General features: G+C 27.2%; 5 protein-coding genes and 1 non-coding gene across 8 annotated transcripts in view; 1 reads left to right on the top strand and 5 right to left on the bottom strand.

Moving 5' to 3' along the window:
• The window catches only part of LOC113863063 (histone-lysine N-methyltransferase, H3 lysine-9 specific SUVH4-like), a 16094-nt gene extending 14081 nt beyond the window's left edge, over positions 1-2013 (bottom strand). The window contains exons 1-4 of the mRNA XM_027496463.1: positions 1952-2013; positions 1441-1495; positions 1147-1256; positions 829-1002 (exon numbers count right to left, since the gene is read on the bottom strand). Of these exons, the coding sequence (XP_027352264.1) occupies positions 829-1002; positions 1147-1256; positions 1441-1495 (339 nt within the window). The 5' untranslated portion in view covers positions 1952-2013. The remainder of the gene's footprint in view (positions 1-828; positions 1003-1146; positions 1257-1440; positions 1496-1951) is intronic.
• LOC113862257 (histone-lysine N-methyltransferase, H3 lysine-9 specific SUVH4-like) lies at positions 1717-3883 on the bottom strand. The gene is made up of 4 exons (XM_027495351.1): positions 3388-3883; positions 3177-3251; positions 1952-2017; positions 1717-1776 (listed from the first exon to the last, which is right to left on the bottom strand). The coding sequence occupies exons 1-4, from the start codon at positions 3880-3882 to the stop codon at positions 1717-1719; spliced, it is 696 nt and encodes a 231-aa protein (XP_027351152.1). The 5' UTR covers position 3883.
• A 15521-nt stretch (positions 3884-19404) lies between these two features.
• LOC113862256 lies at positions 19405-19956 on the bottom strand. The gene has a single exon (XM_027495350.1). The coding sequence runs from the start codon at positions 19954-19956 to the stop codon at positions 19405-19407; it is 552 nt and encodes a 183-aa protein (XP_027351151.1).
• Positions 19957-31130: 11174 nt separating this feature from the next.
• LOC113863075 (N-alpha-acetyltransferase MAK3) lies at positions 31131-57666 on the bottom strand. 3 transcript variants are annotated; one of them, XM_027496485.1, is made up of 6 exons: positions 57653-57666; positions 36013-36015; positions 34046-34262; positions 33840-33960; positions 33453-33508; positions 31131-31407 (listed from the first exon to the last, which is right to left on the bottom strand). In XM_027496485.1, exons 3-6 carry the CDS (start codon positions 34238-34240, stop codon positions 31180-31182), a joined length of 600 nt encoding a protein of 199 aa, XP_027352286.1. In that variant the 5' UTR covers positions 34241-34262; positions 36013-36015; positions 57653-57666; the 3' UTR covers positions 31131-31179. The 3 variants fall into 3 exon arrangements, with proteins under 3 accessions (XP_027352286.1, XP_027352285.1, XP_027352284.1); XM_027496484.1 differs by lacking the exon at positions 36013-36015 and having other exon boundaries at positions 34046-34257; XM_027496483.1 differs by lacking the exons at positions 31131-31407; positions 36013-36015; positions 57653-57666 and adding an exon at positions 32251-32980 and having other exon boundaries at positions 33840-34279.
• On the top strand, positions 53249-55087 carry LOC113863074 (ethylene-responsive transcription factor ERF113-like). Its single transcript, XM_027496482.1, has 2 exons — positions 53249-53717; positions 54332-55087. The coding sequence occupies exons 1-2, from the start codon at positions 53684-53686 to the stop codon at positions 55000-55002; spliced, it is 705 nt and encodes a 234-aa protein (XP_027352283.1). The 5' UTR covers positions 53249-53683; the 3' UTR covers positions 55003-55087.
• Positions 57667-59463: 1797 nt separating the features above from the next.
• Positions 59464-59536, bottom strand: TRNAK-UUU. Its single transcript has one exon. It is a non-coding gene; the product is annotated as a tRNA-Lys (tRNA).
• Between the last annotated feature and the right edge of the window lie 12553 nt (positions 59537-72089).

Here is a 72089-nt window from a genome sequence, read left to right as displayed (position 1 = left end):
AGTAATGAAGATGATAAGCTGAAGGAGATTATCTAACAGTTCCAAAAGGGAGAAAATGTCCAGTTGGGTTTTCCTACAAACATGTCAAGATTTTGACAATGCCTATGACAGTGCTAGCTTCCAAAAACATTGTCAAGCATGGAGACAGGGGTCAAGCAATGGCTTGTGCAATAAGCTGAGAAACCAGCAGAAGAAGCAACATGGGAAGTTGCACTAGTTATATGAAGTCAATCCCCTCATCTCAATCTTGAGGACAAGACTCAAGTTGATGGAGGGGGTAATGATGGAGATTGAGAAGAAAATGGGCCTGAGGAGAAAGTGATCCATGAAGCTTCAGCCAAGCCCAGGGATTGGATAGTGTATGTGAGGAAAAGAAAGAAATTAAGAAATATTTGATATGTGCTGGGTTGACATAGTTATGGAGAGAGAATAATTTTTATTACTTAGGCATGTTGACCAATGAGTGGAGGGGCAATTTTTTGTTCTTGTGGAAGTTGTGGGAAAGAGTTGCCGTTTGGCTCTGTAAGGAGCATTGCTCTGAGGCACTAGAAGAACCCTTCTTCTACATAGTTTCCTTTTTCTGTTGCAAATTATACAAACTTCCCTTATTCTCTCTCAACAATGTTGTTTCTACCCTATATCCTGTTCTGTGATTTTCAGGTCTGTAACATCATGCATGATTAAACTCATTTTAACTTTTATAACCAGTAAGGCAGTAAATAGTATAAATTCTACATGCATACAATAGCACTGCAGATATTTCATGAACAATAAGAAATCATCAAAATTCAAAGGCATTAAGAGATCATTCAAATGCACATTGCACACCTTGAGAGCCAAATTACCACGTTCCAACTTTTGATCCCGAATTTGACGCTTATCACCAGTCAAATTATGCCCACCTTGACCAGTGTATACAATATCCTCGGCATTATCAAGATCATCTTCATACATGCCCGACAAAACAATGGCAACAGCAAGTGGGAATTTATAGTTGCTGTGCTGTGACAGCCAAGAGGGGGAAAAAAAGGAAATAAATAACATAGGTTCATATGGCATATTAAACTCAAACCTGTTCTACAAAAGTCACATGTATAGTTTATGATTTTCAATATTTCAAATTAGAACAAAAAGAAATTTCATTACCACTTTAGAATAGGACAAGCCCATATAATCTATGCCATTTAACCAATGGCTATGAAAACCAACTACCACCATTTCAGCACGAGAATAGAACTGATGTCCAACCTCAATACCTGTCATTATGAAAAAAAAAATTTAACAAGTAAATAAGGAACTATTGTCATAAAAAAATAGGATCATTCAGAGAACAAGCTAACTATAAGAGGTAACATCTGTCAGTGCTAGGAGACAACAAGCAGGTTAAATCCATTATGTTCTAAAGGCCAATAGCAGCAGCAATGCAAGATGACCACCAACCTGGAATGTTGCCAATTCTTTTCTCTGGGTACAGTGTCTCATTATTTTCCATCATCTGCCAAAAATCTCCAATTTGAAGATAGTGTTAAAAGAAAAGACAACAAGCTCAGTGTCCTAGAAAGTACAATTAAATTGATTTCAACTAATCATAATCAAATCAAAATAGAAGATAATATAAAAGATTAATAAAGTTAAGACTATACACATCTCTAAAAAACAAAGTTGTCACCACAGACTTGTACAATGTTATTTTATAAAACAGTCCATTAAATTGTTTCAAAGAGATGGATCATGATCAATTAAAAAATGAATTGGTAAGATATCAGGCATCAATCGCTACAAATAAAGAAGAAAAATGATAAAAAAGAATAATGTAAATGCATGGCAATGACAGAGTAATGATAAATATCATAAAAGCAAAATCCTATATTATTAGATCATCTTATCAAAGAGTATCATGAAATTTATAATCAAGATTCTGCCAAAAAAAGAACGTTGAAGTTTCACTTGCCTTGGATACAGCCTTTAGATCAGGTCGCTTGGCAGTGGTCTTTGAACCTTTAAGTCGAGCATCTCTCTGCACATATTAATAAATATGGTTTTATTGATAACTTATTGTAAAACCAATGATGAAGCAAAAAATTTAGCATACAATTAGTAGGATTTGAAGCTCCTCATAGACATTGAAACACACTACCACTAAAAGCAACAGCTTCACTCCAACTGAAGTGTGCTTTACCATTTTAACAAGAAAAGAAAAAATAATTTATAATTTTGGATTTTGGAAGTATTCACCATTAACTCTGAATTTAAAAATTGCCTTGACAACACTCAAAGCTCATACATTCAGCATATTTGCCTAGAATAGCAAAACTATTCAGGCAATATGTGATAATGAACAACCAAATATTAGTGACTGATGAAAGAATTTCCCATCTTCAAATTGAAAAGAAAAAAAAACCTGACATATGAACTGGACACTTCGAAGACCCATGTGCTATGCTATATTATTTTAGTTCAATAATAAAATGAAATGCAGCCTGAAACTTGTGAGAAGATTCTGCTAGTGCTAATGCCCTATCAAAAGTCCAGAGTCATACCAACAAAAGGTCTTATCACTGGCAAACCTAGAAGGCCCAGCAGCAAAATATCGGTTCAGCCAGGAGTAGTGTGTATGATATTTTTTTTTAACACAAATTCCCAAGCATGCAAATGGAAAAGCAATAGTCAATTACTTCTTGGCAGTCATTCATTAGACTCATTTTCAATAGAAAACCAAACACACAGGCAACCACCAAATCCAAATTAAAAAAAAAAAAACAATATCCAATGCAGAACACCAATAATATCACTCTATTCTTCATTCATCCCCAAATGAGATCATTAAAATATCTTTATTTTAGAGTGCATTTAGATAACTGCTTATTTAAACACTTGTTCAATAAGTTCCTTTTAAAATAATAACTTATGCCATAAATTTAACTATAAAATTTATTGGAATAATCTGAAAACAACTTATGTTGATGAGCTGTACTAAGAAACTAATTGAAATAAATTGAGAGTGGCTTATGAAAATTGTTATTTTTCATAAGCTATTCCAAATAAACTCTTAAAAAGACAAGGAACTCCTGGAAGCATTGCTGCCTCATAATGCCTACTGTTCAAAACAGAGAAAAGAGAGATAATCGCATTAATATTACAATCCTCTAGTACCAACAACTAATGGTCACACCAACCTTTGATTTTGACCCTTTTGCCTGTCTAGCGGCTTTCCGCTCAGCCTCAGCTTTACTACATCGCTTCGCTTCTTCCTGCACGTGCCAGAAAGGCAACATCCACCATATTGAACAACAGAGACGCAGCAGAATCAACGGTTGAAAAGCACGATACAGCAGTGAATGCAATATAATTATTGCTATCGTGAACATGATAAGTTAACAAACTAACCTGAACACAAAGAAGATAATGCTTATTAAACAAGCGTATCGTCTCTTTAACCTTAACAAAGTCGCTCTTCTCCACCGAAAGCCCAACCACATTTCCTGATTCCACCTTTCTTTCTTCATTTTTTTCCTCCAGCTTTTGGTGCGCCACCGGCTTCTTCTTTTGTGGCTCCAAAACAACCTCTCCTCTAGCCACACCCTCCTCATCGAGACTTTTTCTACTGCGTTTGTTCGACTTTACCGTCACCTCGTGGCTTTTCACTTTCTCTTTATCTACCTCCGTTTTTTTACGTGCAAGAAGCTCCTCTGTTTTATGCTTCGCTTGAATTCGAGCACTGGCTCTCCGCTGCATAGGCATATCCTTCGACTCTCTCGATTTGTTCTTAGCCGCAGCTCCTTCACCGCCATTTTCCAAGGCGATTTTGGATTCGGAGCTCTTCGCCACTTTGGGAGAAACCATTAGCTGCTGAGGAACAACTTCCAAAGATTGCACAACCATCTAAATCTGAAAAAAAAAACCGAGAAAAAAAAGATAAAATGAGAATGAGAATAAAACACAGAATGTCGAAAACTGAAAACATCAACAAAGAATAAAGCAAACAACCACTTGTAACTAAAATTTTCCGAGAAAACAAAAATCTGGAGGAGTTGCTTCGATTAGAAGTTTCTAGGGTTTGGAGATAGTAAAGATGACGATGAGCGAGAATGAGAGCAGAGGAAGGAGTGAGGTATAGAAGAGAAGTTGAAGATTGATTTTCGTTTTGGTGTGTTGATAACTATAGCTTCCCTCTTGAGTAGCGGAATGAAGAGACGCATTGCCAAATAATATTCACATTGTGTCATTTCGTAGCTCCCATTTTAAATTCATTGTTACATTTTCTATATTTTAATTTTTTTTTATGTTTTCGAGTTCCCGCTTCGCATTTTTACTCCCTAGCGAGTATGTACGAAAGTGCTTTGCGAGGTGGTGGACACGGAGACAGAAATTAGGGGTGAAAAAAATGATTCGTATGCTGCGCGAGGTTTGTTTAGCAGCTAATATGAACGGTCGATATGGAGACTACTTCGTGGGCTAATCTTGCAGAATGCATGAGAAATAATTTTAAAGGTGCGGGTGTTGAGAATATTTTGTATTTTTTTTAATTTGATGATTACTATTTTTTAATATTTTAAAACTTAAAACTTATTTATATTTTTTTAATAAATCATTCGCTCTCATTTTTTACTGTTTATTATATATTAATATAAAATTAATAATTATTATTATTTTATACGTGAAAAATATAAAATATTTTTTTAATTTATAAAATACAGTAAAAATTATTGATTTTAAATTTATTTATAATTTAATTTTATAAATATTTCTAATTGTTAAATAAAAATTATTCAATATATTTTATATTTTTTAAATACAAATACGTATCTTTCTATTTAATACCTATTTTATAAAAAAAACTCATAACCAGTAAATTTTAATTCTGATAATGCTGAATTCAATACATTAATAATATATCATGTTTCATTAAATACACAATCAAAAATCATTATTTTATGAAATAAAAAAATTTATTTAAAGATTTGATGACAAACTCCAGTTTGTTGAATCATATTATGTATAAAAAATGCTAATAACACAATTTTTTAAACTAATTTCTACAGTATATTAAAATTTGAAAGAATTCTTTAACAATTTTTTATTGATCAAAAACAGTATAATAATATATGTTTATTCATAGTCCATATTAGGTTGTGCTTATAGTACATATTTAGGGTATTTGCCTCAGGAACTCCTTTAATAGCACATTGGTGCAATTTCTCTTTCCACCACCAAGTTATTTTCAAAGTGGATATTTTGATTCCATTTTATTCAACGACTATTCACTCACCAAAAAGAGTCAAATCATGAGTCCCGGAGCTTGGACATTTGTCAAGATTCTGTAATAGCAGCACAGCACCTTCTTTTCCTGCAATTCTTCTTCGACCGATGAGAGAGCTCTTTTCCATCTGAATTCTTTGGCATTTATCCATTCCTCAGCTTTTAGTGAAGTTCCTTGCCTTCCTTTAGCATCATCCTTCTATTCATAAGACAATTCCCTTGTCCCCTTCTCTCCAGACAATATCCCCAACCTCAACTTCCTTATCTGGCATGCACTCAACCACCATGGTCACGTGTTTCTCGATGAAAACGAATATGCCCATACCAAGTTCGAGCAATCAAACCCTGGCATGGAAGCCTACGATGTTCAGTTCACCACCAGAGTGAGCAAGTATTCCAAGCTTATTTGACACGCTAAAGCAGAGTCCAAAATTGATTGCACACCTGTGAAGAACCTCTTGTTCTTCGAATGCAAGCTTGAAAACGATTTGTTCAATCTCCAAATGCACCGTAGTTCCCTTAAACAACTAAAATTCGCTGAAGTGAATTGAAGCGTGGTTATGCATATTTTTGTAGGATTTGTTTAAGCGAATCGAAACTGAACCGTTCCTGCGAGAGGATCCAGATTCAAACATGAGTGCTTACAAAACTCACTTTAGTTCTTGAAAGACTTCATGAACCCAAACAAGATAGGCATCATCTCCAATGCCATCACAAACTAGTCAGCACTCTCTTCAAGGACCCACCACTCCTACCTCTCTCATTCAAGGTCAAGTTCCAGTTTTTCAAGTTATTTTCTTGTTGCAACACCCTTCCTTTCCATTCTTCTCTCCTTTTCAGTCCTTGTCACTCTCTCGACATATACAGCTCTGTGTAAAAAAGTTTAAATTAGCGATAATGCCTTAAGAAGAGGAAGTGTCACTCGTTGCTGTAAAAAATTCTATTTCAACTTTTAAGATATGTTCACAATTTATTGGTCGTTAATGTGTTTTCATTTTATTAAATGTGTACTTTAGACCTTTAAATATAAATCTAAGAATTTTCATCTTGAAATTTATTTTTAAAATCTTATTGAATGTTATTGGTATTTAGATTTGTTGGGTAACACTTTCCTTATGATTTCAAAGTAGTCTTGGAAGGCAGTTAATTAATTATTCACAGTTGACGGGATAATAATTATAATAACATTTTTATAATTATTATTTTAATTATACATTATGTTAGTATTAGTTAAAATTATATACTTGGAGAAATAATATTAATTTTATTTAATAATGTAAATTTATTTGTGATAAAAAAAAAAGGGAGTAATTGTATTAGTTTGTCTAATGACATTTTTTTAATATAAAATATATGCATTGAGGCTTTAAATGTTGAAAATAATATTGATTTATATTTAAAAATAATGGTCTAGGTTCACTTATTTAGATCCTGGGTGGAAAGGGTGGACTATTCATTAAGTGGAGTAGCTTGTGCACAATGGAGGTATATTGCTACTACATGCAATAAAATGAGATATAATGGTATGACATGATTTGAAAGCGGAGAGAATTACCTATTAGATGTTGCCTTCAGGAGATAGCGCACTCTACTAAACAGCAGGAGACTGTTAGTAAAGTATAGTTATCTCAACCTTGATTCAGTTATGCATGACCCTTAAAAATATTTAAAAGCACATCATTTATGATATTTTAATAAATTTTTATTTCAATTTCATTTTTATATGTAATTTATTATGCTAATCATGAATTTAAGAATTTATTGTTTTATTGCGTTTCCTAACTTTTAATTTAGGTTAAGTTCTCATAATTTTGATTAGAAAACTACAGTAATTTACATTGTGTTAAAATGTTAGAAACATGTACTATGATTACAATCTATCTGCTTATAAATTGTTTTTTCTTATCATTAATTACAATAGTTAAGGCATTTACCCTTTTTTTATTTTTTATTTTCACTTAATAGTGAAGTTGAAAGCCATTGGAAACTCCAACACGTTCTAATAAAGTCTTTGTTACGTCTTTCTTGTTATGATGGCCTTTTTATTATTATTATTATTATTACACTCTAGATTGTTTGCAACTATCAAGGAGTTAGACCTTATTTTGATGATATAACATGTATGTTTTGATATTAATATTATGCAAATTTTAAGTCTCATTGGTTGTTGAACTATAGATTAATTCTAATAGGCTAACATAATTTTTGGATGTTAAAATTTAAAAATATTATTAAAATTTTGATAAATTTATCATACTACTTATTTAATAAAATTTGTTATTTTGTATTATTATTCAAGTAGGTTATGTTTTTTTGGTAACTTTAGCCTTTGTGGAGGTTATAGACCAATTCCAAGTTGTAAGAAGAGCTTCCTCTTTACATATGTAGTGTTAATGGTTCATGTGTCTCAATTACTGATGAAACCTATAAATTAGGCAATAAAATATATTTATTCTTAAAAATAATTGTCACTCGTATTTACTTATAAAATAAAATAAATTTAAATAGGTTTTTTGTTTTTATATTTCACAAACTGTTTTTTTAATTCCTCTATTTTATTGTTATTTATATTCTTTAAAATTTAACAATTTTAGTTTGTAGTGATAGTTATGTGTAACTTTCATACAAATTGTTATTAAAATTTACTTTTAAAAAACTTTGAAAGAAACCTTTAAAAGTACTGTGATCTTTAAAATCATATATATATATATATATATATATATATATATATATATAAAAGCAATGCACAGAATAATTTATAATATTAAATTTTAAAAATTTTATTATTAGAAAATTATAAAATAAATTTAAACTATTTAATAATTTAATTTACATATATTTATCATATAAATATATTAATTATTTTTTACTATTCAAATAAAATATATTTTGATGATATTATTTTAGAATAATATAAATAAAACTAAGGTTATTATGATTATTAAAATAAGTATTGTTATTTTATCATAAAATTAAAAAAAATTATTATTAGAAAAAAATATTATTTATTAATAATATATGATATATAATGTAATAATATATATTTTGTCGATAATTTTTATTTAACACATATATTTATATATTAAAAATTTGTCAAATAAAAATATAACATATATACATGGATCGTTATATGATATTTGTCATTATTAATATAAATGTAATTATTTTTTACTCTTTAATAAAAAAAATTAATTTAAAAAAATTGTATTAATATCACTAATATTTAAAAGATGAGATTATTATTATTAATTTTATTGTATTATAAGATTATTATAATTATTAAAGTAAGTATTATTATTTTGTCATAAAACAAAAAAAGAATATTTATTAATAATGTATAATATATAATACAATAATGAATATTTTGTTGATAATTTTGACTTAAAATATATATTTATATAACATATATTTGTCACATAAACATATAACAGATCAAATATATATTAGTGATTATATGCTATTTATTATTATTAATATAAATGTAATTATTTTTTCACTCTTTGACAAAAAAATTAATTTAATAATATAAATATATCAACTAATTTTTACTATTTAAATAAAGTACATTTTGATCATATTATTTTAAATAATATAAATAAAATAAATTTGATATTAGACACATCCGTAATGAGTGAATTCTCGTTAACTTTTATTTTTACAGTCAGTAAACGGTAATTAGTCAATATAAAAATTATTTTAATTAATAAGGTAAACTTTGTTGTTTCTTTATTTTTTATATGAAAAATAATTAAATAAGGTAATTATACTCACTATTTCTAATGATTTCAATAAATATAAGTTGGATAACACATAGATAACTTTAATATATAACTCCTTAATGAATATATTCCTGTTAATTCTTGTGTAAAAATTATATTTTGTCTAATAATCATTTTTACATTATAACAACAAAATATATAAGAAATATAGTAAACAAAATCTAAATAACATTAAGTAATATTTAAATATCTTCTTATATCTTGTCAAAAACTTCTTTGAATACTTGGAGTAATTTGGCTTAGAACTCAAATCAGATATACAACGTTTGAATTTCGCGGATTGAACGGGAGGTTTAGCCTTTCATCGAAGTACTTAACACACGCAATAATGAGAGAATTTGAGAGAAAGTAAAAATAATGATTCTTATACTCAAAGTGTCTAACTGCCCCACTCTAATTCAAAACCTTATTAGTCTATTTATATGTTCTGATTAAGGTAAATTAAGTGGCCAAATTCGGGCGTCAATAATATTTAAAAGCTCAAATATAATTATTAAATAACAAAGGTTCAAATATAATCTCGCAAGAATATTTAGCAAATCTACCTCAACTTCAAAAAAAATCATAACCTTATTAATCTATTTATAAGTTCTGATTACGGTAAATTAAGTGGCCAAATTCGGGACTCAATAATATTTAAAAGCTTAAATACAATTATTAAATAATAAGGGTTCAAATATAATCCTGCAAGAATATTTAGCAAATCTGTCTCAACTTCAAAAAAATCATAAAAAATAAAAAACAACTCAAAATCCAGCAATCTATATATGTATTTTGAAGCGCTGGATGTGTAGAATCCAATGCAAATGGAATTAGCTAAAATGATATTTGTAGCCAAAAGAGTAGTCAAATGTTAGAATAATTGAAAATACAAAATTAAATAATTTATTTGTAACAAGTCCAATTTATTCAAATAAGTAGAAAATAGTAAAAAATTATAAAAATAAGGCCTATTCAAAGTGTTTATAAATCGAAATAAAATTATAAATATAAACCTAAAATATGTTATATCACCTATGAGTACCTAGAGTACTCTTATTTTATGAATATTTCAAAATTGAAATGATTAGTGTGGCATGAGTTGAGAAATTGAATGATCGTGTTGATAAAGCAAGAATTTGGTAATGCTGAATAAAGGAAAAATAGATTTTATTTGATTGAAAGATGAATTATGTGTGTGAATGTTTCCTATTTGAGTAGAATGATTTTTATGAATAAATTCTAATTTGATATTTAATGTATGAGAAAATATTTTCTGTGTTACTAAAATTATGTTATTAAAATGAGAGTGTAATGGGTGAAAGAAGCTCATCCTTACAAATATTTTCAGGTAAAAGAAGATTTTAACGAAAATAAATCTTATCTAGGATCATACTCGCAAAGGATTGTTGGAAAATAACTGCCCTATCATGATAAATTTATTTGGATAAATGTAGTAGTATTAATTGAAGTTCTATTTAGAATTTATATTTATTGATAAACTCTATTTTAAGTGTTGATTAAGGTGTAGATGGAATATTTAGTACTCAATCGATTTAAATTTTAATTTATACTCGTTCTTAGTTAAACATTTAATTTATTGTAAAATAATATTGTTTATATTATAAAATTTAAATTATATATATATAAAGAAAATATCTTTTTTGTTTTTATTCCAACTATAAATTCAAGTTATGAAAAATGTATTTTTACTTCATTATGAATGAGACTTTTACCTCAATCAAGTTTTAAAAATTTGTTAATCTTCATCAATTTATATTAATGTATCTACAAAATTTTTCTAAAACTATTCAAAACCTTTACAAATTTTATTAAATTTATTTCAAGATATTATATAATATTAAGAAAAATTATTAAAATTATAATAAGAATATTACAATTTAACTTGCAATTTATTTTTATTCATACAACTTTTTCTTCCTTTTTAATGATAAAAACAACCTTTTGATTTTTGCCTAGGCTTCCATGCTTTTTTTCTCTATTAGCCATTTTTTATAATGATATATAGCTAACTAAAAAAATTTCAAATATTGATTTTTCTTAATTATGTGTCAATTGTTTTTTGTTAAAACACATTACATTATTGAATAGCAAGGAAGCACTATGGATTGGATCCGAACCTCCTAAACTTTGATTATTGGATAATAAAGACCTATCATGGATTAGACCTGAACTTGGAGAATTTTCTCTTAGAAAATGCTCAACAGTACTAGATGGCAAGGAAACATCATAGATTGAAACAAGGGGACGTGCAACTATTTTGCCACTGCTATTGAACAATGCAAAAAGAGCAACTCCTCAGAGGATTGCTGTAAAAGGAGTCTTATGCAAATTTGTCATTTCTTAGAAATAATTAGAATATAATACTTATCATTCTATTTATAACAAACAAATAATTAATTTATTAAAATTAATAAAATTTATTATATATTATAAATTCATATTGTATTAAAAAAAATTCTATTACATTAAATGGTCAAATTTTGATAACATATATTAAATAAATAAATAAATCCATATACATGAATAGTTGGTGAATATATTATTAATATAAATTCCACAATAAATAACAGCATATAAAATATTGAATTTTTATATATAAACTAAGAATATTAATAAATATTTTTTTATAAATAAAATGAGAGCAATTATTAACTATGTGAGTACAATGTAAGAGCAGCTAAGATATATAATATATTATTCGTGCAATAAAAATTTTTCAATTGCAAAATTATATCTCGATTTTGACTTATATTTGTCTATTTCTTGTACTTTTCCCTTTTTTTCAATTATAATATTTTATTTAATTATCATACATATAAATATAAATATTAATATAGTATATTATGATTATATAATTAAATATAAAATTTAATTAACATTTTTAATATAATATAAAAATTATTATATATTTCTTTAAGCATAAGACAAATTGATTCTTATTTAAATTTTTATGCAGAAGAAGATAGTCCTTTCAATATTTTAAACAATTTTTTCATATATAGTTTATCTATTTTTATATTATAAGGTTAACTTTACGAATTTTTTAAGAATTAAATATGAAATAATTTATGGATATATTTTGGATGTATTATCAATTTATTTTTTTTACAATTAAAATAAAAATATTAATAAATATTCTTTTATAAATAAAATCTGACAGGTTGCTAGCCATGTGAATACAAAGTAAGATAAGCTAAAATATATATAGGAAAGCAAGATTTTACCTCTAATTTTTAATTGTAAAATTGTATCTCAATTTTGGCTATTATTTTTTCAATTTTTTCTCACTTTTATCTTTCTTTAATTATAATATATTTTTCAATTACTATACATATAAATACAAGTATTAATATAATATTAAACTATTATAATATTAAATATAAAATAAAAAATGTTTATTTATGATATAATAATTAATTTCTTTTGCTACAATATAAAAAAAATTATTATATATTTCTTTGCATAATATAAATTGATTTTTATTTAAATTCTTATGCAAGAAAGAAGAAAATCCTTTAAATTTTTTAATTTTTTCATTTATAGTTAATCTTATTTTATATTGTAAACTGAACTTTATGGTTGTTTTAATAATTAAATATTAAATCATTTATGATGTAATTTTGATGTATCATAAAAAAAATTACACTAACAATCAATTAAACTATGTAAAAAATATAATTTTTAAAATGATTATTATTAAAATTAGTCATTTTTGTCAATATGATAATATGTGATTATATAATAATATAAAATCTGAGCAATTGTTAGCTATGTGAATACAGCGTAAGAAAAAGCTAATCTGTACACCCATAATATATACATTTAAGAATTCATTTCGGGGAAGTTTCAGGACAGTTTCTGGACGTCATATAAAGCTTTGACTGCACTATTCTTTCTCTCTTTTATTAATATCAATTTTTATTTAATTTTTATTAATATTATAAATAGAATGTTTGAAGTCTTACTCACATTTATTGTTGTACTTCAATAAATGAAACAAATTTTTTATTTTTCAATGCTGATACATTTTAACTTCAAATTTTAATTGTTTCTTGCATTTATTATTATTGCACTTCAGTCAGTAAGATACTTTTTTATTTTTTAATGATAATAAATTTGAATTTGAATTTAAATTTTGAATTGTTTCTTATATTTATTACTGCATTTGAATCAATTAATAATTTTTTTAATGTTGATAAAATTAAATTTTAAATTTGAATTGTTTCTTACATTTATTATTGTATTGCAGTTAATTAGTTTTTTTTTTCAATGTTGATAAATTTAAATGATAAGTTTGAATTGTTTCTCTTACATTTATTATTATTGCATTTTAATCAATTATTTTTTTTTAATGATAAATTGGATTTCAAATTTATAGCATACATGGATTAAGCTCAATGTTTTATTTTGAATTGAATAATTTTTTTTGAGTAATGTTATTATAACTTTTAATTTATAGTTGTTTATTTTAAAAAAGTATACTATGCAAAATAAGTAAATAGTCTCTAAAATTATACTCTCTTTTAAAATTAGTCTTTATATTTTTTTTAAAAAATAATCCTTACTATTATTTTTTTATCTGAGGACAAAATATTATTTTTTTAGAAAAAATTTGGTCAAAAGAAGTTGTACTCTGTGAGATAAAAAAAATTATTTTATTATGTTCTTTCGAAGTCTATTTATATTTTTCATCAATTGAGATAATACAGAGATTCTCTATTATGTATGAGATTAGAAGGCTTACTCTAATCATACCTAATTTTATCTTGAACAAAAAGAATATAAACTCTTTTCTCATAAGAATAAAAACATAGAAATTAGGAAACTTTGAAAAGTTTCACATTGATTAATTTGAAATAATGAAATACTTTAGTATTAAATATATTGATGGAAAATTATCATATTTAACCAACGAAGGTTGGTCTGAGTGGTAAGCGGTTCGATATCGCTTAAGCAAGGTCTCGAGTTTGAATTCTTGTGTATACAAAAAAATCTTCAGTAGTAGATTCTCATTATAAGTATGACGTGAATTACTATTTGTATAGTCATTATTTGATGACTCTTATTTAATGGTAAGGAATTACAGGACTAAATTCATTAAGAAAAAAAAATTATAAAGACTAATTCTAAGATATGATATATTTTTAAAGACTATTTACTTATTTAAATTTTTTTTTATTTAGGATGTCAAAAGAGCTGACTTGCCTTAACTCGTCCCAACCCGCATTTAAAAGTGTGTTGTGTTGGGTCATGCAACCTGCCTCGTTTAGGGATGGGTTGTGGGTTGACCCACCAACATGTTTAAAAAACAAAAATTATAGAAATAGAGCTATAGGGAGAGGAAGGTCAAAGCGCAAATGCGGGTGCAGGGTCAACAAACCTATAGAGGCGCAATGTCGATGCAAAGTGCAAGCACAAGGGGCAATCGGCAACAGCGACACCCAACTTCAAGAGGAAGAAAGAACGGGAGAGAGTGAGGGAGGCGCGTGTTGCAATAGGTTGCAACGGGATAACAAAACTTTAAAAATTATCAATTAAAATAAATGTTTTTTCTAAAAAAAATTGTCACTAAAAAAAATTTATTTATTAAAATATTAATTACTATTTTAAAAATAAGAAATATTTATTTTAATTTTTTTTCACTTAACAGGTTGGATTCTCTGTTATATATCTCTAAATATAATAGAAAATTTAAAGTCATCTAGTTTTATCTAAAAATAAAAAAAAAATTTGTTAATTTAAATTTTAATAATAAATAAAATTATTTTAAGATAAAATTATTTTTAAAAAATTATAATATTTAGAATAAAAGATAATATTATTATAAATATTATTCTACAACAAATAATGTAAAAAAAAAAATAGATTACACATTCATATTATAAATTGATACAAATAAAAACAAAAAGAATATTTAAATTTATACTTTAAGTTGAAAATTTGTATTGCAACAAATTTAAAACAATTTAAGTTATTAATAAATCTTTAACCACTTATTCAATAATCTAAAAGCAAGTAAATCATATATTGGTATTATAAAATATTGTATGAAAAATAATTTCAAGTAACTAAATACTTAATTATTTATATTAAAAAATTACATCTTAATTATGTATGTCATAAAATTTATTTATAAAATAGAAAGTATATTTTAGTTAATTAATAAAATAAATGTTTGAGAAATTAAAATTTTAAATAAATTATTTTTTTATAAGATTTAAAGTAACTTTAATATACGTATGTTTTGACAAATTTATAATACTTGAAGGGTAGAGATGTTATATATTAACATTATAAATTATTATAATAGTATAATTTAAATTTAATTAAAAATTTAATAACTTAATCATTTGATAATTAGATGTGAGAATATTTAAAAGATATTTGAATTAAATAATAAAATAATTATTCAATTAACTGAAAATAATCAAATTATTATGTTAACAAGGTGAAGATAATTGCAATGTAGTTAGTAAAATAATAAATTAATTATTTGATAATCAAAGAAAAATATATAAAAAAGTATATTTTAAGTGATAAATACATGATTGATTCAATAATAATATTATTTAACTTAAAAAAAAATTTACGTAGCATGGAATTTAAGGAGACATTATCACACAGAAATTTTAATGATGTATAATGCCTAAAGATAAAGATACTATACATTAATATTATAAATTATTTTATTTATTTAATAAATTTTTTAATTTAACTAATAAGCAGATAAAAAAATTTTAAACAAAGAAAATAAAAATATACTTTAATTTAATAATTACTCAATTAATTGAAAATGAAACATAATTTAATTTCAAGATAAACTTATATTATTTAATAACTATAAAGGAAGTTTAAGTAAAAATCAAATTAAACAAAATGAGTATATAATTGATTAATTTTAAGAATAATATTTAATTTTTAAATATATTAATAACATATAAAATTTAAAATAATGTTAATATACATATATTTTATCAATTTATTACATATAAAGATAAAGTCTCCCCACATTAAATTTATTTCATATAAGACCTCCAGTAATGTAACTTATAACATATTACTATAAAAAAGTTACACTTAATGTTATAACTCATTCTATATATAAATTTGATTTATTTGTTATGATTTAAAAAAGTACATATTATTTACTGATTATGAAATAAAGAAAGAATACAAAAATCTAAATCAAATTTATCGACCTTACACAAAAATAAAATTATCGTGGAATAAAAGTATAAATAAACAAACATGATAATTGAATAATTAAATAAAATAAAAACATTAAAATTTCACACACGTTATAAAGAGGATTCTAATTTTTCATGTTACTATATCCGTCCTATCATTATCATTTATATATGCAAATACTAAAATTTATAACCTAAAAAAATAAACACTAAATATATTAACTAAAGAAAATTATTAAAAATATAAAAATAATAAATAATATAGGAATGCGTATATTATTTTAATTTTTAAGAATTAATAATTATTTTATTCCATTTTTTATTATATTAAAGAAATTAAAAATTATAACTCAACAAGATAAATTAATACAATAATGATAAAATAAAATATATTTAAAGTTTTTATTTTATATTATTATTATTGTTATTATTATTATTATTTATCATAAGCAATAAATAAAAATAATTTAAAACCAAATTAGTCCAAATTCATTTTTAGACAATGTTCCTGATTTTAGATAAGGTCCTTAACCCTTCTACTTTTTGTTAAAGGCCATAATTTAGCGAACTCCTGTATACTTTTTATTGACTGTTAGAATATGATTGTTCTATTTACCTGTTTGGTCAAAGTTATGAAACTAGTTTACCCATTTATTTTTATATATTATTTTTCTGTCAAAGTTTAGAATATGATTGACTTATATATATATATATATATATATATATATATATATATTTATTTATTTATTAAAATCAAGAATTGACTAGACCCTTAACATATTCTTCGAAGACCAAAACTTAACTTAACTTAACGGACACATTTTACTCTTCTATTTAAGCCTAATATTTACATGTCAATCTTTATTTTCATTTAGAGGGCAACATCTACTTACCTCTTTTAAGTTTCCTATTCTAAAACCATCATATGACTTGCAATTCTTTATATTTCTTTGTTTTAATTCTTCTCTGTGTTTCCTTTAGTACCATATGCTTACCATGCTTATCTTTGATGGTTTTATAAACTAATCGGTTTCAGACAAAATTGATTATTTTTTTACTAAATTTTTATTACTATAAATATTTATATATATATATATATATATATATATATTATTTGATAAAAGCTAAATAAAGAGGACAATTGTGAATATTTAATTTTATTTAATTCTTTTTTAATGCTAATTTTATGGTCTTTTTATACCAAAAAAGAGAATAAAAATTTTTATTTTTCTAAAAAGTAAAAATTGGCCTTGAAAATTCTGGAATAAAACAATTTTTTTTACATAAAAAAAGAAAAGTTTAAAGTCGAAACACAAAAATACAAGAGAATAAAAAACAGAGCAACATGAAAAATAAAAATTGACAATAAAAGAGAGAAAGAGAAAATAAAGCTTTGAAGAAATAGAGGCTCAAAGAAAAAGAAAAATGAATAATAAAAAAAAATTAAAACCAGAGAAGGAAAGCATGAGAAGAAGGAAATAGATACCAAATCAAAGAATAAATTCACACAAAATCAAGTAATTTTCATTTTCTCAATGGTATAACTTGTAATTATGATTTATTTTCTTTACAATATTCATAATAATATTCTCATTGATATCAATATGTATTTATAACCTATGATTGTAAATGGATATTATGTGATTTTATTTCTTTGTAATATTCACAACAATATTCATAATGATATTAGTTCATATTTCATATTTTCTCATGTCACCGCCCTTGCCACCTAGTTGTAGAACCTTCATGGTAGTCACGTCCATCTCCACAAGCTTGCTCACCCTATCACTATTAATTGATAACACTACTAACTCAAATATTGCTACATGTTAATTTTTTGTCGCACATGTTGGTTTTTCTTGATATCACATAAGTAAAAGGATTAAAACCAACAATTTTTGAAAATTTAGAAACTAAAACCACCAAATAAATTGAATTGAACCAAAATTAAAATTTTGTATATTTTGATATACTAAAAGTAAATCTACATACCTAGATATGTGCATGTGTGGAGAGACCAAATTATATCAGTATAAGTATTGTTTACTTTTACATTGTCAATAACTTTTTTTTAAATATAATTTTTATTAATTTAACCATTAAATTATAATTATATATTATCTTAGTTATTTGTGTCAAATTTTATTAAAATTGAACAATTATAAGAATGTAATAAAAATATCTTTATTTTGATAAATTTTACAAGTATATATTACATTAATTTTGATTTAAATAAATTAAGCATTAAATAATTTTTAATAAATCAAAATTTTCAGACAATTTTTGTTATTAGAACTTTTAATCTAACAATTAATTTTAAGATCAAATATCTAATAAAATTATTAAATATTATAAAAATAAATATAACTTATATATATATATATATATATATATATATATATATATATATCGTGCGCTTAATATTATTATAAGTATTATTTATAATATATTTATTTGGTATTAATATAATGAATAACTATTATTACTAGCTACAAACAATTAAACTAAAATAAAATAATTGTACTAATATAATAAGAGCGATAATTATTTCATTATGATTATAATATAATTATATTATAAAAACAAGCTTTTATTATGGATATAATTATTATATTTTTGTAAGATTTTAATTTTAGCTCTTAGAAAGTATTTTTTTTTCAGTGTCCAATTTTTTTCTAAATTCGAAATTTTTTATCCTTAGCAATGATGTAGTTAACTCAGAAATTTCATGCATAAATTTATTGTATCATGTATTTAATTTTTTGTTATGATGCATCAAAAGTGATGAATTTAGATAAATTAAAGAATAAAATCAAAATCATGCAAAGAAACATAGGGACTTGAATAAATTTAAACAAAAAAATGATATCTATTTTTTAACTAATATATTAAAAAAATTATGTTAATCTAACTTTAAAGTTATTGAAAATATTTTAAAGCTAAATAAGTAGTTTAATTTTTGTAAAAATATTATATTTATCTAATATTAAAAATACGATGCTAAATAATATCATTTTAATTTAGGTTGTCTTTGACAAATATAAAATGATTAAATTTAAAAAAGAAAGAATCAAAGAAATATAGACAGGTAAAGTTCAGTTTTTTATTAACAATAGAGACATAAACAAGTCCAAAAGGAACAAGTTTTTATAAGGCTTATTTGATCACATCATTATTCATGAATAGATAGATTTGTCACGGATTTGATCTGAACCACCATGGTTCTCTCTTGCAATTTGATTGACATTGGGCTGTAAGAAAGGATGATGAATAGAACTGTGGTGATTTGGCTTTGAACTATCCACATTCTTTTCTAAAACATGATTAATTTTACTTCTTTCAAAAGAAAAGTGATGAATAGGATCTGGACCTCCTGGACTTTCTCTTAGAATAGAATCAACGATGTTAGATCTTAAAACATTATCATCATGGATTGGATCTGGACCTCCAGGACTTTCTCTTAGAATGCGATGAACAGTATTATCATGGATTGGATTTGGACCTGCAGGACTTTGTCTTAAAACACCATTAGTGCTGCTTGGCCGCAAGAACCTGTGATATGCAGAAGCTTCTCTTGAAATACGATCATTGTTATTATCAGAACCTGTTTGAAGTTGTGTGGATTGAAGAGAGCGAGTTGCGATTATTTTAGCATTGCCAGTGAACAGTGCTAAAAGAGCAACTCCGATTAGGACCGATGTAGGAGGAATTCTGGACAAGTTTGTCATATTTTTAGAGACAAGTAGAATGTAATACTTAGTTATGTGAATACAATGTAAGATCAAGGTATGAATATATAGGACTGATTCGGTGCTACCTAATTTAAAATCTTATCTTTTTATGGCAGGTATATTAAAATCCAGTTTTGGAGTTTTGGAGTTTTGTTGAAGTGACCATTTTTTCAACGGATTTTATCTGATACTTTATTATTCGATTTATAATCTGAAACCGACTTTTTTTTTAATCGGACTGTTTCTTTTTTCTTTCTTAATTAGACTTCCAATCTAAGAATTTTTTATCCTTTCATGTTGGTATAAATGCTGTCTAATCTAATAATTTATTATTCTATCTGGTAACAGTTATCGATGTTTATTGTAACGCATTTATTTTATTATTTAAACTCTTAAATAGTTTATATTGAAACAAAAAATTAAGCACTTTTTTTATATTTTTAGTGGGAAAATTTACAAATTTTTTAAAATTATTTTTATTATTCAATAAAAAATAACTTTAATGATATACACAATAATAAAAATAAAATATGAGTAAATATTTATTATCAAATTATACATTTACACTTAACATTAACGAAACATGTGCATTATATATCATTTAAATATAGAAGTCTGATATCTACAAGTCATTATCCAAAATACATTAGAACTTAATTTATATAATTATAATATCAAAATACAATAAGTCTTATAAAGCAATCTATTTTCATACCAAAATACTGAGAATATGATCTAGTCATTATTCATAAACCAATTCTCTATTTCTTCTAACTCTTTCGATGTCAAGTCTTTTTCATAAAAATATCCAACGTCTGCAATGACTAAAATGGACTGATATTCCAAGATGGTAACGATGGTGGAAAGTATAAACATAAGTTTATAGCCTCTGATGTATGAACTGTTCTTTTATATACATACGAGTTGAGAGTATGATAGATTATACCACTAATAAGGTAAGGAAAGGGAATACAATACCTGTAACACCTTAAATTAATTTCTGAGTAATAATTTCATAAAATGGGAGTAATAAAATTTTCATTTAAATAAAGATCCTATCATAGAGCTTTATAAAACAATTCAAAACAATAAAGGATTACAAATTTATATCAAAGATTGCTACAAGACTAATCAGTTACATCATAATTTCAAAATACCATCTATGTCCTATAGCAGTTCATCTTTCCTTCACTAAATCCAGTGCTAATCATCTTGGTCACCTGAAAAATAAATGTAAGGGCGAGTACTGTACACTATCTAACACACATAAACATAAAGACTCACTTCAAATACTACACATTTACTAACATATTTTAAATCATGCATTCACAATACAAGTATCTCAATCTCAACCACAATCATCATTCATCATCTATTCCAATTCAAAGCACAATCACTTACTGCACCAACAGTTCACACACGTGCGCTTGCCGCACCTAGCCACGCTCACTGTGGCGGTACTATGATCACAGTTTCACACCATGAATGGTCGCCAATTACCCCCGCCTCATGGATACTATGTGGGCAGTCACGGGTCGCTCAGCAAAGGTAGTGGTCAGAGGTCTAGTCAGGAGGAGAGTGTATGGCCCGTGGTGCACCCATGCTCACTGTTGGTGTCACTACCACTCTTTCTTCTCCACGATATTTCCAATGTCCCCATCTTCTATACCTCTAGTGTATCACTTAACCATTCATAGCATCATTACAACGGTGTTCAACACGCCCCATTCACACACACATTTTCAATTACACACAATATTCATACTCGCATACGGCATACATTGTCCACATTTATTCACATCACACAGCATATAGGCCCATATTCCTTTTTCAACACACAACATAAGTACCCACATTCCATTACACATTATTTTCCACACATTCATTTTTACATTCTCAATTGAGGGTATGTCAACCCCGAAATCAAACCACATAATACTCAACATGCAATAATTTTCATCACATCACACATCTCCTACTCTCTATCTCAGTCACATTGTAACATTTAACGAAATAAACGTTAAATTAAACATAAAGAGATAAGGTAGAGTCTCCCCTTACCTCAAGTGAAGACCCACACACCAAAACAATAAGGTAGGCGCTCCCCCACACGAACTTTGACCTAAATACATGCAAGAACCTCATGAGAACCCAGGAAAATCGAGAAATTAGAGGATGGGGATGAAAAACCAAAACCCTAACCATTAAAACTCACCTCTAAGCATTCCCTACACAAATCCAACCTTCAATCTTGCTCCTAAGCGGCATAGAGGCAATTTAATCTGTGAAATAGGGTTTGGAAGTGAGGGAATCGAAGAAATCTCGAAGGAAAAGTGAGAAATGAAATTTTCCCAAACCTTAACCCCTTTAAATCCCTTTTTGGTCGGAACACTCTCTCTATAGCGAGATATTCTCGCTGTAGCAAGGGATGCCATAGCAAAAATCTCGGAGGAAATTGCATTTTGGTTTCTGCAGAATCTCGCTACAGCGAAATTGCACCCAGAAATGCATTCCAAATTGTCGTTTTGTCGCTACATCGAGAGACCTCTCGCTGCAGCAATAAGGCAACAGTTTTACGCCTTTCTCCCAAGGCCTTCTCACTACAGCAAGAATGCCCCAGTATTACACCCTTCACCTATTTTTTCAGCCCAAACAATCCAACTCAATCATATACAACTACAATTATACTCACTTACTCACATGCATTCATACACATCGACATCATCATTACGCAATCAAGTGCACACTCTAACATCCATTCATATATATATATATATATATATATATAGACACACACACATAATAATAATCGATATTACAAAAATCTGGGGCGTTACAGTACCCTACAATGATTTCTACTGTAATTACATTATCAATTCCATGTTCATTATCTATTACAAGTTTATAGTGGCAAACTCTTTGCCGCTCTCTAAATACTTAATTTAACTTACTATCTATGGTACACTCAGTTAGTCTGATGGATCTCTAGTAGATGGTCATCCTTGTTTCCTGAAAATGTTAGTAGAGACAAGCTTTTCTCCTCACCACTGAATCAAGAATAAAATCAATTGAATAATTTCAACACACACATTTAAATCACATACAAATTAATTCATAACAATAAGTCTATCAACCATATCACTAATATGTATACAATATTTTTCACATATTATGATCGCATTTTATTAGAACTCTTATTTTTCTTTAGGCCCTTATTTCAATAAATCATTACTCCTGAGATTCTTTGAGGTTTTGCACGTGTATAAATAATTACTGATTAGCTGTAGCAATCACAGATACAAGGTGTGCCAATGTGACCCCCTTTAGCAAAATATGATCAGAAGTTTCAGGCAATGAGTGTGAGCTTGTGATGTTTTTGTACTCATTAACTAAGCGCAATTAATGAAAGGCATTCATCACCCTATATTTTTCCTAGATTTTTGAAATCATCTCTATCTCTCATACTCTCAATGTATCTCTATAATTATCTATACATATTTTTATTACCTTTCATAATGACACAACTTTAATCCTATTCTTTTCTCATTATAATAAAATTTTACCCTTTTTATCTTCTTTCATAAAATCATGTAATCATGCAAAAGGTCGAACATCTCTAGACATATATTTCATATCATTAAGAGAACAACCAAATATACATCAATTCATTCATTACTTTAAACAAACAACTAGAATCTCAAGTACTTAGAGAAATCTTTTCTAAAATAAAAGAAAGTACGTCATCATACAAATGAACACACACACACACACACACACATACATACATACATATATATATATATATATATATATATATATATATATATATTTAAGATTCATTGACAGGATAGGATTCTCCTTAGCTCAATGAGAAGATTTGTTAGAAAGTTCGAAGAAGATATTGTCCAAAAGATCAAATAGTTCTTATATATTACAAAATAAGACACTTTTGAGAAAGGAGAAAAATTGAGGAATAAAAACAAGATTGAAGAACTCAACTCTGAGGAACTTACTTGAGGTCGAGTTGAATAGAAGTTCGGGCTCAGATTTGAAGGTAGTTTGAAGTTTGGAAGAGGTTTCTCTGAAGAAAGAAGTGATAGAACAGAGAAAAAAGTGAGAAGGAGTTACTTGGTTTACAATACAAGTTTTAGAACAGAGAGATTTCTTGAATATCCTTTTTGGCCCACTAATTCTTGCTTGAGCGAGAAGCATTCTTGCTTGAGTAGGAACACCAGATAAAATTTTTTACCTAGGTTTATGATAATCTCGCATAAGCGAGATCCTTTCTCACCTAATTGAGATTGGATCCAAAGAGCTTCCATGTCCTTTTATACCTTTTCGCCTGGGTTAAAGAACAGTTGGGACGGTATTATCCATTTTCGTCTGAGCGAGAATGTTTTAAAATATTTAATCTAGAAAACTCAGTTTTGCTTAGGCGAAACTTACTATAACTTCTAAAAATTTAAAATTATGCTAATTTAAAATAAGATATAATAATAAAGTGAGGATGTTACATTTATTATAGAATTATTTCTTTCTAATATTCAATAGAAAAAATTCTTTATTTTTTCTGTGATAAATGCTAGCAATCTTGTGTTCGTTGCATACAGTGTGCGGGGTAAAGTTAGCAGATAAATTAATTTAAAATTAGTTAAAGATAAAAGTTAAAATATTCATTAATTGAATTGATTTTTTTTATTAAGTTACCTATGAAAATAAATAATAAAAATAAACTAACATACAAAGACATCATTAAATGTTAGTCTAACTTTTACAATTTAGTAATTATATATTTTAAAATCATAATTTTATTTATTATAAAAACAAGAATTAAAGATTTTATTACAAGAATATTTTATAAAAGAAATAAATATGATAAATAGAAAAAATAATTTCTTAATAAAGAAATTAAACATAAAAAAAAAATTAAAGAACAATTAGAGTCACTAAATATTAAAAAGTTTTAAAAAAATTTAAAAAAAAAAATCTGTAAAACGAAATTTGTGACTATATATTATTTATTGTAATTATTCTATTAATGACTATAAAAATATTATAATTTATATTTTATAAATTTATCTGCAATCAGTATAATTTGACACTAAATATTAATAATACAAAAATAAAATATTATGTAATATATATTTTTAATACATTAATAAATATGTTTCTTATAAAATTACTAAATTGATAAAGTATGATATTATAAGCACTGTAAATTAGATTACGTCCCCTTAATTAGAATACTTTTATTCAATATAGGCTTAGGCATTGTTTAAATTACATGTCTAGTGTAGACATTTTTCATTTGAAATTTAACATATTTTTAATTGATAATCTTTTTTATTCTGCTTTAATCTTCTGTATATCATAATATCATGTTTATGAAATATAATACACCGTAAATTAAAATAATATAATTAAATACTATATTCAATGAGTATAATATATTTATAATAATTAATAATAAATGAAAATAAATATTTGATACTTTATGTATTTTATAGAAATTCATATTTAAATTTATGTTTTAGTTTAAATTTATCAAAGTTACCAATATATATAGCTAATATTAACTATCTATGTATATAAACTAATTGTTTTTGTAATATTTTATTAATGGAACATTCAATACTATATTTATTAGATACAACATACATAAAACTAAAATAATACAATTAAAGATCATATTTATAAACGTGGACTTTTGTTGGTTGAAATTTATAAGAGAATTGGTGGTACATGAAAGCTGATAAAAGATTATAATAACTGGATATTATTGATAAGGGATTAAAGGAGGTAAGGATATGGTATAAAAAAAGTATTAGAGAATCTGATGGTCTGATTATTAGGCTAAGGTCAAACAAGGTTAATCACATGTTGAGTTAAGAATTAGATTCTCTTCAATTCAATATTGTTGTTGAGGCGGTAGTGCATGAAAAAATTAATGTTATTCTCTTCAGTTCAATATTATTGTTGAGACAGTAGTGCATGAAAGAATTAATGTTAAGAGTGTACTTCATAAGGTGAAGAGGAAGAAGCACAGTTCCAACTCCAAGTTACGGCTCATTCTAAATTTATGAAAAACAATTCTATGACGGGATCAAGGCTCGGTCCAAATATTTGAGATATGTATCTTGGGAGTGGCTTGTAGCAAAGTCCTTAAGAAGATCATTATACATGTAAATTAGATTAATAATTCCTTGACATGTATTATTAATTCTTTTTAGAATTGTAACGAAATAAAATATCTCTTATACTTTAAATTTGTTCTTAATAAATATTGATGTTTATTTATTATTTAATACTTCATGTATTTATCATGAAATTCATCGTTATATTTAATTTATATTTATAAAATTATATAAAAATCTATATGCATATTAATATAAGCAAAACTGATTACACTAGACAACTAAATATGTAACATTAATAATATATTTATAAAATATATTATACAATAAACTCATATAATAGAATTAAATCCTATATTTATCAAATATAGTATATTAATAATTATTATTATTGATTAATAATTATTTCTTAAAATTTTAACCCCCCACTAACAATCACATTTTTTTTTGTAGTGACTACTATTTAAAACTCTTAAGTATGTATATTAGAATTCATAATTATTAAAATAAATATAATAAAAATAAAACTAATCATAGTTAGTTAAATTTAATTCAAAAACAATAGTTGAAATTTATAAAATACTAATTTAAAAAAGTAAATAATGAGAATTAAAATAGTAAAAATAAATGACATGTGTATAAACTTAATTTATTCATGACTATTGATATTTAAAATTAATTGCAAACTACTATTTAATATTCTATGTATATATTAATTTATATTCAAATTCATAATTATTAACGTTTACAAAAATAACTAAAAAACTATAGTGTTTCCTTTAGTATGAGAGATAATTATACTGAATTTATAATAATCATTGAAATTAAAAAAATATTTAAAAAACATGAGAGTTGACATGGTTAAAATAATTGATAGGTATAACCCACATTTTTGCATGTTTTTAAAATAATAATAATAATAATAATAATAATAAATTTTTTTTGACTATATTATCTTATTAATGTTGCATTGAATACTATATTAATTAAATACAATAGACAGTGAGCTAAAATAATGCAATTATATAAGTATTTTATTACCTATAACATATTTATAATATTTATTATTTAATAGTAAAAACATTTTAAAACTTCATATATTTAAATAAAAAAATGAGAATTCATACTCCGAGAATTTATAATTTTACCTGCTGTTGATATTAACTAGAATTTAAACTTCCATTTTCTGTTATTATCTATCATGGAGGTAATCAAATTGTGGCAAACAAATTTCTAAACCTCTATTAATTATTTGTGATTTTAAAACTCTAATTAATTACTTAAGGTTTAAAAATTTATGTTGATTGCTTGCAGTTTAAAAACTCTAGTGAATTACTTGTAGTTCAACTTCCCTCCCTTTGTTAAATATATGCATATTAAAAAATTAAAATTACATGTAATTTTGAACGAATTTTTATTAACCTAAATTTAACATGTATAATTTAAACTATAGATAACTTTTTTTTTCTTTTACAATTTATAATTGTAATTGTGATTAATTTTTTACTCCACTAGAAATATTTTACTTCTAATTAACAAATATAAAAACAAATTAAAAAAAAAACATTAAGACACTTAAATCAAACTAATAATCATATATCAAAATTTCATAATATAAGACTAATAATATTCCAGTTAAAATAAAATATGCTATGTCATTAGTTCATATACTAAACCAATAGTTATATATTAATAACTCATAATGTAATGAACTATTCTTTCAAGATGAACATTAAGACACTTATAACAAACAAATAGTCATATATCTCACAATGTATGAACTCTAACATGTTCTAATTAAAACAAAATACATCATGTCATTATTTTATAATGAACTACTTCTTGTTCTTAAATGAACTACTTTTTAAGTTTAGAATTTATAGAAAAATGATCAATACATTAGTTGGATGGTACTTTCTTGATTAGAAACCTAAAATGTAGTAAATAAGATCAAATTAAAAATTTAAGCAATAATAAAATTTATATGTTATATTAATAAAATAATTCAAATTAAAAGTATTATCGGTAAAGTTTGAAACAATCAAGTCTAGAAGTATTTACCTTAAAAGTTGTAAATAAAAAAATTATTATTACATCATGTTTGTTATTTTTTTTATTTTGTTCATCCTCTTATGATTTCAATACACTAACTTGATTTTGTATATCCTTGTAAAAAAGAAGAGACAAAAGATTTTACTATATGAAGGAGAAGAATATTGAAAAACTTAAGATGGACAAAGATCCAAAGTTCAAACATGGCCACAATGTTCTTGAATTCATAAAACATAGGCAAATGGACTTTGAGTACATATCTCTTGTTATAGACATATTTGTAAATTTTTTCTACAAAAACATTCATTGAAAAAATATGTTAAATCATATTACTACATCAAAACATCAAATAAAAGCTATATTCAATATATTCTTATGAAATTTGAACTATATCAAACATATTAAATTATATTACTATATCTTAGAAAACATGTAATATTGAAAGTGTTTACATGCATGACATTTCTTCAATAAAACTTCTGTAGTTGCCACTTTTACTCCTGAAAGTAGCTACATGCACAACCTTTCTCCCCAAAAGCCTACAAAGTGATTACTTTCACCATAAAAAGTAGTTATATGCACTATGTTCTTGCATCAATATCTTTATATTATCTACTCTTAACCCCAAAAGTGACTACTTTCATTAGGAATTTCCTTTCCAAGTCTCTGAAGTACCTACTTGTTGCACTGAAAGTAGCTATGCGCAGGGTATTGTTGCTTATTAACCTCTAGAGTTCTTACTTTTTGTACAAAAAGTGACAACACTTAGCCCAATTGACCTCTTAATGCCTCTAACTCATGTGCTTTTGCTTAGAGTCTCTTGCAAAACTAGTTCAACTATAAAATTACATAAGAATTCTATTAAATCTAAACAGTTTGAATTACTAAAAGCAAAAATTAAATTTGTTGAATAATTATATATTTTTGTGCAATTTTCATCTTTCAAATTACTCTTTCTTATTAAAAAGATCTTAGAAAACTAACTAAAAATTCATCAAAATATGGATTTATCAAAATGCCTTTAGGGTCATTGCTAAAAAAGACAAAAAGACAAACAAACAAGAACAAGTACAGGTAGGGAAGCAAAGTTTGATCTTCTAAAAGGGAAAGTGCAAGAGCGAATGAAAAAGATGCAAATACAACTCTCATTCTTGTATATTTCATAAGCTTACAAACCCAACCTTATAAAATTTCTAGTCTTGAAATATTACGCTAGCAATTTCATTTTAATACATGTGAGTAACTATGACAGATAATATTTGCAAAATTCAATGAATGAATACATTAATTTATTAAAGGGGAGAATTGTATTAGTTGGGGGTAGTATATATATGAGACAAATATGCTTTATGCCGTGATTACTTGTGTGTATTATTTTATGCTAAACTTGTTCTTAAAGAGACGTTTGTTATAAAAAAATAAATTGAGATATTATATTTGTTTATGTATATTTTAGAATTTTGATGATGACAAATAGATGAATGTTTAGCAAATAATGAATATTAGAAACAATTGTAGATGTGAATTGATGATTGATGACCAAAGTCAAAATTTCAAGCGATAATACATAGTTAAAAGGCTTATGATTATATTTATAAAAGATAATAAGCTTGTACATTGATAAGCTAACATAAATGGTTCTATTAATTTAAAAAAATTATATTTTATAGAATTAGGTCATCACTTCCAAGATAATTTATATTTCTTGCATAAATTCTTACATCAAAATGGTTTTCAAAATCTAAGCAACATCCTTTTTAAACCAAATTAATTGGATTTTGTGCTTTTATACTACAAAATTGATTTCATAAAGTATTCTAATACACTTAATCAATTATTCTAATTCTATTTTTCGAGTATTTAGTGACAAAATTTGATTAAATTTATTAGGAGACTTAACCTAACTAAATTAGTGAGCTTCTAGAACTTTAGGTTGACAACATTGCCTACTTATTAGGAATTTTTCTAATTGATTAGTTTGATTATGAATTCATTGCAAATGTTAGACATTATGTCTAATTAATAAGACTTCTATTTTATGATCAAATAATTTTAGAAAGATTTTAATTGATTAGGAAACTCATCTACACAATTAGATCATACATTTATGTCAAATTATTTACACTTTTAACAAATAATAATAATAATAATAATTCTTTTTCATACCTATTCAAATATAAATGTTTTTCAATTATTTAAATGAACCTTAAAGAGTTTGTTTAAACGCAAAAAATAAAAAACAACAGAAAAACATTTACATAAAGTTCATTGTTCACATCTTTTGCCTATAGAATTGCAACTTGTATTATTCATTTTATGAAGAGTGCTTCTTTTAAATTATTTTTTTTCTTGTTAATTTAGCAAGAGAAGAAATAATCGTTGTAAGAGTAAAAAATTCTTAAGAAAATAATTTTAAATTTAAGTATTATATATCAAAGTTGTCATTGAATATTATATCATTTGTTATATTAAACAGTTTCATGCTATGCTTAAAAGTTGAGCATAAGTTACGAATGATTGATAATCAAAAGAGGATAAATCAAGTTTGCACTCATCTATTCCTATACTATTTAATTTCTACATTTTGTTTATTTATTTATCTGATTAATTCTTATAAACCCTTATTCTTTCTTATGATTATCCATTTATTCAATATTGGAAAAAAAAAAACAAAAACCTCTTTTAAAAACACGTCAATGGTTTGTGAAAATAATTACAAATATTGACAAAGATCTTTAAATCTCGTCCTTCGAAAAATTGAGCATTGATCCCCAAGCACCTGAATTTTTTTTTTCTATACATGCATGATTAATTATATAGCACTAAGCTCAAAGTTTATCTTAATCGATTATTAAATACATGCCAAATGCCACGAAAAAAATATTTTTCTAAAAAAATTATAACATTTAATATTATCAATACATTAAATCCTACAATTTTTAATAAAAATATCATATATAATTTTTATTGTGTCCTTAAGCTCATGTTAGAACAACCATTTCTCAAAAATACAAAATCCATCGATGAAATTAAATCATTCTTCAAATGATGAATTACCATGCTCACTTTGCATGTGGCTCTCGTATTTATCTGCTATCAAAGGCAGAGAAGGGTGTAACTCTGAGCGTGGAAATAAGAGTTTCAGACGGAAAGCATCAACTCCATTCAAATAGTAGTGAAAGAGCCGCTTAGCCCTAATAAAGCCAAGGCGACCATACAGTGCCAGTGCTCCTTTATTTGTTACTTCCGCTTCCAATGTAACCTGTACAAATAAAAATAACAATGTAATCAACATGCTCCCTCCTTTGATTCCCAGCACTTCCTATTATAGTCTAGCTATTAAGTTTGACCTTTAGAGCCCAAATTCTAAACAGTTTTAGCTTAAGCTACGTGTACATAAATATTCAATATAACTCCATGAGCGAGTCTAATGCCACTCCAAAATACCTATTATCGCACCTTTTTAAATAATTTTATATAGAATACTCTTTCCATTTGTTAGTTAAATTAATAATAATAACAATATATAAATGAAAAATTCTTAAATAAGGAGTGGCAATAGACATTTTGGAGTAGCAATATACACTCCCTAACTCCAGGCGTACTAGTCTTTTTCCTTGCAACACATGAATCAAAATTATCTCATGGCAGTATTATTAGTTACATCAAAATGATATAATCTCCTCATTAGCTGTTGGCACTCAATATAGAAAAATATAAATTTTTTCAACAAGGGTTATAAGTTATAACAAATGACCAGTGGAAAATACACCATTCCAAGGGTGGTTTTATCAAACAAAATAGAAGAGAACAGAAAGCAACATAATCGATCTTTTAATAGGCACTGATTTAATCCAGGATTTTTTAATGAAGATTAAAGAACCAGGAAATGCAGCGAACAACTCTATAACATGGACCTAATTCTCGTGGGAATATTTGACTCAGCTTTAGAAGCAGATGGTAAACAAACACCTTACCATTTTGAAGTGCATTTAGGTAGGCTTTAGTAAACTAGATACCTAGAATATTTGATACTCAAATCTTTCTTTTAGCAAATAGTTTTAGTCTCATATTGGAACCAGCTACTAGTACTAAGATAAATTGTCACATCGAGAAAAAGTAACTTCAAGAAGAAAAAGAATTTTGATATTCTTTTGTACATTCAAGTTCTTGGCCTGTCCTGCCCTATACCACAGTGCCCACGCCTTGTTTTCTCATCTAAGACAATATCCAAATCAGCAAAGTTCAACAATAATCACAGTTTAAACTCTCAGTTTCTATTTCAACTTTTGTTCAATGTTACTCCATTTTCTCTGTACAATGCAATTGATTGTAAGGTAAGATGATGGACCATTAACCCATGAACATAGGAGAGGAAAGAAACAGAAAAATTGGCACAATATTAGTAAATGCATGTTGGTGTATGAGAGAAGAGGAGGCAAAAAAAAAGGAACAGTATGGGAATTTGATGAAAAAGGGGAGCGAAGGAGAGGAAAAATTGGTTGGAAGACATAGGAATGCTTAACGGAATGCACAACTAGCAAAAGGAGATTGGAGTGAGAGAATAGGAGAAGCACAAGTGTAATGATGAGGGAAATCATAAAATCATACAGCAGACAGACTGGAACGTGAGGGGCTATCTGAGCATTTTGGGTAGCGAAGGTGGCCTTGGCCTGGGAAGGTGTGGGCACTGTCCTATAGTGTTCATTCCCATTTTGTTCTTGAGTTTCTCCGGCTTTTCTTTCTAGTTTTGTTTCTGTGTTTTTGGGTCTGTATTTCTCTGGCTTATCAGAGATTTCTATATGCTGTGAAGAGCTGTGCTCCATTCCTTTAAGCTGAATATTATGCAGAATTTAGTTTCTATCATAAGATTAAAGGTAAAACAAATGAAAAGGAAAAGAAGATAAAAGAGTGCCTGACAATGAAAAGCAAGAACTAATAATTGAGAGTTTACATTTTCATTCCATCAACGCAGTAATAATTGGACCAGTATACCTAAAGTGTTTTTTTCTAAGATGAGATCATCATATTCATATGAAAACATGACTTGAAACTAAATATATAACAATTATCCAATCCTCTTAAGTTCTGTCATTAAGAAGAAAGCAAAGAAAAAAAATTATATTCCACGTTTTTAGTTGTTCATACATACCAAGTACCAATCAACAAGGAAACTAGAAAACTTCTCTATTTCTCAGCCTTCGTTCCTTCCCACATGTCTAAACTACAGAACATTGGCATACAACAGCACATAGTTACACACACAAACACAAACACAAACACACGCACACACACACACAAACATACCTCTTCACAACCTGATTCCATCATCACCTTGATAGACCTAGTAACAAGTTCTGTAGCTGTAGAAAAATTAAGCAAAAGCCAAACATTAGCAACATAGCACCAACAATTTCTATAATTTCTAATAATCACATTGCAAAAACAGATAATTAACACATAAAAATATCAACCATTAAGAACATGTTTCGAGAACCAGTTTTTTTTTTTTTTTTTCCTTTTCAAAAGCTATACAATAAGAAGTGGGCGAAACAAGTGAAAATTTCTTTAAAATAAATAAGTTGAGCCAACAACCATCTAACTTGCTCAAATTTTCCACTGATTTCCTAACTAATGTTTCTGTTTTTCCAAATAAAAATTAAGAGAAAAAAGAAAGCATAAAAAATGAATTACCAATGCCTCGTCCTCTGTAGGGCTTGATTACAACCAACATGGCAATGTAGCCTCTGAAAGTGTTACGGTGTTCCCCCATCTTACACACCACCGTGCCCACACATTTACCCTTGTGGAACGCCTAAAACGAACCGCAAACAGAGAATAAAAAAGAAGAGGAAAAGGAGTGGGATCATAAAAAAGTGAGAAGTGGAAGGAACAGGAACCAGGAAAGAAAGCTGAGGCCAGAGGTAGACGAAGTAACGGTAGGTGAAGATGGAGTAAGGTTCGCTGAGTTCTTGGTCGACGAGGTTCATTATGAGAGGGAGGTGATGTTCGCCACAGTAACTCACGTACTCAATCTCCGAACCATCGAATTCTACTTTCTCTATTTCTGCCTCCTCTTTGTTGCTGCTTTCCATTCTCTCTCTCTCTCTCTCTCCCCTGCTGCGTTCCTTCCCTTTCACAAAACAAAGGGACGTGTCTTCCTTCTACAAAATCAATGGGCCTTCGGTTCTTCATTTTGGGCCTTACTTTAGTATTTTAATGGCCTGCTTTATTAAAACAATGTTATTTTGTTAAAAAAAATGCTTCATTTTATTAAAGTACTATATTTTTTTAAAAAATAATTTATTTTCGATAGCTATAATTAAGAATGTAAATGAGTTGAATCAAGCTAAGTACTTAATATTTAATCTTGACTTAAGATAATAAAATAAATATTTAACATAATTTATTTAATTAAATAAGTCAAATATAAAGTTTGACTTTGATTTATTATAAATTTAAAAATTTGAGAATAAATCATTAGTTTGTTTATAAATTTTTCACAAACTTTATTAAAATTTTTCTGTCATGCATCAATCTCTCCTTAATTCATTTTGTTTTTCTTAAACTCTATTCCAAAAGTCACATGTTATTCACATCATTAGATCTTTTACACTTTCTTAATATTATATCTATATACAGATTATTGATGCTTTAAAATATTATTATTTTGTAATCTAACACAATACTACTTATTATGTAAATGATTTTGTTAACTTTTTTTTCATAATTTTATAATATCACTAATAAAATAACTAATTTTATATCTTGTTACACTTTTTTTTATCCTTTCATTTTACTACCACTCAAATAGACTTAACAATTTAATTTAGTTTTTCCTATAATTATTACTTTAGTATTATTACATAATTTTTCAATTATGGTTTAGTTTACTTGGTTGTCATGGATAAGCTTGTCTAAATATCTCTCCACTCTATTGTTCTTTTTCTTGTCTTATGTTTGTTAACGATAATTTTATTTTATTTTATTTAATTATTCTTATTTCTTCTTGACAAAGAAGTGATGTGATAAGTCCTCTAATGCGAAATTATGGCCGTAAGAATTAATTAGCAATTAACCTAAGGTGTGGAGAGTGTATACTAGGAGAAATAGGAAAGGGATTAAGAGGGAGGCTAAAGTGGCTGGGAAAAAGAATATGCTAGAAGTTAATTAGTGGAGATTTATTTTCAATTATAAAGAAAGGAGTTAGGTATGTGTACAAAGGAGAAAAGAATATTTTCTTTTTGGTTGTTATGAGTAGAGAGTAGTAGCCCTCTATAGGAGCAGTGCCTTGTGGTAGTAGGTATAACGCTCCGAATTTTGTAATGTTATTTGATTATTAATATATACTTATATAGGTGAATTGATGTTTGGATGTGCATTTGATTGTGTGATGAGTTGGATGTGAATATGATGATATGGATATAGACGTTTGACTGTGTGATGATGTGAATACATGTATGAGAATATATGTGAATTGGATAAGGACAATTGACTTGTGATTGATTTTGTTGATTGGAAAACAGGTTGAATGTGTGCTGCAGAGGCATTCTCGCTGTAGCGAGAAGGTCCTAAGCATAAAGCATGAGTTTGTAGCGCTCTTGCTGTAGCAAGAGAGTCCTGAGAGAATGGGATGATTTTGTTGCATTATCGCTGTAGCGAGAAGGCAACAGAGAGGGATGCAATTTTGGATGCAGTCTCGCTGTAGCGAGAATTTGTAGAAACCAAAGTGTAGTTTCCTCTGATATTTTTGTTGTAGCGAGAGGGGGTGTTGTTGCTGACTCGTTGAAGCTAGAGTGTAGTGACCAGAAGGGTATTTAAGAGGTTTAGAGTTTGGGAAGCTCATTTCTCATCCCTCTCTTCAAACTCTCTTTGATTTTCTCAACTCCCAACCCTAGTTCACTGTTTAAACTGCCTCCAAAGCTGTTTGAGTGTAAGATTGAAGATTGATGTTGTGTTTGGAGTGTTTTTTATGAGTTAGAGTTTTTGAGTTTTCATCTCTTTCTTTGATTTCTCATTTTCTCATAGGATTTTCCCTATATTTAGGACCAAAGTTCGTGTAAGGAGCACTTTGATCATAGATTTCATGTTGGGTCTTCAACTTGAGGTAAGGGTAGACTCTACCCTATCTCTTTGTGCCTTGAATCCGTTTATATTAATGGATAATGCAATGTGTGTGTTTTTATGAAAATGAAGTGATGGGTATGGATTGTGAAGGAAAATATTATGTGTTTGTGTACAATGTATGATAAAATGACTTGATTGTGGTAAAGTTAGAATAGAAATAGTGTAATTGATGTTTGAGTATAATGTGGTAAATGTGGTAGGTATTGTGTGATGAAATGAATGGTTGTAGGGAGATTGTGATGAAAATTGTGTGGTTGAATATTATGTAGATGTTTGTGCCTTCGATTGAGAATGAATAATATGAGATAAATGAAATGTGTGTGTGGAAGGCATGATGAATTGTGAATGTGAATGTGTTTGAATATGTTAGAAGGTATGAATGGTTAAGTGATACACTAGGGGTGTGAAAGATGAGACGATATAAATACTTTGGGGAAGAGAGGGTGATAGTGACATTAACAGTGAGCGTGTGTGCACCACAGGTCACACACTATCCTCCTGATTCAGGCTCTGATTAACACCTTTGCTTGGGGGCTCAATACTTCACGCGTTGTATCTGTGGAGTGGGAGTTATCCAACAACTATCCATGATATAAACTGAGTAATTCCCTGAGGTTGAGGGCATCAAGAATTTGTGATCACAGTGTCGCAGTGAGCGTAGCTACGTGCAGTGAGTGCACGTGTGGGTGTGAAATGATTGAGGGTACAGTGAGCGCACCTATGCTTGAATTGTTTGATTGTGCAGTGAGCGTACCTGTGTATGAATGAAAATGTAATATTTAAATCATTGCTTTGAGTTTGCTGATAAATTATATGAAATATGTTGAGAATGTGTGGAAGCATGTCAGGTGAGACTCTATGCTTGTGTGTGTTTGATAGTGTGGAGTACTCACTCTTACATTTATTTTTCAGGTGACCAAGATAATCAACACCAAACTCAGTGAAGGGATGAATGACACTGTTATAGGGCTTAGAATATTTTTTTTTGGAACTGAAATGTATTACTTAAGTACTGTAGCAATGATTGATTCAAATTTCTAATTCATCCTTATTTGAAATACTTTAAGGAAATTGTGCATTGAAAAACTATTTGAATGAAATTTTGTTACTTCTATTTTGTGAAATTTATTTCTTTTAGAAAATTAAATTAAGGTGTTACAGTAGGATATTTGTTCTTTGTAATCTATAATTTCAATTCAATATATTACCTAATTTGTCAATCAGTGTATGTGGTATTACTTATTATGTGAAGTTGATACTAGTTTACATCAAACTAGTCTGACATGCTGAATGATTAGTAATTTGAATATTTTATCTATTATTTTTAAAAAAGATATTAAAAGAAGAGTATAAAGCCTACAAGTACGGGGACCGATTCCATGATCATGATTACTAAACTTGATTCGTGTGGTAAAACTAGAAGTTTGTGGAAAGAGAATATCAAGAAGTCCTACTAGGAGATTGGAACTGCGTGGTGGGTTTGGGTCTCAAAACAATTTTTGGTCTAATTCAAATCTCTTCAAAAAAAAGCGATAATCGTTAGGTTTAAGATTGATCTAATAGAAAAGATCATTCAAGTAGGTCTAAGAACTCTAACAATAAAAAAGGATTAATTTTTGCACTTGGGCCAATACAAGACAATGAGTTAATTAGGAAAAAAAAAAAAAGAAGACAAGGAGGACAATAAAATAGAAGGCTTAGGCATCTTTCATACTAAGAATTGATAGATAGGAAGCAAAAAAGATTGTTATAAGTGTGGTGGCCTCTATCATCCCTTACATCAATGTCTGGACAACTATGAGAATCATTGGTGATGAAGATGAGGAAGGAGATATAGATGATGAGTTTTTGGCAAAAGAGAAAGGGGAATGTAGCAAAATCAATTTGGAAACTTTATATATTAAAAAGAGGTATCAACTCAAAACTGTAAAATTGAGAGGAGAAATAAGAGGAGTTACCTATGTTAATAGTGATAGATAGTGAATTTACTAATAATTTCATTTATATATCATCGGTGGTGGTTTGTGAGATGACTTACGGAAAGAACCAAGTGTATGAAAATTTTGTTAAGGAATAATTTTCAGGCTAAGGCCAATGGAGTGTGTAGAGGGATAAAGATGGACATGAATTATGAAGAATTTATAGTGGATGTTTATTTGTTTAATTTGGATGGGATTGACAAGGTGCCTGACAAACCTTGGTTGACTTCATTAGGAGAAATGGTAGTAGATTGAAAGATACAAGTAGTTGAGTTAATGGAGAATGGAGTAATTAGACACAACAATAGTTCTTTCTCTAGCATAGTAAACTTGGAAAAGAAGAAAGATGAGACTTGCTGAATGTGTGTGGATTATCGGGCACTAAACAAGGTAACTATATCTAATAAATTTCCTCTTCCAATCATTGATAAGTTACTGCATGAGATTCATAGAGGCAAAATATTTTGCTAAGTTGTATTTGAAATCAAGATACCATCAAGTGAGAATGAAGGAAGAGGATATTTCAAAACAACATTTAGAACACATGAGGCTCACTACAAGTATTTAGTGATGCCTTTTAACCTTATGTGTTTAGACCTACGTTTAGAAGATTCATATTAGTTTTCTTTGATAATGTGTTAAGTTACAATTTATATTGGGAGAAAAAAACTTGACAGATAATAGGAAAAATGTCATTTTGCCACATTATCCATAAAATACTTAACACATGTAATATCTTAAGAGGGTGTTTTCATCAATCAAAAGAAAATTAATAGTGTTAGACTAACCAACCCCAAAAAAATGTAAAAAAGATTAGAAGATTCTTTGAATTAATCAATTGTTACTAAAAATTTATCACGAATTTTAGAAAATTATCAAAGTCATTGGCTGACTTGACACAAAAGATAGATTCAAGTGGAATGCTAAGACTTAGGTAATCTTTGTAATTTTAAAATAGAAGATGAAAATTGTCTCAGTGTTGGCCTTAATTTTAGTTAATAATTCATCCTATAAAGTAATTCTTTTGGTTAATGAATTGGTATCATTTTGATACAAAAATAAAAAATTCATCTCTTAATTCAGTAAGGCCTGGAGGGAAAGGAATCTAACCAAATCTACCTATGAAAAGGAGCTGATGGAAGCATAATTGGTAATATAGCATTAGAAACTATATTTGTTGGGTAAAAAATTCATATTTTACATTGATCAAAAAAGTTTGAAGCAACTTTGACCAAAGAAAATTTCAACTTTGGATCAACAAAAATTGGCTTCTAAATTATTAAGGTATATATTCAAAATAGTCCATAAGTCTATGGCAGAAAACATGGGAGCAAATGCATTATCTAATATGTATGAAGTAGGAGAAACGCATAGCATGATACATTGTCATGTATGGTTAGATAGTCAACTATTGAAAGAAAAGGAACACCAAGATGAACAAATTAAGAAGACCATTACTGACTTGTAACAGGATGAAGCATAAAAAACATGTTCTTCATAACAATAGTATCTTGAATTTTAAGGATAAGCTTGTTATTTCTAGCAAATCAGGTTGAATTCTCAAATTATTACAAAAGTTTCACACTACTCAAGGAGGACATTGAAGGTTTTGTAGAACCTATATGCGGATTGTTGCAAATTTATATTGGTTAGGAATTAAAGAAGTGATAGAGGAATTTGTGAGAAATTGTGACATATGTAAAGACAAAGGTAAAATGCTAGTTTTTCAAGAGGATTGTTACAACCACTGAACATACCTGACAAAGTATTGGAGTAAATCTTTATGAATTTCATTACAAATCTACCAAAGTTCAAGGGGTATAAGGTTATTTTTAGTAAATGATAAGCTATCTAATTATAGTAATTTTATAGCTTTAAAATATCCTTACATTATAAGAAGTCTAGTTGAGGTGTTCGCTAAATAAGTTATTAGATTGCTTGGGGTTTCAACCACAATTTTTAATGATAGAGATCCTATTTTTGTGAGTTATTTCTAGAAGGACCTTTTTTAAAATGTAAGAAACATAGCTCAAAATAAGTTTTGTTTACTATTACTAGACAAATGGTCAGACTAAGATCACTGATGATATAAAAATTAAATTGTAATTGTAAAAATAATATTAGAATAATTAATTTGAAAATGTTGGACGATGTCTTTTATGATTTAATACACTCTTCAAAGATAAATTCAAGTTTATGAACTCTTAGAAATATAATTATTGTTAACTCAATTATGGAAGAAAATAGTTGGAAGAAAAGAAAAGGGAAGGATCACGAAGGAAAGAAAGATAGAATAAGAAAGAAAATGTAGTTTACAATTTATGATTTTGTTTAAAATATTTATTAAAACTGAGTAGTTGTTTGTTATAGTAGATACATATTTACTAAGTTGAAATATATCTTAAAATCTTATCTCAATAAACTTAAAATAAATTTAACTCCAATAAACTTTTGAAATACATAAAGTCATGGTGTAATATTAGGTTAACTTTAAAAATTGAATTTTTTTTAATGTATATGAGGTGGTTAGAGACTTATTTGAGGTGTTTTATTGTTAATCAACCTAAGAATTAGGCACAATGGTTATATTAGGTTGAGTACTAATATAATACTACATATTATGAGTCCACTGGTAAAATCTCATTTGAGGCAGTGTATAGAAGGAATTCACTTGCAATTATTTAATTTTTGCAAGGAGAAACTTGAGTGTCAATTGTTCAACTAAGCACTAAGATAGTTAAAACATTATCTACTTAGACTCAAAGTAAAGTAAAGAGTCAAGTTGACACTAAGAGGCAAGAGAGAAATTTTATAGTAAAAGAATGAGTGATCCTCAAGTTGAAATCCATGGGCAACAATCTATTACTTCAAGAATCAACTATAATTGGTTGCTCAATATTATGAACCTTACAAAATTCTTCAACAAATTAGTGTTGTAGCATATAAACTTCAATTGCTTGCAAAATTTAGAATCCATCCTATTTTTCATGTGTTTGTTGAAGAAAACATTTGAATTTTATTAGGTGCAAGAAGTGTCTCATGGTTTATATGAGGATTTTCAAGAACTGCTCTACCTTTGACAGTTCTAGTTTTCAAGCAAATGAAGAAGTGTAGGGAGATCACAAACTAATTGCTCATCAAATAGAAATGAAAACCTTTTCAAAAAGCAACTTGGGAAGGGGAATGCATAATAAAAAATCAATTCTCATAATGTAAACTTGAGGACAAAATTGTTATTGAAGGAAAGGGCATTAATAGGTTCTCTAATGCAAATATAAGCTTATAGAATCAATTAGTTTACCAAACAACCAATGACACTAAGGTGTAAAGGGTGTATACTAGGAGAAATAAGAACAAAAAAGTAAGAAGAATACTAAAGTGGTGGAGGAAGAGAATATGCTAGAGTTCGATTAGTGAATGTTTGTTTTCAATTATTAAGAAAGGAGTAATATATGTATACAAGGAATAAGAGAATATTTTCTTTTTGTTTATTATAGGTAAAGACCAATAGCTCATTATAGGAGCAAATGCTCTATGCTAATAAGATATTCATCCTTTATTATATCTAATTTTAATTCAATAAATATACATTTGTCTCTAAGTGTATGTGCATTATTTGTTCTGTGTATTAGATACCAATTTGTATTATGATATTGCTTCTTTATGGTGAGTTGGTTTTTCTCTTTTGTCCCCCTTTTTTTTTCTTAGGACAATAAGTGAATTTTTTGTTTAAGTTACAAAGGGCAGATCTTCACTTAAAAGTCAGAATATATTTGCAATAAGAATAGGTCTTTACATTCTCTTTTTGTAATATATTTTTAAATAGTTTTAGTAATAAATGTATATTTTGTATGACTGAAAACATGTTACATTTTTGTATATGCAACAAAAATAGAAATCTTATCATAATTTTTTAAATTATAAGTTAAAATTGATAAATTAGTAGTATTATATCCTCTTGATACTAATATTTTTCATTTTTGTTTTAGTTTGTTTTTCTATGAACAGGGAAACTTTTACTACTATCAAGATAACAAAAAATAAATTATATTATCATAGTTGAAAGACATTTATTTGACATGATTTTGATATTCATATGAATGTCATAGTTTTCATATGGCTCTCTATATAACGTCTGCTGACCCGCCCCTTTTTAGCAAAAGTATGATTAGTAGTATTAATCAGGAAACGAGTGTGAGGCCTGTAGTGCTCCTACTCTCATTTGTTTTGCGCAATTCAAGAGGAGCATCCACCACCCTCATTTCCTCAAGACTTCTTAGTCGTCTCCATCTTTCACACTCCTAGTGTACCTCTAAATTATCAATACTCGTCCTTATCGTATTCCTTTCTCATTTTATTTTTCTTTCCATATTCTTATCTCATCTCTCTATTTTACTCTAGTTCATTAGTACATTATACATTAATCAATCCTTGTCGAGAGTAGGTCACCCTCAAACTTAGCCCATATAAAATACATGCATATACACTCAGAATAAGAACTATACATATCATCAAACACCACACACATGCTTCAAACATAACAAAAACATGTTCTAATTTAGCATACACTCAAAATCAAACATTTATCACAACATTTTCATGAACACAAACGCACCACTTTCTTAGTAACAAGATAGAGCTCTCCGTACCTTAAAAGACAAGTTTGGTGAAGAAAAAATGAGAAAAAGATGGTTCACGGATCAAGGTAGTTCTACACTTTACAGAAAAAAGTATTCTTTAAGTAAAAAGGAAATAGATAAGATAGAAGTAAGAATGAAGAGTTCAAGCTCTGAGATACTCATAGATGATTCTGTGGAGTCAAAGTTTGAGCTCAAATTTGGTGTAGTTTCAGAGTTTTCAAAGTTTTTCTCTGTAATAGGAAAGAGAGAGTTCAGAGAAAATGATAGAGGAACGTGAGTTTTGAAATGAAATAAAATTTTCATGCAGGAAATCTCTTAAATACTCCTCAACCCCGTGTGCCCTTGCTTGAGTGATGCATTACTCGCCTGAGCGAGATTTGCAGACAATAGTTTTTTAACTATTTTCTGATATGCTTGCTTGAGCGAGCTTCATCTCACTTGAGCGAGATGTCGTTTAGAGAGCAAGATGTTTTTTCTTGTGAGTCTTCACCTGAGCGACTCATCTCGCCTGAGTGGGATCTCAGCTCGCCTGAGCGGGATCACTCTTGCTTGGATGTGGTGACAGTTGAGCTGAATTTATCCTATCTCGCTTGAGCGAGATTACCTTGAAATAATGTGTTTTTGGACGCTCAGCCTCGCTTGAGCAAGATCTCCAGCACTAACTTCTTCTAAAAACTCTTCATAATTCACTCCTAAGCACATCCTAATATCATTTAACGTCAAATAAAACATATTTTCTGAATAATGAAAAAGAGGGTCTTACATTAACCAGATTCAAGTGACTCACCTTAGATTAATTTGTGTCTAACAAGGTTCAGGTTATCCTTTCAGATATATCATTCGATTAGTATCACTACTAGAATTTTACCTATTACCTGCGACTTTTTCCTGCAAATTTTTTTTCTAGAAAATTTCTACAAAATTTCATGCAAATTTAAAAGAATTTTATTTATTTTCTATGAAAAAATTTTTGTATAAAAATTTGCAATAATTTATGAAGTTTCCTATAAAAAATTTTAGGAATTAAAAAGGTAAGAAAAGTTCATAATTTCCTACATTTTTTTTACCAATATTTTTATAAAAAATTGAAAAAAATTCGCAACAATTATTAAAACTTCCTACAATATTTTTAGGAATAAAAATGGTAGAAAAATTAATATTTCTTACAAATTTTTGTGCAAATTTTTTTTAGCAAAAATTGTATGTAAATTTATAGGAAAACTTAATAATTTAATAAATTTTATTGCCAAAATTAGTGTAAAAATATTTGCCTAAAATCTGTAAAAATTATATTTTTCAAATTTAATATAAAAAATATCATTTATTCACAAAAAATTAATTAACTAATTTTTTCATTACAAAAAAAATAAAATTAATTTTTTAAAATATAAAACAATTTGAAAATACTTACAAATAATTTAAGAAAATTTTATATTAATATAAATAAAAAATATTTTATATTGACAAAATTTATTAATTGGTTTTAAGTTAAATAATAATTTTAATTTTTGATATAATTTATTTATTATTTTAGTATTTATGTAAAAAAATTATATATTAACTTTCATATAATTTTAATAAAATTAATATTTATTATTATTGAAATTATAAGAGGGTATTAATATATTTTATTAAATATTAAAATAAAAAGTTATATATTATTTATAATATTAAATTATTAATTTATAAAAATAAAAAACTCCACCTACAAAAATAAAAACCGAAGTGAAAAGAAAAATTCACACATTCTATGTTTCACCCTCTCCCGCTCACACAAACCTCCTGCTTACAGTTCCAGCTTCTCAAATCTCTCCATTTTTTTTTTCACATTTTTAGGCCATTTTTCTTAAATCTCTCCAAGTCATTTTCTCACAGCTTCATCAGATACCAGTTTCTCTCTTATTACTTTGTTTTTTTTGCAATGCTTCTATATTTCAGAAAACTTTACTCGTTTATGATTTAATTTTTTCTGTTGGATGCTCTTTTTTATTATACTGTGTAAAAGTATTCAAATGATGCTTTTAATCTTTCAGGTCACTGTTGGATAGGCTTTAAATTTAATTCCCTCACGATCGATTGTCTTAGGACCATTACTGGAATCTAGGTATACAATTCCTTCCTTTCTATTTGTTTGCAGTATAACTTTAATATTAGTAAAAAATCAAGGTATGTCTAGTATTCATGTCCACTATATATGCCTTTAGTTAGTTTATGGCTTTCAAAATAAAATGATAGAAAAATCAGGTTCGATGCATAACCCTTCTTTACAAGTTTGAAATAATCTTCTATTGAAGATGGTGGTTGATGAATATTTCTGTCAGTCTCTAATCACTAGTGTACTCCTTATGTTAATAAATCAGGTAGAGTATGTTTTTGATTTTCAGAGTGAATTTGGATCTATTATTTTGCATTAAATGCATTCAAGTAATGATAATTTATATAAGTAGGGAAATTTCCCTTTTAAATCACATTCAGAATATGTGGTAGTTTTTACCGGTTATCTAACATTAGTTTCCACTGATTCAATAATATTTATTATCTATTCTTGTTCTTTATTCTGCCTATCGAAGCTTGAAATGTTGAAGCAATGAGGAAAAAGACAACCCAAGAAGTGCTAAGGAAGGTGTGCTACCAAATGCAACAAATAAGTAATACTTTCCTCTGTTTAGAGAGATAAAGACAAGTGATTGTTATGTGATAACACTTTGAATTTGATTTTTTGTTTTCAGAATGATATAATTAATCTTGCCTTTTTATTTTTCTGATACTAAACTTCATGAACTTGAGAGTTGAAATCATTAGCCTAATTGGGTTTGAGTACTGTGTCCTCTATGGTCGATTAAATTTTCAGAAATTGATTTAGTCTACCTTGGAAGTTGTAATGCAATCACAAGGTTATAAAGTTTCTATTTTTTTATTGACTTTGTTTTAGATGAATTGAACTCTGTAAGTCATAATATTTAATTTAAATGTTCTAATTTTAAATCACATTTATTGTCTATATATAATATATTGCCGTGTATATGTGAATCCTAGCTTATAACAAGACCACTCTTATGGTTTATCATTGGTTCCAAATATATGAAATATGTATGAAAGATGATGCTTACAGATATGATTTTCTAATTATGGACTGGCTAAAAAAATAGTTTATAACTCTCATAAGCTTTTCTTTAATCTTATTTTAATATTTTTTTGTATAATATATCAAAATAAATTATTTTTAACTTATTCTAATAAGTTATAGTTAAATTTATGATATAAGTCTTTATGTAAAAGAAACTTATTAAATAAATGTTTATTTAAGTTATGTAACTAAATGCATGCTTCGTTCAATTGCAATATCAAGAAAATCTTCCAAAGTGGATGCAATAAACAACCCAACACTTGAATAGTAGTCACATGACATGCATACACAACATATTTGCATACTCATTTTAATACATAACACATAACTATAGATAAGAAAATGAATACAGAAATTTGCAAAAGTTGAAAGGAAAAAAAAAACTCTAGCCCTGCATATAATGGAGCAATCTGTAATAATCAAAGAGAATAAACAAGTAAGAAAATTAAGTAATATGAGGCTTAAGATAAAATTAGACAATACAAAAAGAGAGTGTTAGAGCTTTTGGATAAAACTTAACGAAGGTGACTCAGGCAAAAATAAAGCCATCGTTGAGCTTGCCACCTCTCTAAGAGGAAGGCAAGACCTTCATTAGCAAAATTCCTGTAAGAAATACTATGTTTAAAATTACTGTCAATGTTTAAAGTTTTTTCCTCAGTTTGTTTGATCAAGAGTAAGCATTGCAAATTTTTATAATGAACCCCACCTCTTGCATCTAAAAAGAGTTAATAAATTTTTTCTTAGAAATTTTTTTCGTTGATAAATTTGCAAGAAATTTATTTACTGATTTTCTTGCAATTTTTAAAAAAAAATAAAAATACTTCCAAATTTACTTGCAAAATTTCTTGAATTTTTTTATAAAAAAATTATGAAAAAGTTTACTTGTAGATTTTTTTGCAAATTTTTCTTTGAATTTATTTGTATATTTTTTAAGAGATTCTATTGCAAATTATTTTTGTAGGAAAGGATTTGCAAATTTATTCCTACTAAAATTTGTAGAAAGTTACCCACAGATTTTTTTACAGAAATAATTATCCACAAAAGTTTTTCCTGTGACAATAAATTTGTAGCAAAATTAGCATGAAATATGTTTTTCTTCAAATTTTTTATTACTTTTTGCAAAAAAAATCCTGAAATTGTAGTAGTGTATTCTAAGAGAAGTGAGTTGTGAGACAATCCAACACTTTTAAATAGTCATCAAATTGTTAGGTCAAATAATTTTCTCCTTAATCTAATCAAAATATTTTAGTAGTTTTGTCAAGTTAGTTTTGTACTTCATTCTTAAATTACTTGAGTTTTTAAAGTATTCTAATTTGCATTTAATTAAATGCATAAATCTATATCTATTGAAATCATTAGCAAATATGATGAAGTAATAAAAACTACATCTAGTCATTGTTCTCATAGACCCACATACATTACTATGTCTGAGGTTTACAAGACCATACTCTTTTATCTTATCTAGTGAAAAGGGTCTTAGTTATCTTCTCTTTAAAATAAGATTCAAATGTATTTATTGATTTAAAATCAAGAGTCAAATTTTTTTTTGAAGTTTAGAAATGTATTTATTATTTATATGACCTAGGTGACAATACTAAAGATATGTTGAGTTCAAATTATTTGTTGTAAACTTCTTGGTACATATAGTCCATTACTTAATTGTGCAAAACTATATAAGATATCGTTTAAATAAATAGAATAATTTTTATAGTTTATAATAAACGAGAAACTATTTATGTACAAACAATAAACAAAAGCTAACATGTATATAAATAAGTTAGCAAATATGAAAGGGTGTCATGACTTAAAAGTTACCAAAATTACTTAAACAAATTCTTATTCAAAATGTAATAGGAGTTCTTACTCCTTAGTGACAATCCTTTTCTTTTTTAGGCTTCATCCATTCCTTTAAAAATAAAATTATTATCATTTTAAAAATTCTAAATTTATGCAATCTTTTTAATCATATCTTTATTTAATTTAATAATTATATAAATAAAAAATTTAAAATTATCTCAACTAAATAAATAAAATAAAAAGGATTAAAGTGTTTTAGTTAAGATATAATTTTTATATCAATTAATGATTTTTTTATAATTTTATTTATAGCAACTTTTAAGACTAATTTTATATATCCAAAGTAATATTTTTTATTAAAAAAATTACATTAATTAATATTTTAATAAAAACTTATCAAATTTAATCACTTAAAATAAGTCCTAAAAGTTTATATTAATATTTTTACTACCAATTAATGATTTCTTAATATATGCATTAAATCAACAATTTTGAAAAGGAAAAAGTATTATTCAGTCTCTTTTTGTAATGAATTTGCTAAATTCTAATATTTTATTTATTATCTTTACAAAAAAATTATTTTTTTTACTCATTTATCTGGTAAGTAAATAACTTTAAATTTTGTAATCAACTCATAACTATTACACTTTTACAAAATAATGATTTAATCATTTTTTAAAAATTAGTAAAATTAAATCTATTAAACATGCTAGTAGTCATTATCTTGGTGTCCTTTTTCTACTGAACAATTAATATTAAAGAATGAACATCAACCATTCTAACAATACAAAGTGATCAATTCTCTAAATATTAATGCATAAAAAAATTATTAAAATTAGTTAAAAGAAGTGAAGATCTTATTTATTTATTATATGAAAGAGATACTAATAAACATTATTACATCTTAGTATAAATATCAAATATTAAAACACATAAATTATGTGAGGTTTTAAAAGTTATAATTTTTTAATTCAACTTTAATGTATATTGGTGTAAAAAAATTTATATGGTCAACCAATGAAAATACATCGTAACTATATTTTTTATATTAATTATTAAAGAAATCAAAGATTTTTATTGATATGGATGGTACGAGTACAAAAATAGGATCAAATTCGATTGTCTTGAAAACTAATAAAGAATAAAAAAAGAAGAAGGGAACTTGACCTTATTTATGACTTACCAATAAAACTAAAGTCATCATAAATTGTTGATATAACCAACTTAATAGAATTTAGTTATTAATCTAAGAACTAAAGAAAAACTAAATTAATTATATTTAAATTTAACTTGTTCATTTTAGTTTACATAACTCTTATTTATAAAAATATTTTTAAAATTTTTTTCACTCTAACGTAATTTAAGATAGTCTTGATATTAAAATTTAAACATATTTATAATTAATAAAATTCAAATATTTATTCTAGTGTAATTTGAAATAATTTTTATCCTAATATTTAAATTTAAATATACCTATAATTAACATAAAAACTTAACAAATCATTCTCAAATCTTAATTAGATTTACAAATAAAAAATTTAATTATTAAAAATAAAATTAAAAATAAATTTTTTTATTTGATCAAGTTAATTCTTTGAATAGTCTTTTTATTTTAAATCTTTATATACTTGAGTTTGAATAAGTAAAATTACAATTTTATTTACGTTTTTTTTAATTTTATTCTCATGGCTCAAAGTTGTCTTTTTTTTATTCCATAATTAGGCCTTATAAAGTTTGTTGTATTTTAAATTCTTGTTTTAATCATTGTGCTTCATATTTCATACAAAGAATCTTTAGGTTGATTAGTTGAATTTGTGTCATGGCAATCCAGAATTGGGAAATGTGTACAAAATGTTTACATTATTAGTTTATATAAATTAAGTTCTATTATTTAAGTTATCACAAGGTTTTTGAAAATTTTTATCCTAAAGATTTTACATTTGTTCGATTTAGTTTATTTATGTCTTATTGTCACATAAAATAGAACACACTCTTATTTATTTTATTTATCTATTTAAAGAAGAAAGTATTATATATATATATATATATATTTAATTTAATATAAAATAATATTTTTATTTAATAAGTTTTTATTTTAGCATCTTAGTATATATCTTAAAAACAGAAAAAATTGATTATTAATTTTTATAAAAAAATAAGTATTCATGAATTTTGAATGTGTGCGAAACTCGAAGATGCTGAATATTTGGTCAAAAATCCAAATTTTTAATACCATTTCTTATTAACACTTACTATAGAATCTCAGCATGGATGGGACATAAGGTCAACTGAATACATATCTGTGATAATGATAATCTCATATAAATTTTATAATTTTTTATTAAAAATTATTGTATGAGCTAGAACGTAAGGTGATGCGTCAGCAAACAAGAAAGTATTGATCAGATGGTCCTTCTTGCCTTGGTCCAACATTTGTTTCCTTCACTGAACCTATAAATATTAAAAAGAAGTTATTTTTTAATAGCAACTACGATTCTTAACATTCGAAAATATATTATTTTACTTTTACAACATTTAGGTCGACTACTTTCTCGTATGGTACATGGAATGATAAAACATACAATATCATGATTTTCCACTTATTTAGTGAAAAGACTATATTATATGTTTTATTAATTAAATTCCTGTTATACATTAAAATGATCAATAATATGTCATCAAGTCTTGGAGTAAAAAATATACTGAATTAAATTTTAAAGTATAAATTCATATATAAGCTCAGCACGAATGATAGATGTTAATTTTTTAAAGACATTGTTTATGAAAAAGATTATATATATTTATCTTAAAAAATAAACTTCAATGTGTATATTGTATTTTTTTATGTATAATAAAAAAATCTTTAGTTAATTATTGCTTTATTACTATCATTATTATAAAAATATTTATGAGAAAGGAAGTGAAAAAACAAAAACAAAAAAGAATTAAATTATGTTTTTCACTTTTTTTAATAAAAGTAATTTTATGATTTTTAAAAGTAGTTTAATTTAGATCCAAGCTTAACAGAGGAGTTAATAAATTAGTTGATTGTTTAGAGTTTTTCATGATGATTTTTTAGAGGAAAATAAAAAACTAAATAAAAGAATAAAAAGAAAAATTACAATATTAATGTTGAATTCTCCTAGCATTAGCTTTGATAAATAATTTCAAATTTGTAGAATATGAAACTTAATCTTTAAAATTATACTCTAAAAACTCTTAATTTAACTACACAATCTTGTGAGAATTTTAAATTAAGTTTTCTTTTAAAATAATTTTCTCAAAAAAAAATTTTAAAAAAATCTTAAGTCAAACTAATGTCTTAAAATGATAAAAGTAAAGAAATTTAAGGAAGACAAGAAAAGGACTACAAAATATTTATACCAATACACTTTTAAATAAGAGGACAAAACATTCAATCAATTTTTTTTTTTAATTTCAAGAAAGGGTCTTAAATACAATTCAAAAGACCTTACTTTCGAAGTACTATTGATTCTAATATTTTCCAAGTCATACATGCTATAAATTCATTGTATCAATTTCTTAATCCATTGGCATTGACTATTAAACCCTTGTTATCAAGCAAGTTTAATATACACATTTTTATTAAGTTCATTTTTTTAACCACAATTACTAATTACTTCAATGCTACTACTAGCGACTCTTTACATTGAAATTTAATTACTACTGAATTTAAATAATAATAATAATAATAATAATAACAATAACAATAATAATAATAATAATAATGTGTTTATCACGTTAAACTTGGTGAGTTAAGTCTTTTAAGAGACTATGATAGTAACAAAAGTCTATATTATAAAACTTGAAATATTTAAATATACTTTTCAAATATTACATTTTTATAATTGAATTGGAAATCAGTATATATTTAAATATACAAGTTTAAAATTTTTTTTGCAAGAAAGTCTAATCTTTTTATAAACATGTAGGAGCTCAACAATGTAGCACTTTGCTTTATTAGTGGACAAACTCTCCAGAGTAAAGTTAAAGCAATTCGTATGTTCGTTTTTATCATAACATTGCTATATTTCTTGTTGTAGTAACCTAGCCTTAGATAAAAAAATAAATAAAATATAAAAACATAAAAATAAAAGAAACCTATAAAATCATCTTTTATCACAGCATAGATGCTTATAATGCCTTAAAAACTTATTATAAAACTTTTTATACAAGGTATCTCGTAGCACAATCCATGAGTTTTCATCAACTCATGTAGAGGGAAAATATAGCAAATAAGAGCTTTGTTTTATCCTTCTAGAGGAGCTAAGAGGAATGGTAGATTCTTGACTGTCAACCAAACATTTAAGAAGTTTTTTATTTTAAAAAAATTTAAACCAAAGATGAAATTATGTAGAAAATAAAATGTAAACTGTGAGTGATGTATACCTATTGTTTAAAAATTTCAAGTTTATAATTATAGATATTTCCTGACAACTATGTGTGAGTAAGCGTGCTAAACAAATAAGTTAAGAATTGAAATTCAAGCTTAACCTATGAAAAATTAATAATACTTAAGTTTGACTCATTTATTAAATAGACTAAATTTAGAATTTAAGATTGACTTGATTAAAAAATTTGAATGTTATACTTGATTCATTAGTTAATTTATGATTTATTTAATTTTTTATAAACTTTGAATAAAATTGTATTAATTAATTTAATATTTACTAATATTTTTATGTTACAAAATAAAACAGTAATAAAATATAATTTGATCTATTTGTAAATGTCTTCAAAATTAGAAATAAAATCTCTAATCTTAAAAATGACATATTTTTTTTTAAAAAATTATGATTGTTTATTTAAAATATCTCTTAAAAATTTAAATTATACCACAAATTGTAAATGTGTACATCCCTGCGCTGGCCTAATATTATTTTAAGAAATTGATTACTTTTTTTTGTTAATTTTCAAACTTTCTTGTTTTGAATTTAGAAAAGAAAATTATAGCCTAGTAATATATATAATTAAAAATTTATCTGAAAAAGTTAAATAAGTTAACTATATATATATATATATATAAAATTAACTCGATCGTTCTTATCTTAAAATAGAGAAAGAGGCTTCTCATTTTTTTCAATTGATTAATACGAGTTTAGATTATTATTTGTTAGAGAAATTGTGCCTATAAGACTGAAATTAATAAACATAATTTGGTACTTAAAATTAAATAATACTGCATCTGTTAATTATTTCATAACATTAAATATTTAAGACAGTTTTATTACTAAAAGTAAATTTAGATTTACAACAATTATGAACCTTTTTTTTTTCTCTCATTTTCAACGGACAAATATAACGCGATTATAAAGCAACAAGCAAGGCTATCTTTTCCTTTTCCTTTTCCTTCCCTAGTGAATATTTCTTTTTTATTTTATTTTTGTCAAATCTCTCTAATTTTAAAAGGTGATGACAATAGTACTGTCCCTTCTTTTGATCTTGGTTTCGTTCATCTTCAATCACTCTTCTCTTTAAAAAAATTTTTAGATCTGCTTTATATGGAGGCATATATGTAGCTAAAAGGTCATCAACAAGCTTATTCAGAGAAAGAAAGAAAGAAGAAACTACTTTATTGTATTCATAGTAATATAAGACTAGAAGAATCTTTCCCAAGAGTTGAACAAGGTGGATCGAAGGCATGGGAAGAGACCTCTCCCTTCTAATCATGCATCAAGGGAGAAAAGGGAAAATTTCAAATTTTCTGTTCATCAATCACCATCTAAGAGCCAAGGAGAAGAAGCTTCACCACCCCTCTTTATTCATCCAATCAATACTAATGATGATAGCACCCCCTCTACACCAATACTACGATATGGGCAAGTAAGCACTTCTGGTTTGATTGAGATGCAGGACCCATCCCAGCAGCCTTTAAATCAAGGTAAGTTTACCAGGTTCATGTACTTACTTTTTTCAATTATGTCATCATTAATTTATATATCAATAATTATCATTCAGGATCAATCTTTTTTTTTATAATTGAAAATATATAATTTATTCCACTAATATAGAGATCCACAATAAAGATCTGCTTATTTATGCGCGTTTTCAAAGTATTTATGAAATTATTTTTACTACAAACTCGGGTGCAATTAGCTAGCTCAATCTCTAGTTGAAAATAAAGAAGAAAAAGTAAATTGATACATCTGTTTTTTACTTTGGTTAAAAAAAATTGAAGCTTGTTGTTGGCTTGTTGCACATGTAAAATATGCCTAATTACCATGATATACATGCCGAACCAGATCAGTTGAAATGACACTCCCTTAATTATTTAGCTTCAAATATTATCGTTATTTGTTCCATCTTAGATTTGTATTATGCTATGCACCCTATGACATTGATAGTTGATAGTTTCAACTTCTTGTTCGGTAGTACATATTTTCAATGTGCATTAATTTTCCAATGGTAGGTTAGCTAGTTGATGTTTTTTCATAAATGACAAGTTGGACCAAAATGGCTGCCTAACTTTGCATTATTAATGATTATTATTCCAAGGAAATATTGCTCGAAAGAGACACTATAGAGGTGTTAGGCAGAGACCATGGGGCAAATGGGCTGCAGAAATTCGTGACCCTAAAAAAGCAGCTAGAGTGTGGCTTGGCACATTTGACACGGCAGAGGCTGCAGCTGCTGCATATGATGTTGCTGCCTTGAAGTTCAAAGGATCAAAAGCCAAGCTCAATTTTCCAGAACACGTTCTTCTCACTTCAACATCACCATGTCTCACTGCTACAACTGCTACTGTTAATGCTACTATTGCTACGGCTGTTGCTTCTCCTACTACTACTAATAATAATAATGTTTCTTCAGCTCTTGCATCTCCTGCATCACTACTACCACAACAGGTTTATCAACCTCTTCCACCGTCTCCATTACTATCATCATCAGAAGAAGGGTTCCCGAACCTAATGCAGTACGCGCAGCTGCTAAGGAGTAGTGATGACAATGATCTACAACGGGTTGCTTTGGGCCTTCATCATTATCACAATGATCCATTTCTCGATTCAACTTCTTCAACATTGTTTTCATCATCGACAGCTTATGTGGGTGTGCATGATCATCAACCGCAGGGTGGAGATGGCACGAGTGCTCCCAAGGGGAGAGAATATTTTGGTTCGAGTGGTTCTTGTTATTTTGAGGGGAGTGGTTCTCATGACAAGAATTGAACATAAGGTTTTTTATTTTTATGTTTAGTTTTTCCATCTAGACATTAATGTTTCCTACACTTAATTAAGGTAAACTCATATTTCTTTATTGGTAGAAGTGTCAGTAGTAGCAGCGTGTAATTTTTAATTTCGTACGTAAAGAGGTGGTGAAACTGTATCGATGTGATGTGTTTAAGTGACTGGAATTCATTACGTTTTTATTTTATATATATAAGCGAGTGTAAATTTAAAAAATTTTATATTTAATTTGAATTTTTTATTTAATTTATATTTAATAATTAGTAAAGTAATAAATTATAATTTATTAGATATAAGTTAAATAAAAAGTTTATATGATTTTTTAAAATTATAATAGTGTGAGAAAATTATGTCTTATATATAAATAATATTTATTTAATTTTAATAAATTTTAGAATGTATTAGAAAAATTATATTGCTAAAATTTTTCTAATTACATATATCAAATATGTATTATAATAATGTTTTATAATTTTTTATAAAATTATTTTATTTCAAAAACTTTAAATAAATTTAATATACAGGATACATCAAAATCAGAACGTACTTAAAAATTTGAAAGTATTTTCAAATAATCTTAATGAATTCAAATGAATATTTTCGTGCAGGAAGAAAAACTCATTTCAAATGCTAGTTTGTATTTGGTCAAACTGGCCTAACGCAATCTTATGCATCGTCATTGTCAGAAAATCAATAAAATAACTTGTTGATGTTAAAATAACACCTAAGATGGGACCAGTTATTTAAACCAAATAAACTCATTTATTTAGACCTTTAAAAAAACTCATTTAAAATAATTTTTTATAAAATAAAAATAAAAACACATTTGTCCTTAAATTTTTATCAATTAATATTATTATATATTCTAAGTTAAATTAATATTTTTCCTTATTAATAAACTCATTTTAAAGAAGGTTTATCCATACTTTCTATGTAAAAGGGCTAAAGAAACGAATGTACACGTGACTAATCTAAAAGCCAAAGACAGAAGGTCTACATAACATGCCTTGATCTAATCATTTAAGTTTTCAGCATGAATATCCTAGATCTTAACCCTCTTTCTTATCTCATTTCTTCAGATTTAAATTAAGCTAAACTGCAACACAATTTAATTGACCTTTTATATTATTAATTAGTACTTAATATTTTATTGATATTTTTTATTCTATATAATAAAATAACATGTGTTGGTAAATTTTTAATCGGTACCAGCTGAATCAATAGATAGATATATAGTATTTGATATTTTTATGATATATTTTGAATTAAATTATACAAATTAATAAAATTAGTTATTTTTATTTTAAAAAATTATAACATGATAATTTTACAACCATTTAATATTATTGAACCTAATCTCACTCTCAATATATATTTTTGTTAATTTTAATTTAAGTTCTTATTAACTCTCATTATTAAAAACAAATAAAAAAAAGTTATAATGTGCCTTATAGTAAGAACTGCTAAAACTCTTTTAATTAATAATTCCTTACAAAAATAAAATAAAGAGAAAAAAAATAAATGTTAGAACTGGAAAGAAAATAAAATATTGATTGTTATGTTTTTTTTAAAAAAGAAAAACATACCACCGTATATATTTAATAAAAGTGGTTTAGTTTTTATTTTACTAAAAATATTAGAATAACTGAGAAATAATTAATTTTTGTAAACTTTTTTATGAGCATTCATAGAAGAAAGAGTAAGGAGGAAAATAAATCAAAATAAAATTTTATTATAAGTAAAAATCAAATTATGCAGTTTAACTTTTAAAAATGTTAAAAATAACTAAAAAAAGTTAAAGTATATATACATCAATTATAACTTATGAAAGAATAGTTTATGTAATTATTTATATATTTATTTATTATTATAAATATTTAATGATAAATTTATTTATCTTTAACCAAAAATAAATGAGAATATTTCATTCCTTTGAGTCTACACACCAGATACTCTTATAATATAAATGAGTTATTTATTACTTAAAATTTGAAAGCAGAAATATACACGACAAATAGTGTATTCAAATTCTCATGAGTTTGAAATAATGTTAAATATATCAACAAAACCATTTTAAGGAGAGGTTGTTTTTATACGAGCATGATTATATCGACTATTTAATTTTTAATTTTTAATTTTGAAAAAGTGCAGACTTAGAATTATGCTTTACATTTATTAAATTGTATTTGGTCATTTGATAATTTTTTTGAAGATAGTTATGATAAAATTCTTTGCGCAAATAAAGCATAACCTCTCCACTATATATTTATTTATTAGTTTCCTAGGTACCTTATAACTGTTAATGTAAAATGTTTTTAACTAATAAAGTGACATATCATTTTCAATCGTTTTTATTGCTTAAAGGGTTGTTGTATATTTTGATATTTATTTGACTTGTATAATAAATTAGAGTATATTTTGAACTCCATTTAATTATATTTATCCTTGCTTTGTTAATAAAAACGAGAATATTTTTCTAAGGTAAAAAAATTTTAAATAAAAAATCAAGAAATTTAATGATGAAAAGTTTTACACTATTAATTATAAATAAATGATCCATATTAAAAGATGTACATTTTATAATTCAGAGACACCCATCTAATTAAAATTTATCATGCTAAACTATGACAACCTCTCTCTCTCTCTCTCTCTATATATATATATATATATATATGCAAATCCGTTTGATATTGGTCAAATTCCCCATACTTGCAAACACTTTCAACTTGATCGACACTTTGCATAGGAAAATAATGCAACCTATAAAATGAATTTTACATATGTACCTTCCAAAGAAAAAATATACTTACATATTTTTTTTATTTTCTTTTTCTATTCCTTACACTTGTATTTAAATTGAGAGTGAAAGTTTCTCTCGCCCTAATTTATAGAGGCTATAAGGGAATGAATTAGTTTATGTGGTGATTAAGTAGTATAATGTCACGTGTAATTATGTCATTAATTGACTCTAGTAGACATCGTTTATTATATCGTTAATATTGTTAACCATGACTTACTTAGTACATACTAACTATACCTCCTAAGTAAAAGGATCACTCAACACAAGAGTTTGATTTACTTGTTGCTACTTGCCTTTGTTTTCTTTCTTAATTACTCTCACTCGATATTCATATACTAAACCCTTTTATCAAACTAGTGCAAGAAGAATGAGAAAAAGGAGCAAATGATAATTAGTTAATGCATATTTAGTTTAGATTGTTTGAATAAATAATCGTTTCTCTCTCAACTTTTGAAAGGTTTGTTTTAGAAAAATAAATTAATAAGCCTCTAGAGTGATTTAAGCTAAACTAAACACTCCATTAATAATATTCAATTCAGTATATAATTTTAACTTAACTAGAAGAACTTTTCCATATAGAGTCCTAGTTTAGACCCTTTAATTGATTTGAGTAATCAAAGATAAGTACAAGTGAATATTGACGGAGGGATATTGATAGTGGCAATTGAAGCTTCCTACGGAGTTGAGGAATTGGGAGAGTTTGAAGATTGAAGCATGGAATATGCAAGCGTGGGATAAGAGGGCACTAGGCGACATGCGACTTAAGAAATGCAATAATGAATAAACATGCCCTATTTTGTGGGGAATGAGTTAATGGCTGAAAATGAATGCTATGTGATATGCTTTCGGCTGAATCATAATCCCCAACGTCAATCTTTGCGGCTATTAGGTTATTCTCTTTGCCTTTGTCCCCTCCACTTTCTTAATTGCACCGCTTCCTCCTTCAACAGGATTAACATTTTCTTTCTTATCACTAGCTAGATCCCCAAGTGAGGCTGACCAAGAAACCCATTTTTCTAATTTTACTTAATCATAAAATTGAGAGCTTCGTTTATATTGTTTTTTAGGGCTGATTTTTCGTGCCTTAGGTTCATGCACAAGAATTTTTAAGTACCAATCCAAGCCATTATGACGGTGTAAAGTTTATGAAAATTCTTGCCCGTGGCCTTCGAATAGGAAATTTACTTGAAGAGATTTTGAAGGAATACTCTTGACTTTTTTTCTCCCCGTTCGCCTCCAAGCCAAAATACCTTTTACCCATCTTTAATAAAAAAATCTGCTATTATATATATTTATTTTTCTAACTACATAATTTCATTGTTTTGGAGAATTAACCTTTATAATTTAAAATCTCTAATTATTTAATTACTTTGAAATTTTATGTTAAAATTTAATATTTTCTCTGAATTTTAGCTTTCTTCTATAATTTTGAGTTTTTATAAAAAAAATCATTTTTTAAATTAGTTAAATCATAACATGATTTTTTTGTCATTATATATTAAAACACACACACTTATCCCACTTTGATGATATATAATAAAGGCGAAAACAAAGAATAAAATAACTGCATATAATGTAATAGCATCCTTCGCACTCAGGAACCTATAAGCTTTAATAAATAAGTACTTGAAAAATAAAACACGCGCCGTCTGTAGGAATCGAACTCACGACCACATGGTTAAAAGCCATGCGCTCTACCGGCTGAGCTAAGACGGCTTCGATAACTTTCTCTAAGTTCAATATATATGATGGTTTATGTGTTTTCGTTCAGTGATTGACAACGGGAAAATATCAACCACTGATGCGGCTGGAAAATATAAATTATAAAAACTAAACAAATAAATGAATATTTCTAAGCAAGATGGTTTATTTAATGTCTTTTTAACAATCCTCTAAAGTATGTTATTTGATTAAGGTTTTCTGCATTTTTAGCTTAAGTGAAAAAGAATAACTTAACCAAAAATTGATAAAATATGTATGGTAATCACGGTATAAATTTAGCTTAAATAAATACTTTTTACTTTACGTGATTAATACCTAACTTAAGCAAATTATTAGGTACAAATATAGTTACCATTGCGTCGTATTGATTTAAGCTAATACAATATTGTTTAAGTTTGACTAAAATTTCAAATAAGTGCCCATATTTGCTTAAGCTTACATTAAGTGATTTTTCTATACTTCTTAGCATTCAATCACATCTTTTTAGTCATTACTTTTATTTTGATTTAGTCAAGTTATTCATTGTTAAGAGAATTAAGATGTGTATATGATGCTTACAAATTTAATTGTTTCCAGTTATAAAGATTACAATTCAAAATATGATAAGTAAATCAAGTATGATTATTTGGGTTGTTAGATCTGAGAAACAAGTTTATATACTATTTAGGAGGATAAAATCAAGTGTTACAAGTGATATTCAAAAAGGATAAGGAGAAATTGAATAAAACACTACTATTTTAAACAAAAATTACATGATTTCATTTGATATCTTAATTTGAAAATCCTTTTAGCCTTTTAACTCTAAACTTCAACTATAACCATTGAATTTATTAAACTAATTATTAGAAGCACAAACAAAATAAACAAAATAGATTCATAAATAAAAATAAAAGATAGTGATTTTGAGATAATAAGGTTGGATTTCATGTGAATGAGAATAAAATTCATATTCAAATTTCTTACAATTAGGTTTTTTTTTAAATTTACTTTCAAAAAAATGCTTCAAATGACCTATTTTGAATATCTAATATTTTGATATTTTTAACTTACAAAATTTTAAAACGATTAAAATATAAATACCAAAACTTTCAAAATATGCTATACTTGGGTATTTTATTAACTTATCCATGAGTTGTATAATACATTAACTCACATTAGTCATCACTTTAATTTTAATTATGTTCACGTTCATTAGACATTAAATTCAAGGAAAAAAATTATTTTTTAAAAATCTTTAAAAATTACAAAAAAATAAATATTTTTAAAATAAACTAAATTGAACAAGTACAGAGTAAGTAATACATTTTTTAATTTGATTTATATGTTAAAGAAATAATTTTTTTTAACTTCTTAAGATAAACTTTAAAAAAGTTATTATTCTAAGAAAAATTAAAAGAGTGATAATAATTAGAAGAATGTTTGACAAAGTGAGAATAAGCAAGAAGGAAAATGTATTCCAAAAAAAGATAAAATGGTGTGAATTTCATTACTTTTAACTTTATATATATATATATATATATATATATATATATTAGGTTTATGGAAGGATCATGATTAATAGATCTAGGGATTTCAGACCTAGAAGATTGAGACCTGTAAGAGAAAAACCTCCTAGCAGAGGCAAAACTAGAACGACCACTATAAGCATCGACTCTAGAAGAGAAGGAGTTTCTCCTATCAAAGGTTATTTCAACTTTCCTAGAATTGTCCTGAGAAATATTTTCAATTTGAGGAGCAGGCCTAGGGACACAAGGCGAAGCCTTATCCAAGACCCACTTTTCAGGAAGGGAAACTTCATCCCATTTGATGATTCTAGGAAGAGAGACGTTAGCCTTTGTCATATCAGTGATAAACAAAGTAGGCACAAGAGTTCATGGCTTTGTACTGAATCCTATAGATTAGAGCTGCGGGAATAGATCTCTCTTTCATGTTTAACCCATGAAAGCAAACATTGAGGAATAGAGAGTCAAAGATATGGTCATCTAGAAGACTCACAGTTTTGTTGGGAAAACAATTGAAATAAATTAGTCATTGGCCAAGACTGGTTTCAACAGTACCTATAAAGGAGTCATTATGGCGAGCATCTCTAAGACACATGAGGATAGCAACATTTATTCCTATGTCTATGAGAGGTTTAATGGCTACCTAGACACATCCTATGTGGAGGTACTTGTATTTTCGCTTGTGCTCATTGATGGAAGATTTGGACAGGAGATGAAATTCTTCTCCTAGATCTTTTCTTAAAGGAATATTATTTTCTACAGTCTTAATAATATAATCAAAACTGTTTTTCTTGGAATGTTCTTCAGGAACATATAATGTGTCCTAAGGGATTTCTGGAATGGTCCAGTCATCTATGCTTTGATTGATCTCTTCGAAGCAAACTTCTTCGTCGAAGAGGTTATGTTTGGGTGTAATCTCAGGAGACTGTTTCTCCTGATCATTAAAGAGATTAGTTTTGGTTGGAGAAGAGGAGGAGGAACTAGAACCAGAATGAAAAGAAATGCGGGAGAAAGATTGCAACAAACGAGACATCATAAAATTAACTTCTGGTTCATCACCCTCATTTGGTTCCATAACAATACATATGTTAATTATTTATAACCTTTTCAACTAGATCTGGTTATTTGTGGAATTTTTTTTTTAAACAAAATTTACAAATTCTAAAATTCTTTTACCATAGCCACCAGCTTCTTATGTTCTTGGCTTCTTTTGAATACAACATCGTCAAATTAGCCTTACTGCCCTTTAACCTCACGGGACTTACTGCTACAGCCTTATTTAAAAGAACTAAGAACTGCTGTACTTCCAGTAAAGGATTTTTATAAACAAAGAACTGTACAAAAGCAATATTTCAGAATCATTAGTTCGTGGCGTTGTTACAGACAGGGACGACCATTATAAGTCTCACCCGAAGGGTCTGTCAGCTGTCCAGCCTATAAACCATGATTACAGAAATTTCATAAAGAGAATTTAAAGTCCAGATCCAGAAGAACGTAGTTACAAATAATCAACAGTTATATTCCTACTTCCCTATCAGGCTCTGATACCAGATTACCTGAAGTGGATCAAGGAGAAATAAAATAGACTGAAAGGAAAGTAGGCAGTAGCAAGACTACTAAACCTTCAAGGGTTAAATACTTCTTCTAGGATTCCTAGAAATGTTTACCAAACTTCTGAGAAAGAAGAAGAAAACCAGAGTATCCAATCTCCAACCTACTCTTCCCTTAATGAGCCTTGTGATATTATCTCATAAATTCATTATAGATAAGGAAACCCTTAGGAAATATTTCTACTCTGAGGATTGGAAACCTCAAAGAGAGTGGTTCTTTCAAAATTATAGGGGAAAAGACAGGTCCGATATCCAAGAGAAATTCTATCAATTTCTCGAAAAAGTCAAACATAACATCCCATTCTTTGATTGGTATCATGCTTATACCATTCATAATAATATTGATTATCCTTGGCAAGAGGATGTTATTAGTACTTCCTCTGCTAATGTTATATCCTGGCAAATTAAAGACGGACAAATTGTTCAAAGTGAACTGCCTCCCAAAACTCAGTATCGATTACCTAATCTGAAAGACAAAAGCGATAACCCTGTTACTGCTACTCCTTTTAAATCCAAGAACCCTGATGAGTCTATCACTCCTAATGATATCCAAGGCCTCATGGAATAGGCTAATTACACCAATAAGTACCTTCAGGTTTTAGGAGAAAAAATCTCTGTTAATCTTGTCAAACCTAAAGTTGAAGAAATGGCTTCTTCATCCTCTCAACCTCAATTAGAGAAACCTCTGTTTAAACCTTTCAAAATTAGTGCCAAAGCTAAGCAGAAAATCTTAGAACTCAGACAAAAAAAAAAAAAAACCAAAGTGAATGAGGACAACCAAAATGAGTTACTTAGTAAGATTACTAGTCTTCTCACTTCTGTCCCCAACACTCCTCAAAATATTGAAGAGTCTAGTGCCAAACCTAGAACTAGATCTCTTACCAAAACTGTCAATGCCATTTCTAAGACTGATTCAGAACAATATTCTGAAACAGATTCTGTCTTAGCTATCAATCCTATCAACAATTGGAAAAATTTCTCCAAACTTTATTATAATAGAGCCACCGCTCCTGATCTTATCTTAGAAGAAAAACAAGACTTCATTCAAAGTTTTAATTCTAATGATATTTATATTTGGAATATTGATGGTTTGTCTGAATATAATATCATTGCCAAACTCCAAAATATGTCGGTTGTCGCCATGAGCTATTTTACTAATCAAAATATGCCTAAAGACACCATTATTTATATTCTAGTTGCAGGATTTACTGGCCAACTCAAAGGATGGTGGGACAATTATCTCACTGAAACTGATAGAGAAAACATCCTCTCTGCAGTAAAATTGATGACAAAGGAAAAACCATTGTCAGTGATAATGAGCGTCTTCCTGATGCAGTATATACTTTATTATATACTGTATCTCAACATTTTCTTGAAGACCCTTCTCTTTGGAGAGAAAGATCAGGTGAACTCCTTTCAAACCTCAGGTGTGATTTCTTAGAACATTTCAAATGGTATAAGGATACCTTCATGTCTAGAGTTTTAACTAGAGAAGATTGCAACCAAGCTTATTGGAAAGAAAAATATCTGGATGGGCTTCTTAAAGCTTTCAGAGATCTTATTAGAAGCAAACTCCGAAGTCATTCTCCAACTGGAGAAATTAATTATGACAGTTATGACTATGGTCAGCTTACTGCCATTATTATCCATAATGGTATCAAGGTTTGTCAAAAGGATAAACTACAAAAACAGCTTGCTAAAGAAAAGGCCTTAAACAAGAAAGAATTAAGATCCTTCTGCGAGCAGTTTGGTCTTCCATCTTGCTCCACCAAGAAGAAGAAACAGGCTCCCAAGAAAGAGACCGTTGAAACTTATAAGAAACCTTACAAACGTAAGTACAATAGGAAACCTTCTTCCAAGAAGCAAGGGGAAAATGTCATCCCCACCAACATTCCTAAAACACCCAGAACAGGTATAACCTGTTACAACTGTGGCAAACCCGGCCATATCAGTAAATACTGTAGGTTGAAAAAGAAAATCAACAGCTTTAACTTAGAACCTTCTGTAGAAGACCAAATTAACAATCTCCTTATTGAATCCTCTGATGAAGATTCCATCAAAGAATCAGATGAGGATGTCAACCAAATCCAAAATGATGATCAGATTTCTTCTTCTGATAGTGATGACACTCCAAGAATCAATGTTTTGACAAAAGAACAAGATCTTCTTTTTAAAGTAATAAGCTCATTTCTGATCTTCAAGAGAAAAAATAATTTTTAAATAAATTCAAAGAAATTTTAGAAACTAAACCCAAGTCTAAAGAATATTTTACTACAAACAAGTTTGATATTACGAATATTTTCAAAAGATTAGAAAAGAATTTAATATTAAACCAACCACTATTCAGGATCTCCAAATTGAGATCAACAATCTCAAGAAAGAGATCAGAGAGATCAAAGAACAATAGCAAATTCATCAAGTTATTCTTTCCCAATTAGATGATGAATCTGACATTGAGAAAGAAGAACTTCTTGAAGATAATGATTCTGTAAAGGTCGATTCTGGAAATCTGGAAGAAACCTTTATGTGTTTGATCAACAAGGTCAAAATTCAAAAATTTTACATTAATATCAGAATCATTATTGATGATTTTATTCTTGACACTTTAGCCCTCTTTGACACAGGTGCTGATTCAAATTGTATTTTAGAAGGTTTAATTTCTACGAGGTACTTTGAAAAAACTTCTAAAAAACTCAGCACTGCTAGTGGTTCGAAACTCAAGATTAATTATAAGCTATCCAAAGCTGTGATTGAAAATCAAGGGCTTAAGATTGAAACAAATTTTCTCCTTGTAAAAAATATGAAAAATGAAGTTATTTTGGGAACTCCTTTTATTAAAGCCCTTTTCCCTTTACATATTTCGAAAGATGGGATCTCCATTTTCATTTAGGAAAACGAATAACTTTCAAATTTTCAAGTAAACCATTTACAAAAAATATCAATTCTATTCAAAATAAAATCAATCAAATTAATTTTCTGAAAGAAGAAGTTTCTTTTGCCAACATTGAAAGATAATTACAAAATCCTTCACTTCAGAAGAAGATTCAATCCCTTTTAGAGAATATTCAATCTTCTATATGTTTTGACTTGCCTAGCGCATTCTGGAATAGGAAGAAACATATTGTTAGTCTTCCTTATGAATCAGGGTTCAAGGATAGCCAAATACCCACCAAAGCTAGGCCTATCCAAATGAATGAAGAACTCCTCCAATATTGTCAGAAAGAGATCAAAGATCTCTTAGACAAAAATCTTATTAGAAAAAGCAAGAGTCATTGGTCTTATTCTGCCTTTTATGTTAATAAACCCGCAAAAATAGAAAGAGGTACTCTCAGGTTAGTTATCAACTACAAACCTCTTAACTAAGCTCTTCAGTGGATTATGCACCCTATTCCCAATATGAAAGACCTTCTTAACATATTAAACTCTGCTAAGATCTTTTCAAAATTTGATATGAAATCTGAGTTTTTCCAAATCCAAATTTGTGAAAATGATAGATACAAGACTGCCTTCACTGTCCCCTTTGGGCATTACGAATGGAATGTTATGCCTTTCGGCCTAAAAAATGCCCCTTCTGAGTTTCAAAAAATTATGAATAAAATTTTCAATCCTTATTGAAAATTTGTCATTGTCTATATTGATGATGTCTTAATCTTTTCCCATTCCATTGATCAACATTTTAAACACATAAATGTTTTTATCAATGTTATCAAACAAAACGGTCTTGCTGTCTCCAAGTCCAAAATAAATCTTTTCCAAACCAACATTAGATTCCTTGGTCATAATATTCATCAAGGAACCATCATTCCTATCAGCAGATCTATTGAATTTGCTGATAGAATTCTAGATAAAACCTAATTACAAAGGTTTTTGGGATGTCTCAATTATGTAGGTGACTTTATTCCGCGCCTCAACAATATTATTAAGCCTTTACATGACAGGCTTAAAAAGAATCCTCCTTCTTGGACTGATGTTCATACCAATGTCGTCAAAGAAATAAAAAAATAGAGTCAGAAAAATAAATTGTCTCTATCTTCCTATTCCTCAAGCTTTCAAAATTGTTGAAACTGATGTCTCTAACATAGGTTATGGTGGCATTCTCAAACAGAGAATCGAGTCTCATGAGCATATCATTGCATACACTTCAAAACATTGGAATTCTGCACAACAGAATTACTCAACTGTTAAAAAAGAAGTTTTAGTAATTGTTTTATGCGTATCAAAATTTCAATCAGATTTACTAAACCAAAAATTTCTTATTAGAGTATATTGCAAGTCTGCTAAAGAAATTTTGCAAAAAGATGTTAAAAATCTTGCCTTGAAACAAATTTTTGCAAGATGGGAAGCAATTTTAAGTGTTTTTGATTTTGATATTGAATATCTCAAAGGCACCTCCAATTCCCTTCCTGACTACCTTACACATGAATTTTTACAGGATAAGTAGAATGCCTAGAAAGGCAACAACCCCTTCTAGGGGAGGAACAACCAGAGGTGGTGGAGTTAGGCTCACCCTGACTCTAAACAAAACAAAATCAAAGTATGTCACTACAGACTCTTGTTCCAATTCTTCGGGATCATCTACTCCGACTGGGTCATCCACCTAGAAAGTCATCCAGATTGTAGAGTCATCTACTCAGCAATCTGCGATTCCTAAAAAAGACTCATCCAACAAGGTTGATTCTTCCCAATCAAAAATTGTTAAACAAACCAAAGCAAACTATGCTTTCCCTATCAACACTCTTCTAGCCATACAACAAGGTAGCCTAAACAGCCTACCAAAGAAATCTTGGGCAGACATTACCTCGGATGAAGACATGGAAATAGATTTAACAAACCTAAATACTATTATCCAATCCTTCAGTCAATCACAAAAGACAATAAGCTTCCCTGATAAAACAGAGAAAGCTATTAACCTTCAAAAGGGTAAATCCTCAAATACCAGTCATTACATGGCAAAAGGGAAATTTTTCACTGTCATCTAAATGGAACCCAAATTTTGGGACAAAAACCCATATAAAGCTATCACCAAAGCATTTCCTACTGGTTTTCATTTCAAACCATATGCCTTGAATAAAACCAGACAATTTTATGAGTTCATCTTAATAGATTCTGACTCTGTCTCTATTAAACATTACAAGGACCAAAAAGATCCTTCAATAATCACTCATTCAACAATACAGATATTAAAGATTCTGTCACCAAAGAATTTTGGAAAAGATCCAAATACATTCAAAAAGTTCTCCCAACCTTTTGATCTAGTAGGATATAATTACTGGGACTACATTAATGCTTGGACAAGGACTTTCTGGTTCCAGAATAAACTCAATTAACACTCTTGACTGATCTATTTTAAGAAAAACCAAAATTACAATTTTCCTAATTGGTTCCTACAATGGTGGGACTTCTTTGGACCTTTAGAAGCAATCCTTCCATCACCTATAAAAGAAGGATTTGAAATGTTTAAAACTAGATATGCTCCTAGCAGAATTGGTGCAGATCTTAAATATTTTTCTGCATTTGCTATGGCCTAGGTATTCTCATGGCAGTACAGGTATAGTAAGACAGAAGAAGATGATATTCTACCCATGATTCACAGACATGCTTTTGTGAAATGGTGGAACCAATTCAATGCAGAACATGCCGAACCACAAGGAGTTAATGAATTTTTTGGAAACAATCCAAAACTCTTGAAGCTCGCGAATCCAGCAACCTTTCAATTTCTGAATCAAAAAGCAAAAATTGTCGCCTTCCTATCAGGATGTGATTCTAAAGATAAAATGAAGAAAAACTTAAAAGTTCTTCTTCTTCTAAATCAAGATGATGCTGAATCTTCTACCAAACAAGAGTCTAATTCCAACAAAGAAGACGACTTTTATCAAAATGAAGATGATTGTTTCGGAATAGACATACAAGAATTATGACCTATTCTGTATAAACAGTTCTAGTTACAAATCGAAACTATTCAAATAGTATTTTAAATTTTCTTTATAAGGAGGCCTCAACCATATTGTGAGGTACCCTTTCATTAAGCAATATTAGAGAGAGAAACTAGTGAGAAGTGCTTTGAGAATATTTTTTGTAAGCTTTTTTCCAAGTTTTTAAATAAAAGTTTGTTGTTTCTTATTATTTTTCTCTCTTCCCCCTCTTAGCCAGCTCTGTTCGAACTACCGTTGTCCGGCTTTCTTCTCTTCTCCCTCCACTAGATCTGTACCGGTTCTACTCCCGTTCTAGTTTCTTATGTTTTAAATTTACTACTTGAAATTTCTGCACTTTACATTCTGCATTTCATTTATATATATATAAGATTTAAATGAATTGGTCCAATTAAATTTATAAAAATTATATTTTAAGGAACCGGTTAAGAATTATTAAACTATTTGTGAATTAGTTAAAGTAATTATGATTAATTAAGAACTTCAAAAGTATTTTAAGAGAACATTTTCTTAATCCCACTCACATCCAATAAAAAAAAAAATAATGTTAATTCAATCACGACATGTATGATTAATATTGATAAAATCTACTCAGAGACTTATTAATTGCTTAACATTAACAGTTAACATAGATAACACCTTTATTGAATTTTTATTCTAGATTTTTATGCATCTAAAATAAGAGATAAAATTTATTTTATCCAAAAATAAAATAAAAAAATTATTATAATGAAAACTTGAGAATGATAATTCCACGTATTTAAGGATAACAAACAAGATTTTCAAAGAGTGTACTGAATAAATAATATCATAAGCCTCATTTTAGTTGAAGTGAAAAGATAGAAGAGAGAAAATAAAAATAAAATATACATGATAGATGATATAATGTGATAAAAAAAATAAATATATAAAGAATAAATAAAAATACTATATAAATGTATCAATATAATTGTTAAAATTGATTAGTTAGTCTAAGCTCAAGGTCATATGTCGGGTGTTGCAATGAAAATGTCTTTTCAAATAAGACTTTTTGAACCAATATGCTCCCCCTGTTGGGGGAGTTAACTTTAGCTAAATGATTTGAAGCTTGGACGCCATATTGTTTGTACCATAACAACATAAACATGTTATTCATACTTCAAAGGTTATAAGAAAAAATATTAAAGAACTATTATTAACTCAAGTAATAGAATTGTCAAAAAGTTCAAGTAGCTCAACTCTATCCCTAACCAATGCGTTAGGTCTAAAACACCCTGTAAGTAAAAAAAATTCACTAAATCAAAAGTTTTATGAGCCAAAAATCTCATAGGACTAGGGTTAGGGTCTTATAGGTAAAAAAAATAAAATTAATTTTGATGGTGAAAATTACCCTTAACCAGTCAACAAAAAGTTTCATCAACCTGTTGATGGTATGAAAGTGTTTGCCTTAAATTTGGATAGTCCAAAATCACAAACCTAAACATAAAATGAAAAAAATAATAATCTACTTGCAAAAAATATTTAAAATCTCATAATAAACAATTAAATCAGTTCTATTCTACCTTCATAGTTCAATACATGTCTTAACTATTTAGCAATGAGTGAGGCATAATCAATGGCGGGTAATGCATGTTGTCGGTACCACCACTCTTAGACAACAGTAGTGATGATGAGTAGGTATACTAAGAATGAGGTGGCATAAAAGAGTAATAAGAACTCTCACCATTTATGGAGCTTAAAGGAGAACAAGGCAAAGGTAGATGACAACTGCGAGTAAAAGTTGGCGACGACAATCATAACAATGTAGAGAGTGGCAACAAGAAAACTTGGCCGCATGGAGTGCACTTGGAGATAGTTTTTAGGTTGCAATGTGCCATTACTATTGCATGAATATTTAAACAAATATCATAATGAAAAAATAATAAATTCTTTGACGTGTTCCAATTTTCTGTAAGATCCAAAAAATGTGGTTGTTTGCTTTGAAAAGAAAGATGTAATAAGAGAGTAGAAATAGTGAAAAGAAATAAAAAAATTGAGAAAGGGTGTGTAGCTATTTGAGGTGTGACGTGATTTTGGAGTAGCCTACTCTTATTTTATGATGTTACATTAGGTCATTTATTTATACACCCTTTGTTTTGTTTATTTATATAATATAATATCAAGAAAAGAAATAAAAAATAAAGTTAAACAGGGAATAATCAGAGCACTGACACATTTTTACTTTAATATAAAGTAACCATGTTTAAATATGATTAGAGAAATTGTAGTTTTATTCTATCTTCTCAATATACCTAGTCACTTCATTTTTTAGCTCTTTCCTCTTTTTTAATAAGAACAAGTCAGGACTAGATGGAACTAATTTAAGATGGGATAAAGTTGACCTTTTAGCTAAAGTCTTTTTTTATATTATTATCAAGTAAAAATAAAGTTTAACTAAAATAGATTTATCATCACTTTTATGTAAGAAAATAAAAAAATCAATTTTATGAATACAAAATGTTTTTTGTTTTTTTTTTCCATCATTTTCACCAAAATAATTCACTAATATTCACCTAGATTTAACAACATATATACTCTTTAGTTTCTACCGTAGTTTAGAGTTATTTTAATATACATTTTTTTTAAAAAAAAAACCCAAAGTTCTTTTAAAATCAAAATTAATCTTTCTAATAGTAAAAAAATATATTTTAAAATTTATTCAAATATGGCAGGAAATTTTTGGAGGAGAAAGGAAGGGAGCACATATTTTGTAATTTTAAATTAAAAAATTATATATCATTTATGATGATAAATACATTATTAATATATTAAGTTTATGTTGATATATTAATTTATATTTTTTATTTTAAAAAATATTAATTTTGAATATATTTATTTAAAATAATTTATCATCCCTTCCCCTTTCTTCCAAAACCCTTCTTCTCATACAACTCCTAAAAGAATTATATAACCTCATATTACAAATTTTAATTCCTTAAAAAGTTTTTAACTAATGGAGAAGCATACCCATCAATTGTAGTGAAAATGAGTATTTAAGACCCTTCTAGTATTGTTTGTACAGAGATTATATTGAAAATATCTACTATTATTATTATTTAGATGTTAAGCAAATTTAAAAGTTAAGAATATTTGTATTTAAATGAAATTTTAGAATTAAAATGCAAACACAAAGTGAAGAAATCACAAAATTAATTTGATATGAATAAAAGTTTCGGGCTTTAATTTTTTCTTATGATTATTTATGCTCTCTAATTCAATTATATTAAAATTTGTTAAATTAATTATCAATTATTACCAATACTTAATGATTATAGAATAATGACAGTCTTCTTATCTATATGTTATTCTAATGATCATACACAACAAAAAGATAAATAAGGGTATTAAGAAACAACATACATGTTAAGCTCAATTAATTGATTGGAAGTCTAGGTGATTAATTAATCCTCTAAATCATAAACTCAAATTACTTCTTAGTTTCATTAACTTATTAATGGTACCATTGCCGATTAATTAGTCAACTAGG

The sequence above is a fragment of the Abrus precatorius genome, unplaced genomic scaffold, assembly GCF_003935025.1.
Source record: "Abrus precatorius isolate BTA unplaced genomic scaffold, Abrus_2018 Scaffold3, whole genome shotgun sequence".
NCBI lineage: Eukaryota > Viridiplantae > Streptophyta > Magnoliopsida > Fabales > Fabaceae > Abrus > Abrus precatorius.
Note: the sequence above shows the minus strand (reverse complement) of the source record. Positions and strands in the feature narration are given on the sequence as shown.

Bases quoted from the DNA above. Each gene is read 5' to 3' on its own strand.
- LOC113862257 (XM_027495351.1), bottom strand. From the start codon at position 3,882: ATGGTTGTGCAATCTTTGGAAGTTGTTCCTCAGCAGCTAATGGTTTCT. The intron at 3,252-3,387 runs GTTAGTTTGTTA...TGGCACGTGCAG, and splicing joins ATTATCTTCTTTGTGTTCAG to GAAGAAGCGAAGCGATGTAG. The intron at 1,777-1,951 runs GCAAGTGAAACT...CTTTATTTGTAG, and splicing joins ATCTAAAGGCTGTATCCAAG to CGATTGATGCCTGATATCTT.
- LOC113862256 (XM_027495350.1), bottom strand. From the start codon at position 19,956: ATGACAAACTTGTCCAGAATTCCTCCTACATCGGTCCTAATCGGAGTT.
- LOC113863075 (XM_027496483.1), bottom strand. From the start codon at position 33,918: ATGGGGGAACACCGTAACACTTTCAGAGGCTACATTGCCATGTTGGTT. The intron at 33,509-33,839 runs GTAATTCATTTT...ATTTTTCTACAG, and splicing joins CTACAGAGGACGAGGCATTG to CTACAGAACTTGTTACTAGG. The intron at 32,981-33,452 runs GTATGTTTGTGT...CATAATATTCAG, and splicing joins TGGAATCAGGTTGTGAAGAG to CTTAAAGGAATGGAGCACAG.
- LOC113863074 (XM_027496482.1), top strand. From the start codon at position 53,684: ATGCAGGACCCATCCCAGCAGCCTTTAAATCAAG. The intron at 53,718-54,331 runs GTAAGTTTACCA...TATTATTCCAAG, and splicing joins CCAGCAGCCTTTAAATCAAG to GAAATATTGCTCGAAAGAGA.